General features: G+C 52.0%; 4 protein-coding genes across 4 annotated transcripts; 3 read left to right on the plus strand and 1 right to left on the minus strand.

Annotated features, from left to right (window-relative positions):
* Positions 1–2,068: 2,068 nt before the first annotated feature.
* Positions 2,069–21,874, minus strand: PLCD3 (phospholipase C delta 3). Its single transcript, XM_007955271.1, has 15 exons — positions 21,727–21,874; positions 10,168–10,329; positions 9,851–10,079; positions 9,267–9,396; positions 8,134–8,362; positions 7,618–7,819; positions 7,304–7,448; positions 6,564–6,716; positions 5,153–5,296; positions 4,876–5,026; positions 4,026–4,142; positions 2,967–3,133; positions 2,620–2,755; positions 2,377–2,526; positions 2,069–2,169 (listed from the first exon to the last, which is right to left on the minus strand). Exons 1-15 carry the CDS (start codon positions 21,872–21,874, stop codon positions 2,069–2,071), a joined length of 2,364 nt encoding a protein of 787 aa, XP_007953462.1.
* A 2,297-nt stretch (positions 21,875–24,171) lies between these two features.
* ACBD4 (acyl-CoA binding domain containing 4) lies at positions 24,172–30,626 on the plus strand. The gene is made up of 9 exons (XM_042782875.1): positions 24,172–24,259; positions 24,734–24,854; positions 24,926–25,010; positions 25,260–25,380; positions 25,582–25,668; positions 25,987–26,057; positions 26,155–26,230; positions 26,896–27,035; positions 30,501–30,626. Exons 1-9 carry the CDS (start codon positions 24,172–24,174, stop codon positions 30,624–30,626), a joined length of 915 nt encoding a protein of 304 aa, XP_042638809.1.
* Positions 30,627–36,379: 5,753 nt separating this feature from the next.
* Positions 36,380–37,462, plus strand: HEXIM1 (HEXIM P-TEFb complex subunit 1). The gene has a single exon (XM_007955256.2). It carries the CDS (start codon positions 36,380–36,382, stop codon positions 37,460–37,462), a length of 1,083 nt encoding a protein of 360 aa, XP_007953447.1.
* A 7,339-nt stretch (positions 37,463–44,801) lies between these two features.
* HEXIM2 (HEXIM P-TEFb complex subunit 2) lies at positions 44,802–51,376 on the plus strand. The gene is given in 4 exon segments (XM_042782873.1): positions 44,802–45,035; positions 46,703–46,803; positions 46,805–46,832; positions 50,594–51,376. Coding segments are annotated over 4 exon segments (1,146 nt in total).
* Positions 51,377–60,948: the final 9,572 nt, after the last annotated feature.

Below are 60,948 nucleotides of genomic sequence, written 5' to 3' on the forward strand. Positions count from 1 at the left end.
GAGTAGGATCTCAGGGCAGGCCAAGGAGCTGCATGCACGACTCACCTGCCCCCTGCTCTTGTCATTTCCAGTCCCCTACTGTGGTCCCCTGTGGCTGGTGCCCCTTTGCAGACACCTTGGGCCCTGAACTGCAGGACCCGCCTTAGGCATCATCTCTGAGGCCTTTCACAGAGGACACCTGACCCCTCTGAGCCCTCAGACCTATGCTCACACCTAGACCAGGAGCTAGAAACACCTTTTACCAGGTACCTTTAAAATTCCAACCCTTAGATTGAGGCTGGGAGGACACAGCACCGCGGGTGGTCTCTACCCTCCAGGGTTAAAAGCTGGGATTTCTCCTTTGCCTCCAACTCTCATTCAGTTCCTTTCAACTTTCTTGCCTTAGACTCTTGTCCTATAAGGCACACATCCTAGTAAAAACCCTTCCTCTTGCTTTGTCATCAAAAGTGAGAAGAGCAGGCTGTGGGCTTAGCCTGGGCCAGTGCTCACTTGACACGGTGCTGACAAGAGCTGGTCCTGCAGGCACTGGGCAACCCTAAGTTCTTTGTGCACTAAAGTTGCACTCACTCTTGCCCTGCCCCCACTGGGGATTGCAGTTCAGCGTCCCAGTCCTCTTGACAGCACTGAGTACCCACTCCTCCATGGTCCCTGGATAGAGGGGCTTCTGGGCCCCTTGGGATTCTGATCATTGGGTCTTCGATAGGAACTCCTCAGAAATGAATGCTGCTCCCAGGATGAGCTGAGGGAAGGGTGAGGCTGCCACTCCCTGCATCTGGTCAGATTGCAGGAAGGTAGAGACAGCCCCGCCTCAGGTTTTGGTTCATAGAAGCTTGGGGCCCAGCCCTACTCTAGGGTCACCCTGGAAACTGCAGTCAGTTCTGCCCCTGCCCCTTGCTCAGTGCTGGTTCCTAATGAAACCTAAAATGTCAGGCTCCACTCTCAGCCTATTAAATTTGCCTGCTGGGTCTGGGTGCACAGTTTTCTCATCTGTCTTCTATCACCTGGTATGTCTGCTTACTCTCCCCGCACCTCTGCAGAGGCAGCCAGAGCAGCCCACCCAGGCCTTCACTCATAAGGCTGATTGGCTGCTGGAAGGGGAGCCCCACATCCTTGGGGTTTACCCTCCCGGGCAGATGAGGCCCTGGAACCCAGCTGAGCCTGCAAAGTGGGGGCCTACCTGAGGTTCCCTCTGAGTCCTGTCCCTACCCTCTGTAAGACCCATGATAGCTCTGCCTGGGTAGCACCCACTCTGCCACCTCCCTATTCAGGGCCTCCTGTGTGTGGCCTTGGGGATTGGTGTCCCAGGTAGTCTTGTGATGCTGGCAGCAGCTCTAACCCAACAGGAGGGATTGGCTATTTTGAGCTATGGCATCCCCTCCATCCCTACCCCCACCCCCTGGCTGGCTTAGAAAATTCAAGTCCTGCCGGAGGACAAGATCCCAGTCCTCCCAGGGCCATGGGTACAGTCACGGAGGTGCTGAGGTGGGCAGGCAGAGGGAGCAGGGCTTAAATAAACTTGCTGCTTTATTTTTTTAAAACAATTTCTCATTGCACCGTCCTCTCCAGGACTCTGATACAAGTGAAAACCTACTACTGGGTTTCTTCACCCCCTTCTTACTTTGAGAAGGGATGAAGATCAGGTTCAAGAGGTCAGGAGGGTCTGGTGGGAAAAGGAAGGGTAATCCTTTGGGAGAAAGGAAAGAGGCTGGAGTGGCTCAGCTGGAGGGAAGAGAGGGACTAAAGGCTCATTTGTGCCTTGGTCCCCCATCTCCCAGCAGTAACAGGCCTGGCTCTTCCTAAGCCACAGGGAAGGAGGTGGGTGGGGACCAGGGGAGCTGGGGCCAGCCTAGGCCCCAGGGGTTGGAGCGCACAAGTTCCATCAGCAGCTCCACTGGGTAAGGACCAACTTGGCTGTTCTCAGAGGAGGGGCTGAGGCAGCCCTTGGCTTCCAGTTGAGACCAGAGCCCAGTGAGTGGCTGCAGCACTGCTCCTCTTGTGGACTCTCATTCCAGGGGGGAGAGGGCTCTGCCATGGGACAGGACTGGCACCCGCAGGACGCCACAGTGGGTCAGTCCCAGCCTCTGGAGCTCTGAATCCGGATGTGAACGAAGAGTGTGGCCGGTGAGAGTGAGGCCCCATCCTTGGAAAGCAGGTGGATGTGGCGGTACCCTGTGGTCAGAGGTCAGGGGTCAGGCCCACTGTGCACCACCCACCCAGCCAGGCTGTGCAGGGTGCAAACCATACCCCATCCCAGTGCTTGACCCGCAGCTTGGACCTTGCCTCAGGTTCTCTCAGGAAGTAACTGGCATAAAAGGTGAGCAGGGTCTGTGGCCCAGGCCCCATCCGCTTCCTCCACCTCCCACCACTCCCACCAACCTTGCTTCAGGCTGTTCAGAGGCAGTGTAAACTGGCCCACAAAGTCATTGGGGGAGGTGGTGTCATAGTCCTCAACCACGAACCGGACTAGAACTAGCTCTGGAGCCCGCAACTGGAACTGCAGGGTCTGCCCCCAGCGTGGATTGAAGCCTATAGTGAAGCAGTGGTCAGAGCCCCCAGAGGGACCCTGCTCTTTTCCAGGACTCATCCCACACCTGTGCTCTCCCAGCCAGCCCTGATTACCGTTGTTGAGCACATAGTCGGTCTCCTTGCGTGCACAGTCTGCTGGGACCCCGTGGATCTCAACACGCACCAGGGGGTCCACAATGGAGCTGGGCTTCTCCGCATTCAGCTTGGGCAGCTGCTGTGCAGTCAGCACCTGGACAGGGACAGAAGGGTGCTCCAGTCCAGGCCCTGCTGGTCCCTGCCCTCACACTCACACCCTGACTCCCACTGAGGCTCGGAGACAGACGCCTTCCCACCACACCCACTTTGCCTCAGTGTCTTTCTCCACCTCAGACTGGTTGCCCCAGCCAGGACCTCTCCTGGACAGCTCGGCCCAAGGGTGGGGCTCAGCCCAGGCTGCTGACCTGGATGGTGAGCGTGGTCCTGGGGGGCCCAGGGTATTCAGGGTCAAAGGTCGTGTCTGGTTGCCGCAGGCAGGTGGGTTTCAGGATATAGCCACACTGCCCATTGATGAGGAAGCGTCCGGCATTGAGGTCCATCTCGTAGCCTGGTGTCTGGAAGTTCAAGGCCACTGGGGACACAGCAGGGTCAGGGCAGGGCCTCTGGTGGCCCCCTCTTCACTGCTCAGTTTCAGGGGTTTTGGGAAGGGGGAGACCTAATGGCAGCCAGAGGACCCAGCCCCCAATGTCACCAGTACCTCATTCCTGGTATCCCTCAAGACTACAGGGGGGTGCTGGGGTGGGGCTGTCAATGGAAAGGCTGGGGAGGGGGCTCCCACCCTCAAGGCCATGCCTGGGTCCAGCCTGGGGTCTGAGGAAGGCTGGGGTCTCCATACCAGCCCCCAAAGGGACCCTGCTCTTCTCCTTTGGCCTCTTCTTTGAGGCCCCTTCCTCACCCTGGGACTCTAAGGTCAGAAGAGAGAGAGACCTAGGGTCGGGAAGGAGGAGCTGGGGTCGGGGAGGTAACAGGGCCTGGCACTGGGTGAGGGACACCCCAGGAGCTGTCACAGTTGTTCCCCCCTCCCCTCCCCCAGGGAACAGCTTTGTCAGGCACAATGCTGGCCAGGAACACATTCTGGCCACATACTGGCATTGCATGCCAGCCCCGAATTCTCCTTTGGCCAGTGCCCAGTGCCCCATGAGGACTGCCCTCATCACTGTGACTTAGTGGGACTCTTGGGTGTGTATGTGTGTGTGTTGGGGGACATGTGGCAGTGCAGGTTTTTAACTTAAACCTTCATAAAAATGTGAGATTTTCATGCTGTCAGGGACAAGCTGGGGTGATTTGTGTCCCCACACACATTGCTGACAACTCCTTAATAGCTATTAAATTATTGTCCACAAAACACATTCTGCCTTCTGCAAAGTTATATGGGCTCCCTCACTGCTGGGGCCTCCCACGGCTCCCCAGGGGTCCCCCCACAGAGCAGTGCCCGGCCGTCCCAGCTCTGCTGCCCCACTTACCCAGCTGACAGCCCGAGTTCCACATCTCCTGGGGGCTGTAGTTGGCTGAGTTCATCCGCAGCCCCAGTGGGTAGACGCGGGTCAGCTGACGAGCATTGTGCCTGACAAAGCTGTTCCCTGGGGGAGGGGAGGGGGGAACAACTGTGACAGCTCCTGGGATGTCCCTCACCCAGTGCCAGGCCCTGTTACCTCCCCGACCCCAGCTCCTCCTTCCTGACCCTAGGTCTCTCTCTCTTCTGACCTTAGAGTCCCAGGGTGAGGAAGGGGCCTCAAAGAAGAGGCTGCTAAGTCCTGAGAAGGACAGGAACACATTCTGGCCACATACTGGCATTGCATGCCAGCCCCGAATTCCCCCATTCCTGACTCATGAGTCGTCCACCTGGCCCAAGGCTGGTCTTGCTGTCATCCTCCACCCATTCAGCCCACAGCACCTTCCAGCCACAGGGTGGGTTCCCAGAACCATGCCTCCTGGCCTCCATACAACCTGTTCCTCCTGATTGCCTCCTTGGAAACCCCTCCCCCTTCTCCACCACCTCCTACACTTCCTCCAGGTCAGGTGTCTTCTCAGACATCACCTGCTCCAGGAATCTGGCCCTGGTCACCCAGCTATTTCTGGTCCCACCATGAGGCTGCAGCCAGGCCTCTCTCATCCCTGTGCTCTCTTTCCTCCATCCACACCTGGCATGGTATTAAGGGGGTGGGCACTCATTCTCCAAGCCCCCCTCTGGGGTCCTCCTGACTGCTTGGCTGACACCCTTCCCAAAGCCCTCTCAACCTTTCCCCAGACCAACTTCAGGACATACCTCCTACCCACTCACAGAGGCCCCTGTGCCGGGTGTCCCATTCCTACCTGCCTCACGGATCAGCTTCTTAGCCTTGCGCTCACTGAGGGAGCTGACCTGGCAGGGCGGGGCCTGCGCAGGGTCTGGGCACAGGGTCCGCAGGCGGGTGGCACGGCAGTACACAGCCAGGGCCGACAGCTCTGGGGAGATCTGCTTGGCCTGAGAGAGAAGCCTCAGGCGGAATCTGGCTGGGTCCCCTAGTCCTCCTCTCTTCCTTCCCTCCCCCATGTCGCCCCCGTCACACCCAGGGGAGGGTGGCTGGCCCTGCCAGGCTCACTCACTCACCCGCTGCCTTTGCTCTGTAGCCTCTACCCCCTCTTCTTCCTCCTCCTCTTCCTCCTCCTCCTCCCTGTCTGATAAAATTCGTCCTTCCTCGCTCCGAGCAGCTGGCAGCTTCTTCCCCTTTACCAGGATGCGGCCCTTCAGTTGCTGTAAGGACCAGGATGGAAGGATTAGGCCTTCATGCTCTCCAGTGTTGGTCAGCTGATCAGTCATTCAACCCTAGCTGTGTGAGGGGCTGGCTGGGGTGTGGACCAGGGAGAGAGAAAGATGAAACATGTTTCTTCTAATAGGACAACATGGGAAACAACCCACATGCCCATGGTTTCCTCCATACATCAGAATACTACACAGCCATGAGAAAGACATGGCAGGTCAGGATTAAAGAGAAGAAGCCCTGTCAGAAAAAAAAGCCTACGTAGAAGAAGTGAGTGTTCAACATGTAAGTACATGATCCTTTCTGTGCAACGTTTGAAAGAGAAGAGAGTCACGTACGTAGGTTTATACACATGGGAAAATTCTGGAAGGACACAAAAACTGTTGAAGATGGTTACTTCTTGGGAACCATGACTGGCGGGGCCTGCGTGGAGGAAAACCTTACCTTTCTCCTTTTTTTTGTATATCCTTTTGTACAGCTTGAATTTTGTTTAGTCATATGTATGCTGTGATGCTGAACAGGTTTCAACAGAGCTTCTAGACTAAGACAAACAAAGCCTGGTGATCTACTTCCAAAAAATCAGCCAGTGGGGAAACCCTGTGGATCACAACAGTCCAATCTCATTGTACTTGGGTCACTATGAGTCAGGGGCTGACTCAATAGCAGCTAAAGACAATGTTATCTTCATACTAATAACAAAAACCAAATCACACACACAACAGAGGTGAGTCAACGTTCCCTGTGTATTTGGGGGGGAGTAACATAACCCTGAGGAGGAGGGAAGTTTTCACCAGAAGACAGAAAAGGATAACTATCCTGAGGGGGCAGATAATGTGCTTTGGGGTTCTGGAAGGAAAGCAAGAAGGACGACCTCTGGCCAGAGGGCTGGAGACGTTTTGAAGGCTCTGGAAGAGGTGAAGACAGTGTGAATCAAGGCCTTCCAGGTGGGAAAGGCTGAGCTTGCAGGGACTCTGGGCAGGAAGCCTGAGCAGGTGGGGTGGAGTCAAGTCATGGGAGGCCTTGAAAGCCAGGTGAGAAGGGTGAATGGGTCACAAACGGAGAGCAGAGGCAGGAATGACAGGACCACGGGGCAGCAGATGTCAGACAACTGGAGGAGTAGGGGGAAGAGGGCCAGAAAGTTAAGGCAGAGAGAGTTGAGGGGTCCTGAGCCAGGGAGGTGTCATGAATGGGCAGATTGGTGGGTGATGGACCCCAGCCAGACCCCCTCTCCCCATCCAGACTGGGACCTGGGAGCGTCACCTCCGGAGATGGCAGCGCCTCAGGGCTCTGGGAGTCCAGTGCCTGTGTCACCAGCATGTCCCCCAGGATGGTACGGAGGTGGCGAGCCATGGCAGCCTGCTGCTCCAGCCCACAGTGGTTCTCGAGGGACAGGATGACAGGGTATGGGGACAGCTGTATGGGGGAGAGGCAGCAGCTTAGAGCCACTCACCCCTACCTTGACCCCCTTCACAACAGGCAGGCAAAAGGCAGGACCCTGGGGGAGACTGAGAGCCAGAGAGATCTGGAACACACATTGAGACCAGGGGTGAGGTCTGATCTGGGACCTCAGGGAAGGGACGGATGCCCTGAGAGGCTAGGGTGGCTGCAGGAATGGTTTTCTTTTATAAATGTTCTTTATACATTAATGACATTGACCACGTAGTTTATGTTGCAAACTTGACAGAAGTTGCAATGTTCATGTAGATGCCACTGTTGAGCTTCTCTTGCTGTTTATTCGTTGGGAGTCATAATTAAAATGTTCTTCCCTACCCCCAAGGTTTCCACCTTTTGTGGCTTTCATACATTTACTAAAAATGAGGGTAGAAATGGGAGACTCTCACTGGGCTTTATTTGACCTCACTAGCCAATTGTCCCACCAGCCCTTGGTGGGTGAGTGATTCTCTGGACAGGGGCTCCCTTTGGAGGGACTGAGCGTGGCTGCATAAGGTAGAGGTTGCTGGGAAGGCCTTGAGACTGAGTGCAGGGTCCTGGGGGCTCACCGTGAAGGCATGGTCGCGCACAGCTTGGACCACATCTCGGAAAAGGATCTTAGACGTAAGTGTGTGGCCGTGATAGATGACGGGTTCCCCTCCTGGGCCCTCCCAGCAGTCCAGCTCCACACAGCGGCATCCCTGGGCAAAGGCCCTGCAGACAGACAGATGGATGGGTGAAGTGTCACGTGGGTGCTTCTGGACAGAGCTGGCAGACCAAGCTGAGCAGGCCCCAGTAGAAGCCCATGATGGGAGTCAAGCCCTGTGTTCCCCCAAGGCTGGGCTCACAAGTGTTCACCTCCCTGCCATCCTCCCTATGATACCTAATGTAGGCCTCGGTGCTGCTAGGCCCCCCGATCTGAGAGTCGGTCAGGTAGGTATTGTGGGAAGAGGAGATGAAGTAGTGAGCGAGGGGTTGGTCCATGTCCTGGAACACGCACGTGTGGGCCCGGTCTAGGGCAGCCCCCTCGGGTGACAGCAGGTACATCATGAAGCCATCTAGTGTCATCAGCTCATGCTGCTTGGCTACACGGAGGAATAAGAGAGAGCATCTAGGCACATGGGAAACCATGTCTGGATGTCCCTAACTTAGTAATAATGAGCACCCATTAGTTGATGGACTCTATGTAACTTATACCATTTAATCTTCAACCAAATCCTCTGAGGAAGGGAGATTATTATGTCATTTTACAGATGCAGAAGCTGAGTTCCTAAGAGGTGAGATCACCTGCCCAAGATGGCACCCACAGCCAGGAATAGTGGAGCCTGCTGAGTTGGGCAGGCTGTCAGAGGCCAAGCCCTACTTGTGCTGACCCAACCCCGTCTCATCAGACCCCCACCTGTCTCGTTGAGCTCATAGGTCTGGATGAGCTGCTGAGCTCGGGGCAGTGTGGCAGCATCCTCGCCCTGGTCCTCCAGGAACTCCAGCAGCTCGGGGGCGCTCAGCACGCGGTCCTCGCCCGAGTAGCGGTGGAAGATCTCCTCCAGCTCGGGGCGCTTCAGCAGCCTCCGCAGGAACTCCTCGATCTCAGCCCCCTCCAGCCGCTCATTGTTGGAGTGGTCGCACTCCTGCACGGCAAGGGCAGGAAGCTCAGGGGCGGGGTGCAGGCGCACCCTGGCAACCTGGCCCGCTCATTGTTTACAGCAGCCGGGAAGGCACGTGTGCCCATCTCACAGGTGAAGAAACTGAGAACCACTGAGGCTCAGGGTCTCACACAAGTCCTCATAGCTGTATGTGGCAGCCCTCTAAGGCAAGTCTCAGGTCCAGTGCCTGTCCCTCTACCGTGCCCTACCCCAAAAATCAAGATGGGGAGGAAAAATGGTGGCCGTGGGAAAGGACTGAGCCCCCTGCACCACAGTCTCCCCTCCTGTGTGTTCACATTACTATCCTCACACATACACATCCAGAGTCAATGAGCAACAAACCAGTAAGAAGTGATGGAGGAGTCTACTAACACAGTGCACAGGTGGGCACCATGTGTATCATAGGCAGTCCCACTCAACATCCAGGAGCACAGGTATCAATCATATGCCTCAACTAGGCCATGGCTATAAAGCCCACCCCTGTGTGTCCCCGTGCTCCCACATTTGGGGCACGTTGTGCTTCTGTCTGCAAGCCACAGGTGGTCACTGGTACAGAGAGTGCCCACAGACTTAGAGAAATGAACACAGCTGCTATGCTGCTCACTTTGGAAAAGGTGGGGAGGCACTGAGGTCCTCCCTGCCCTTGGACTCTCCCTGAGGGTGAGGGAAGAAGTTCTGCAGGCACTCCCCATCCATGCCCGGCCCAGTGGCCTCAGGAAGGTCAAGGCTAACTAGGTCCAGATGCTGCCTTTCTTCAGGGAGGGGCCACTCATTTCCTTCACAAAAGCTGAGAGGGGCTGATGAGGCTGATGTTGCAGATGGCTGCCGGAGGGCAGGGGGTAGAGTGGTAACAGAGGTTGGGGACTAGCGTTCAAGGCAGGCAGCCCACCTTGAAGAGGTGGTAGGCATACATGTCATTCATGTCTACGTTGACCATTCTGAGAAGGCTCTTGATCTCCTTGAAGCTCATCTTACTGTCCTGGTTGGAGTCTGCCCGGTGCAGGTAGAAGTGGATCCAAGTGTGGATGCTCAGGAAATACAATCAGCAGACTGGGCCCCTGCCCTCAGCTGACAGGCCAGACAGGTAAGGCACCACCACCTGGGCCAGAGAAGCCCTGGGTACAAGGCTCTCAGGTTCAGGGGTAATATTTCTCTTCAGCCTGTGGATTCCCTAGCAAGGACAGGGGCTCTCAGAAGACAAGAGGCCACACCGCCACTTTCAGGGAGTCCTGCACTTCCTGAAGGAGGGTTCCAGCCCAGCCTCCTGCTGGAAGCTAGTGCAGGCAACGTGCCTCCACCTTCAGTTCTGAAGACAGGGTTGTGTCCCAGACTGTGGAGTCCCTGAGGGCTATGCTCATGCGCCCTGCGCCTGAAGGGTCCTCTCCAGCAGCTTGGGGCCCGATGCCCCTCCCTAGGAATGCCCTGCCACCTCACCCCACCCCCTGCCCGGGCACCGACTGGCGAACAGGATATTGGTCGAGCCGCTCGCGCTGGTTCATGGCGTCGAGGCGCGCGCGCAGCTTGGTCAGACCGCGCACCCAGCGCTGCGCCTCCTCGGCCGTAGGCGCCACCAGGTCCAGGTTCTTGCGGCGGCCCTTGAAGGCGATGGTGAGGCAGTGCGCGGGCGCGAAGGCGCCGCCGAAGCGCCGCAGGCCCTCGGACTGGTGGCCCTCGCGGACGGTCTCGATGTGCTGCACGAAGACTGGGGAAGGACGGGGACACGAGGGCTGGTCAGGACAGAGATCCGGCCGGCGCCGTCCCCGCCCGGCGCCCGCCTGACCCCGGCTCACAGATGTGCTGCGACGGCGCGCGCGGGATGCGCCGCTGGAACCACACGCTCAGGCCATCCTCCTGCAGCCGGTACAGGCGCTCCTTGTGCCAAGTCCGTGAGCGGATCTTGCGAAGCCGCGAGCCCTGAAGCATGGCGCGCACGTCCTCATCTTCCGTCAAGCCTGCAGGACAGGAGGGCAGCGGGTGTCAGGGCCTGGCCCTCAAGTCCCTATCCCTGCCTGCAGCCTCCTCTTCCAGCTGGAAGCTGTGGCTTCCTGCCCTGAGCCTCTCCAAACCTAGGCCCTGGCCCTTCCATCAGTGTCCCTGCCCCTCACAGACCTCTCCTTGTAACAAGCCCCCAGTACTGGATTTGGCTTTACACCCCTGCTTGGTGTGCTCCACCCGGACGCCCTTGGGAGGGGTGCCAGTAACCGGCCCTCCATCCTCTCTGGAGGCCCCCGAGAGTAGAGAAACCCCTCAGGCAGAGCCTGAAACTCAAACCACAATAAAGGTTGCCCTTTCTGCCACATCCCTCCATTCCAGCTTCCAGCCTTCAAGTCCAGAACCTGCCACCTTTCCCTGTGTGAAAACCTGACCACCAGAAAGGGCCTCTCACTATCTGACCTAAATCTCTCTGCGGCCACTCAAGGTCTTCGCCTCTCCTTTCCTGAAGAATAGAGAGGACAGTGGAGCTCACTCCAGCTCCAAGGTCACAGGCCAGACTCTGGAGCACCAGCCAGCCTTGGCCCACCTTTGGCTGATATCCAGGTGTCCCTGATGGCGCCCTGCTAAAAGGATCGTCTCCTGTGACATTTGCCCTGTCCACTTGCTCAGTGTCTGTCTGTCTGTCTCTCTCTCTCTCTCACACACACCAGCCTACAACAGCTCTCCAGTTGGGTCTACCTTAATAAGAGCAAATGGTTGCAAAGCCACAATGCCAGGCCTTGCTCATGTATTAACATACAAGGAAACTGAGGCACAGAGAAGTTTAAGTAACTGGCCAGATTCCCACAGCTGGGAAGTGGTGGAAGCAAGCTTCAAACCCCAGTGATCAGGTTCTGTCTTTGAAGTCAGCCACTGCACTGAATTGCTCTTCTCCTGCCCCAGGGAGGCTGTAAGGAAAAGCAGCCTTTAAATTCAGAGGTCTGGAAAGTCAAGGCCCAATCTGTCATTCCCTAGTTATGTGGCCTTGGTGGCACTAATCTGTGACGGCTCTAGACCTCATGCCCTCCATTGGTAAAATAGAGACCATGGTACCTACCAGCTGCTGTGAAATCAAAAGCCTAGTCACTCGAGGTTTCAGCTGTGTGACTAACACCTTCTCTCCCCTTCCTCTAACTCCTCAAAGAAGCGCTGCCTAGCCCTGGTCATACCACACCCTGCTCTAAATCTTCCCTGAGCTCCAGTTTGCCTTGGCAGAGGTCACAGGACAATAGAAGGGACGGGAACCAGGCAAACTGAAAGATCCACGCTCTTTGGAAGGAGTGGGTAGCATTTCCAGGGAACTGGAGCCTGTTTCTGCATGTGAAATCCCCAGATTTGTCAATGTTGGTCACTAAATCATAAGTCATATTGAGGAAAAATCACACAACACTGTATGGGCCAGTTCCTCTCAGAACTGCCTGATACAAACTCTGACCTAGGGACTCAAGACTCCAGCCTTAAACTGGGGTGTTCTCTTCATGGATCCCACTGCTTCCTTCTTTTCCTCACACTCAAGTCCTTTAAGGACTTGCCCAGATACCACCTCCTCCATGAAGCCTTCCTTCATTTGTCCTCAAATGTAAGGAAGTTCTCCTTTCCTGACCTCCAATATCACATTTAACTAAATATATATATATATATATATATATATATATATATATATATATATATATAATAATTGTCATTTCAATTGACTTTAATAAACCTGAGGGCAGGATAAGCCAACCTCCCAGCAAAAGTTTATTGAAGGGGGAGGTGGATGGATGGACATTCTCTTCTCAGCCCTGCCCTCACCTGTCCTGAGTTCAGGTCAGAGGTCTCAACCCTGGCTTGATACCTGGGAGAAGTTACAAAACCCATGGTGAAGAGTCTCACCCAGCAGGTATTTTTAAGCATCTAGGAGCTCTGGTGGCATAGTGCCTAACTACATTGTGCGTCATGACTGCTAACCAGAAGGCTGGCCTTTCAAACCCACCAGCCACTCCTTAGAAGGAAGATTGGGCAATCTACTTCCATAGAGATACTGCCTCGGAAACCCAAGGAGAGGTTGCTATGAGTCGGATCCGAGTCAAGGGAAGTGAGTTTGGTTTTTTAGCTTATCCTGTGACTTGGAGGGTGATCACAGTTGAGAATCAAGGACTTGGGCGGGAGACCTGCCATCCTTAGGAGGCTGATGCCCTTGGGCAGCATGTGGTTCTCTTGGCTCCAAGGAGTCTCTCGGGGTCTGGCCTGTGGCTTTCTAGAAGTATCAGTGCCCACTCAGTGCTTCAGGAGGGGAAAGTGGAACCCTTTTTTTCCAAAGAGCTGGGTGTGTGGGGCATGCCCAGGCCAAGGGGCTCACTACCTTCCCCTGGTCCCCCAACTGTGCCACTTCTGAATTCTCCCACTCTGAGAAATAATGGGGTCAGGGTAGGGAGTCAGTGCCACCATGACTGGGCCTGCCCCTCTTCTACCTGCTCGGCTATTGGAAGGGGGACCCCTTGTTGCCATGACAACCTGCCTGAGTTCAGCAGCCAGGGCCACCTCCCCTGACCCGGTCATCCCACGGCCCTCTGGTGCCCAGCCCGTGGTGGGGGTGGTAGAGAATGACTAAGGCCGGAAATGGAGGTGAGTCACTGAGGCCCTGCTTTGTCCAGAGCCTTCTACAAACAAGCTGTCGAGAGAGGCTTCCTGAGCTCCAGACAGGGTCCTCCACTGTGGCAGGTTCCCATGTGGAGGGGGCCCCAGCTCCTGGCCCCTACTCCAGCTCCCCAGAGGCCTGCTGGGGGTAGGGGTGGCATTCCAGTCTGCCTGCCCAGCTGGCACTGGCCCCTGGATCACGTTGCCTCCAAACCACACATCCCATGGAGAAGAAACAAAACAGAGTGCAGGACCAGTGTGGGTCAGGGGCTGGGGCCCCGGTGAAGACCTCTATTTCCCCACTGTTCACACTTCTGAACTGTGGGGGAGCTCCAGAGACTGGGTGTCAGAAAGGTCAGGACCCACAGAACTGAGAGGGTGGGAGAGTGATGCCTGAAGGGCCTGGCTCCCTGCCAGCCTCCCGGTGGACATTTACGGACCCTGTCCGCCTAAATCCACACATGCTTCCCTAACCTCATTCCTATCTGCTCTGAGCAGGTGCCCGTGACATCCGCCTCCTACAGCTTCTGTGTGTTTCTGTCTATCCAAGCACCTGTGCCTTGATCTGGAGCTGGGCTGGGCCAGTGCCCACAGCCACCCTCGGCTGACTGGGTGGGAGAGCAATCCTGACATAACAGCAGAAAAAAATGATAGCACGTATTGAGGGGTGAAAAATGTAGCTTTGCTGTAGCCCAAGAGGACGCTCTTGTCCAGCCGTACAGATGAGGAGGAAGAGGCATGGAGCACCTAACTTGTCCAGCACCCAGCTGATAATTGGTGGAACCAGGTGTGTCTGCAGTTGGCAAGTCTAACTCCAAAGGGCTGGTATGTGGCTAGAGTGAGCTACATGCAGTACAGAGCACTCGGCTTAGGGCCTGGCCCACCGTGGATGCCGATAAATGATAATAAAGAAAGTGAGGCAGGGCTCTGGGGAAGTGAGTCAGTACCCAGAAAGGAAGAAGGACCGGGTATCCCGTACACCTGCTCCCTCAGTCCCTCAGAAGTTGGGTCCTCCAGGCAGGACTGTGGTGTCCCTTGCCCCCACCAGTGTTGTCAGCTGGGGACCAGACACCTTCCCTGAGCAGCCTGCTTATCTCCCCACCAGAGAGGTGAGGGGTGGGCAGGCCCCAGAGCTCCCCAACCATCAGGGCAGTTTAGAGGAGGGTGTGGTCTAGGGCCAGAGCAGTTCTGCCTGGGTGGTCCAAGCTGGGGCAGGTCAGAGAGGGGAGGGACCCTATGGCAGGGCAAGTCCAGCTCCAAGCCCCCATCAGTTTCACCTTTTTACCTTTAGATGGGACCAATGAAGGTCAGAGAGGGCAAGCCGTGTGTCACAGGGCAGGGATAGATGCAGGGGTTGGGCAGGGGTAAGCAGAGCCACAGCAGGCCCAGGGGTGCTGTGAGCACAGAGGGGGGACCTGCAGAGAGCAGGATGTGTGAGGAGTGGTAGGTCTGAAGCAAGGGTGAGCATTGTTGTTGTTGTTGTTGTTATGTGCCATTGAGTCGGCCCCGACTCATAGCGACCCCTCCTTGGGTTTCCGAGGCAGTATCACTACGGAAGTAGGATTGCCCAACCTTCCTTCCGAGGAGTGGCCGGTGGGTTTGAACCGCCAGCCTTCTGTTTAGCAATCAAGTGCTTTAGCCACTATGCTACCAGAGCTCCTAGGGTGTGCATAGGGTGGTGATATGTGTGGTAGAGTACGTATGTGTGTGCGTGCATTTGGTGGACCAGGAGGAAAACAGTGTGTGAGAGCCAGTGTGCGCTCAGGAAGGACACACAGGCTCCAGCAGGAATGTGAGACATGCAGGGAACAGCGAAAGTCTCATGCCAAGGCTGCGAAGGAGGGAAGGGAGGGAGAGGGCAGGGTTCTCTGGTCTGTGTCCATAAGGCTCTGGGAGAGGACACACAAATGGTGAGGGGTCCCAAACACCTTCCCACCCTGATCCTTCGGCCAGCAGGCAGCCCTGGCACCTCAGTTACCAAGCGCGCCCCTCCCCCACTCCAGCCGGCTGCCACACCCAGGGTTGGAGCCCTGTGGGGGCTCTGCGCCAGAGTCCATAACATTCCTTGGAGAATCAACAAAGTCAGGAAAAGCAGGCAGTGCTTCCCCTGCCCCTGGGCCGGAAACACAGAGATGAAGGTGGCAGGTCTTTTCCCTGCAGGGCCAGGATAAGACAGGCACACAGCTGGGTTGGTAGCGATGGTGGGTGGGGGTGTCCCCAGAGCCAAAAAAGGAGCAGAGGTGTGTGTGTGGTGGTGGTGGGGCACAGGCATGACAGAACTGTCCCCAGCCTCCTTAGTCCAGCCACACATACCCTTGTTAGCCAGGAAGGCCGCCCAGGCCAAGTGCCTGGCAGGGCTGGTGGCAGCTCGGAAGCCCCCACCTGGCAACCTCACCCACAGCAGCCCCACTCACCCTGCAGGAGACGTCCTGGGCAGGCCATCAGGAGAGGCCTCTTGCCCAGCGGGACCTGGCGGTGTGTCCAGGCAGAAGAGGGAAGGAATTCTGCCCACTCAGGCTTCTGCCCGCGGTGAGGATTAGGGGCGGGGCGGAGCTCTGGCGCTCAGGCGCAGACAGGGGCTCTGGGGAGATGGGCTGCCAGACGAAAGACAGGACACCAAGCTGAATGTGAATTTCAGATAAACAACAAATAACTTGAGACATACTCACACGAAAAGGTAATTTGTTGCTTATCTGAAATTCAGATTTAACTGGGCGTCCAGTGTTTATCTGGCAACCCTGTGAGGGCATCCTTTGAGTCTGCCAAAGCCACTGTGGGAGAGGGGTGCTCATTCATTCATGGTACTACGCAAACAAACTCTGGGCCAGACTATCTGAGTTCAAATCCTCTCAGCTATTTCCCAGCTCTGAGCCGTGGGCACGTTCCTGAACCTCTCTGAGCCTCAGTTTTCCTCACTTGAGTCCACTGAGGATGCTCCATAAATGATAATATAGAAGGACCTGGGGCAGGGCCTTGTATGGTTGCGAGCATCACATGAGATGATACGTGAAAGCACTTGGCACAAGCTATGAACGTGTTGCCGTGCAATGGGTTTCTCTTACACATGGCCTTTCTGGTATTGCGTTTATAATTCTGCCCAAAATAATTGGTTGAGCCACAGCCTGCCCTGTGATTGGTCTATTTCATGCACCTTGCAGGGATTGGTCAAGGCATCTGACTGTATGAATGATAACAAATTACGGATAACACTGTGAAGAATGGGAATTCCAGGATACTTAATTGTGCTGATGTGGAACGTGTACATAGACCTAGAGGCTATTCTTCAAACAGAGCAAGGGGATACTGTGTAGTTGAAAAACAGGAAAGGTGTGCTTCAGAGTTGAATCCTTTCACCATACATATTCAATCTTATGCTGAGCAAATTATCCAAGAAGCTGGACTATATGAAGAATGCAGCATCAGCAATGGAGGAAGACTCACTAATTAACAACCGGTGATATGCAGAGGAGACAACCTGGCTTGCTGAAAGTGAAGAAGCCTTAAAGCACTTACTGATGAACATCAAACACTACAGCCTTCAGTATGGATTATAACTCAACATAAAGAAAACAGAAATCCTCACAACTGGACCAATAAGCAACATCACGATAAATGGAGAAAAGACTGAAGTTGTCAAAGATTTCATTTTCTTTGGATCCACAATCAACACCCATGGAAGCAGCAGTCAAAAAATCAAATGATATATTGCACTGAGCAGATCTGCTGCAAAAAACCTCTTTAAAGTGTTAAAGAGCAAAGGTGTCACTTTGAGGAGTAAGGTGCACCTGACTCAAGCCATGACATTTTCAATTGCTTCATATGCATGTGAAAGACCGGAGAAGAACTGAAGCATTTAGATTATGATGTTAGCAAAGAATATTAAATATACCGATATTCAATTAGTATGCAAATTAAGTGACTGTGGCCTACCAAGGGGATTGGTCAGTTTGTGGTCCTGGTAGGAGGACTATACCTTGAAATTGACAAGCAGTAGACTTACATAAAGGAGCTCTGGTGGTATAATGGTTAAGGCATTTAGCTGCTAACCAAAAGGTTGGTGATTTGAACCCACTGGCTATTCCATGGAAGAAAGATGACAGAGTCTGCTTCCATAAAGGTTTATAGCCTTGGAAACCCAATGGGAGTAGCTATGAGTTGGAACTGACACAATGGCAGTGAGTTTGGTTTTGGATTGAGGCTTACATAAGGGTCAGTCCCACTGAAGCTGGAGGGGACCTGACTACCATTAAGAAGAGTCTGGCATGAAGGGTGTCCTCCTTTGGACCTAAGGCCTCTATGCTGAGAACCTCGGAGACAGAGAGAGAGAGAGCTGTAACACTGGAGATTGCAAGGAATGGAGGCAACCACAGCAGAGCTTAGTGGCAGAGAAATAACAGCTGCAGTACAAGTGGTGGGAACCAGGAAACCTTAGCAAGGAAGCTGCAATGGGCCTGCCTTCTCATGGAGCAAGAGAGAGCCGAGCACCTTTGGGGCAGGAGGCTTGCTGGCCGACTGGAGTGCCTCTGGGCATTTGTCTGTGGAGCTAAAGAGCTACGTAACACTTAGCTGAGCAGGACGAGGCCTAGCGAAAGACCTGCTGGCTGGCATGCCCATAAAAGGCCCTGTGGTAGGCACGGCTAAAAGAAGGGCCACCTGCCTGCAGGCACTGCCAAGAAGGAGCTGAGGGCTGTCCTGGTGGAAGCCATCCTGACTAAAGAACTGAAACCTCTCCTGAGTTGTATCCTGTTACTTCCAAGTTGAGCCTGTTACTTGCCCAATAAACCATAGAACTTTAAGGATGGTCTGTGAGTTCTGTGTGGCCATTGCAATGAATGATCAAACCCAGCAGAGAAACAGAGTGCTCTGGGCAGGGGGTGGGGGGCGCTCTGGTGGTGTAGTTAAGGCATTTAGCTGCTAACCAAAAGGTCGGTGGTTCAAACCCATCAGCTGCTCCCTAGAAGATGAAGCAATCTGCTTCTGTAAAGATTTACAGCCTTGGAAACCCAATGGAGGTCGCTATGAATTGGAATCAACTTGACGGCAATGAGTTTGGTTTGCTTTTGGGGGTGGTAGAGGGGAAGGCTGGTGTCAGAAATGGTGAAGTTGGAAAGCAGAGTGCGTCTGGCCTCACCTCATAGGATCCAGCTCTGTGCTAACCTTGATTCTCATCCCTCCTCCTGAATGTCCCAGAGCTCTGACACCAATAGCCTTCAGCTCTTAATTGCTGTTGTTGTTGTTGTTGTTATGTGCCGTCGAGTCGGCCCCGACTCATAGCGACCCCTCCTTGGGTTTCGAGGCAGTATCACTACGGAAGTAGGATTGCCCAACCTTCCTTCTGAGGAGTGGCTGGTGGGTTTGAACCGCCAGCCGTCTGGTTAGCAGGCAAGTGACTTAGCCACTATTTAATTAGTATTCATTAATTCCAGCAGTAATGAGCTACCATTGAGAAGTGGCTTTGGCAGCAGGGAGATGCTGTCTCTTAACTGTGTGGCCTTTAGCAGGTGACTTTACTCCCTCCACCTGCGTTTTCTGGTCTGTGAGGTGAGGCAGCAGAGGTACCTCCCCTACACGTTCCCCACAGGGGTATCTGAAGAATAAGTAGGATGGGGACTAGTACGTGCCAGCATTAGCTTCTTGTCACTAATTATTCAGAGGCTTCTTGGGGTTGGCCAAGTCAGCTGACTAGCCTAGGGGCAGAGGGCCAGAGAGGCACAGGACCCCAGTCTCTACAAATGACTCCCCTCCCCCGGTCCATCCCCCACCTGGGCTGGCACCGGGGGCTCCTTGGCGTCCAGACCCATCCCCTGGTCTGACCTCCTTGCTGATGCCTCAGCTCCAGAAGGGCCATCCCCATAATCCCCATCCAGTATGGCCTTAAGTTCCTTTTCCCTGGGTCCTTCCAAGCTCCTTGACCTCTGAGCCACTCCCAGTCCTCAGTCCCATGACCTAGTCTGAAAATCTATTCTCTGTTAGCCTAAGGGGTGTTGGCTATAGAGTTGGCAGGGCAAGTCAGTGAGGGTCAGCTCAGAAGAGGTGGCAGCTGCAGCAGTAACAGAAGCTACCTGGATGATAGATCTGGGCCTTGGCCCCTGAGGGCACAGGGCACTGGGCCCCAGGACACTGGGGTTTCATCTCTACCTGTCCCTGGGCTCAATGTGACCTGGGGAAGGGACATTCCCCATGGCCTCCATCTTCCTCTCTAGGCAGTCACTCAGCAGGAAGGGGCAGTGGTGGAGAGGAAGGGTGACCAAAATTACGTTGTGACAGCCACATAGTTCTGAAGAGTGTCACCATGACGGGGTGCCTATGCGGCCTAACTCAGCTGACAGGTGCTGAGTCCCGGGCTCTGCTGTAATTCTTTGTTTACCAGCATCTCCTCCCACTCAACTGTGTGCTCCCTGAGGGCAAGGCCCTGTGTTACTCATCTGGGTAGCCCTAGCACACTGAGGAGGCTTGGCAAACGTGTGGAAGGATGAGGTAGACAGGTGTCACCGGCAGTGTGCTTACAGCATCCATAACTCCTGCAGGGCCAACTCCCAGGGCTGCTTCCCCAGCCCAGATTTGACCTCCAATATCCTAAAGCATTTGACTGCTAACCAGAAGGCTGGCAGTTCAAACCCACCAGCCACTCCTTTGAAGCAACACTGGGCAATCTATTTCCGTACTGATACCTCTGAGAAACCTAAGGAGGGGTCACTGTGAGTCAGACTGACTCGACGGCAGTGAGTTTGGTTTTTTGTTTTTATCAGCCCTGGGTGTCTTGGTGGCCCCTCAAACTCACCATGGCCCTCCTCCTCCTCCCCAAACCATCAACCCAGAAAATGACACTGCCACCCACCCAGGCACTCAGGGTAGAGACACCTTTCAGATCCCCCAATTACAGTCCAGCTAAGTCTAACTCTTATGTTGTTCTGAATCCATCTGGGCTATCACACCCAAGTCCAAATCCTACAGGCAGGCCCTTGCCTAAGAGACTCTTCAGCTTCCCATGGGTCTCCCTGTTTCACCCCTGCCTATGTCCCACCCACGCCCTCCACTCCTCACAGCTCACTCCTGCCTCATGGGGCCTGAGACCTTGCCAGGGCTCCTGCTATCTTCCAGATACAGTCCATAACTGTCCAAGGAGTGGTCGTGAAGATCTGGCCCCCACCAGGGGAGCTGCCCCCTCTACCTCACTCCAGGCTCCCTCCAGGCTCTGGGGTACAGCCTGGGCCCCTGCTGGCTCCTCAGCCATGCTAGGTCCCCAGCATCTCACTCGTTCCCTCCCTTCTCGGTGTCGTTTCATTGTCTGACCTGGTGCCTCCGCTCTAGAAGGGCCAGGACTGTGTCTGTCTTGTTCATCACTGACTCCCTGTGGCTGAACATACCCAGTCCCTTTGAGTGGATTCCAACTCACAATGACCCTATAGCACAGAGCAGAACTGCCCCACAGGGTTTCTTCCAAGGATGTAAATCTTAATGGAGAGGCTGATGGGTTCAAACTGCCAAGTTTTTGGTTAGCAGCCGAATGCTTTAACCACTGTACTACCAGAGCTCCCTGACATACTACAGGCACTCAATAAATGTTTGTTGAATGCATGCATGACTGAGTGGAGGGCAGGGCAGAAATTGTGTCTTAGGTCTCAGTAAATACGATACCAGGCACAGTACTTAGAACACGGTATGTGGTCAGTAACTGTAAGTTGAATAAGTGAGAGAATATGGAAGAATGAAGAGGGAGCAAAGGAAAATAGAAGGAAAAGACTATCAGCCAAGACCCACAAGTTCTGCCTCAAGACTTACCCAGTCTGCTGGGCAGCCCTGCCCTTCTACTCCCTCAGCCCCCCGCCCCTTGTCATTAACTCTTCTAGCACCAGCAGTTCCAATACACCATGTATGTTGCACAGCACATTACAGTTTACAAAATACTCTCACATACACACCCTTATTCAAGTCCCTCAATCATCTAATGAGTCCCACTCTGCCCAGACTAGTCCCTTCAAGAGAGCTGTGTGGGCATTGACAAATTCCTTGACTTCTCTGAGTCAGATTCCTTATCCATGAAATGGGCATTAGCCCACCTACCTCTCGGGAAGGTGAAGAGGATGGTTACACCACACATATAAACCACCCAGCATGGGGCCTGCTCCTGGACCCGGTTTAATAAGCCACAGTTACATTCCTCCCTGATCGGGTGCCTCGCCCCAAATCAGAGATCTGCACTGTAGCTTCCTGATGCCAAGGGCCGCATTCTCGCTAGTTAGACCAGTCCGTTAGGGGAGCTATGTGGCTGCTGCCCTGTGGGGGCCACGGATTGGGGGCCGGCTTGGGGGCCCAGCCTCTCGCACAGAGACCAGCCACAAACTCCTTCATCTAAAACAACACCCATCCCCTTCTCGGGGCTTCCAGGAGCCCGGGATACTCCGGGGCGCCTGCAGACCCACGAAGGCGGATAAGGGGGAACCCCAAGTCTGCCTCTCTCATTCTGCTCTCCTGGCTTCAGGAATTCCGATCCGGGCCTCTCGCCCCAGCTCGCGCCCCAGGACGCCGGGCGGGCGGCTCTTGGTGAGAAACAAAAAAAAGTCCTGGTCCCGAACATCTCGGATGGCCACCTCTCCCTCTCCCTCTCCCGCGTCCCTGGCGCGACCTCCCTGGGGACGAAGTTGACATTTTCCCCTCGCCATACCCCCCAAGGCCCGGCGCAACCAGCGAAGGCCAAGAACGACTCCCAGAACACCCCGGTTCTTCCACCCCGACCACCCGTGCCTGTCACTGACCCATCTTCTTCAACGCCCGCAGCCCGGGCCTCTTGGTGCCGCCGTCCGATGGCGCGGGCTGGGGCAGCAGCGCAACTGGCGCCGCCACCTGGGCCGGCACCGGGGGCTCCTCGGCGTGGCGGCAGCTCCTCCAGCGACCGCACAGCATGGCTCGGAGGGCCGGGGCCGGGCCCGGGGTCTGCGCACGGGAACAGGGCAGCAGGGACAGCGCTCCGGCCCGGCCCCGGCTCAGCCAGCGGTTGTGAGCAAACAAACTTAGCGGCACTGCGAGGCGGCAGAGAGGAGCCAGATCCAGTAACCCGGAGGGAGGGGCAAGGAGGAGGGGGCGGGGCCGAGGACGGCGGAGGGCGGTGCAAGGCGGCGCTCGGGGTGTGTGTGTGTGTGTGTGTGTGTGTGTTTTGGGGGGGCGTTGAACCCAGGCCAGGCCAGCCTTTCCCGCGTCCCCCAGAGTTTCTGCGTTCGCTTGCTGCTCCCCCTTCGCTGAGCGATCACCGGTAGCCACATTCCCAATTCCGTGGGGCGCGCAGGAGGGGCGACGGCTGCACTCTGGCACAGACACCCTGTTCTTCCTGGGACCCTAAGGCAGTGCAGATTCTGGGCCTCTCTCCACCCTCCTCCTCACACTATCCCCGGGAGGCCTCAGAAGGGAACCAGACCACTGGGGTGGGAGGTGTTGGCAGGGTGGCTGGTAGTCCTGGGGCCGAGGAACATAGGCTAGGGGAACCGGAATGGGAGAGGCGAGAAAGGTTCTGTCGGTGACGTCATAAAATTCCCTGCGCCCGGCCAGCTGCCACCCCTCAGTGGTGGAAGTCTCGAAGCTGAGTAGTCTGGACGCGATGGGGTGCCACTAGGTCTAGAGTCCCAGGCAACTGGTTCTGGGATTCGAGCCTTAGACAAGTCTGCACCCTACCCGGCGTTCGATGGTCCCGAGACGGCCGCCGAATGGCGCGTAGGTGTCCATGACATCACCCGTCAGTGCGCGTTCCCATGGGATTCGCATGATAACCGTGTCATGTGTGTATGTAATATATATGTAAGCACTACGGCATGTATTCCAAAGGTGAGCTGATTAAGGATGCATTGAATATATCTTTGTGCCTTGGGTCAGGAGTGAAGAGTCGGCGCACAGCGCCACTCGCAGGCGGGCAAACGTGTGGCACACCGAAGAGAAAGCTTAGTTTATCAGAACTAAGATTTGCCATCAACTTGTCTCCTTGCTCTATCCTATTCTCGGAAATCCCCCACCCAGACATTCCACATAGTGACTCGGGTCCCCATGCCCCTCTGGGGTTCTGAATTTTCTTCCTGAATGTCCGATATTCACCTCTGTACATTTGATACTGCAGTTCCTTTTTCAGGAATGACCTTCATTCTTCTCTTGGCTTACTTTTGTTAGTTGTGTCAGCTCCTATCCCTTCTCCTAAAAGCCTGACTCCAGGACAAGACTCTCTTTCTTATCCCTAGCGCCTGATTAGGAGCTCTGGTGGCATAGTGGCTAAGGCATTTGACTGCTAACCAGAAGGCTGGCGGTTCAAACCCACCAGCCACTCCTTGGAAGGAAGATTGGGCAATCTACTTCCTTAGAGATACCATCGCTATAATTAGATATCTGACTTGGGTCTTTTCGAACCCAGGGGGCAGAGCTAAACCGCCAGACCTGGGTTTACCACCAGGTGGCGCGAGAACTGAGCGTCATTTCAATATGTCCACCAGAGGGCACTGCCGCACCGCTTCTAGCCATCCGTGGGTGGGAATCCAGACCCTCACTTTCGCTCCGTCTAATTGGGAGAGGCACCGTGAAGCTATTTGCATAATCTTGAAAGAGCCGCGCTGAGTGGTTGGGATATAGAAGCCGAATGTGAAACGGGTTCTTCTATTGGCTCAAATTTCTCCCCTCGCTCATAGTCACCATCCAGGCCAGTTGGGGCCCGGAGGTCAGTCGGAGGCCGCCGGCAAGTGCCGAGAGAGGACCCGGGTGTCCCGCAGTGGACGCCGCGGGGTGAGTGCAGAGCGACCGGGTCGGGGTAGGGGGGTCCAGGGTGAAACACTGTTCCTTCCGCCCTGACTCCTCCTCACTTGCCCCTTCGTCGGTCTAGGAGCTGGGGATGCGTACCTAAAGAGGAGCATCTGGGCCCATATCTGATACTGGACACTTTCCACTTACCTCTCTGCCCATCCACTGGGGCTTCCAGAGGTCTCCGACACCCTGGCTCCACCCACGCTGCTTTGGGGTAGGAAACGGAGTCTCCCTCGGCCTCATCTTAACTAGCCCAGACCTCCCGGGAAATACCACTCAGGCCTCTAAGAGCTTGGTTTGCCCTCCTGGAAAATGGATCAGTGACTTATGGAGGTGTGGACCGGGTGGGCCCCGCAGGCCAGCTTTTAGGGGACTTGTTCTTGCTGCATCTCTCAAAAGTAGGGTTCCAGAGCTCGGAGCAGCTGGGTATGGGCACCGAGAATAAAGGCCCAAAGCCAGATTGCCAGAAGCAGTTCCAGGCCGCGGTCAGCGTCATTCAGAGCTTGCCCAAGAATGGTGAGGCAGTGGGAACACCGTTGTTGCTGTGGTTGTTGTTATGTACCATCTAGTCGGACTCGACCCATAGCGACCCCTCCTTGGGTTTTCGAGGCGGTATCACTAGGGAAGTAGATTGCCCAACCTTCCTTTCCAGTGGGTTTGAACCTCCAGCCTTCTGGTTAGCAGTCAAGAAGTGCCTTAGGCACTACGCTCATAGCTGCTTGGGAACACCAGGACCTGCATTTATTTGGGGTGTCAGGCCTGCTGGGATCTGGCCTCTGAGGAGGAAGTGGCTCTGATCCCTGAAGTTCCTACAGAAAAGACCCTGCCTGGGCTGCCCTCTGGGACCCCTCTGCCATCTGGCCCTGCCCAGCTACCCTGGATGGGATCCCTCACCGACTCTATCCGTTCCAAGGGTGGTTCTCCTCCATCTTCATCCTCCTAGAGTGGGAGATAATGCTCTGCCCTCCACTTCCCAAACCCCCTGCCCAGGCTCTTACCACCCCTCCTACGAAGAGATGCTGCGATTCTACAGCTACTACAAACAGGCTACCATGGGGCCCTGCCTGGTTCCCCGACCTGGTTTCTGGGACCCCATTGGACGCTATAAGTGGTGAGCTCCCCATGGGCGGGGCAAGCGAGTCTCAGCTGTCATCCAGCCCTCTCACAGCCCTCTGCCCCCAGGGATGCCTGGAACAGCCTGGGCAAGATGAGCAGGGAGGAGGCCATGTCTGCCTACATCGCTGAGATGAAGGTGGTGGCGCAGAAGGTACAGGGTTGGGCTGCCCGCCAAGCCCCCATCCCATTGGCCTGCCCCCTTCCCCTCTAGTGCTGACCCTGTTTATGTTTTCCTGCACACTGACTAATCCACCATGGGGATCACCACCTATATGCTTCCTCCCAACGCTCTGAAGCCCATCTCTTATCCCTGCCTGGGAAAAGGTGGAGGGCCCAGCTGGGGGGACACAGGTGGGAGCAGCACATGGTTAGCTCCCCCAACAGCCCCCCTCACCCACAGGTGATCGACACAGTGCCACTGGGTGAGGTGGCAGAGGACATGTTTGGTTACTTCGAGCCCCTGTACCAGGTGATCCCTGACATGCCAAGGCCTCCGGAAACCTTCCTGAGAAGAGTCACAGGTTAGGCCCCCAGGCTGGGAGCTCAGCCAGTGCTGAGTTGGCTGGAGGTGGAGGTGGGCATGCTGGAGGCAGAGGGCTCCAGGTGAGGACCCTGCAAGAACGCCACCAGTGGAATGGGTCTCGGGCAGTGTGTGGAGCTGCTGGGGGACAAGGCTACTAGCCTCCCTACAAAACGCACCTCTGGGTGCTGGATCTCAGCAGGTCAGAAAGAGCGAGTACTGAATGGAGATGTTGGGGCTGACCGGGAGCCTCCCTGCGCCCCCAAGGAAGCAGCCCATCCAAGTCCAGGTCAGTGCCGGGGCAGCAGGGGCAGAGAGCCAAATCCTGATGGTAGTCCTCCAGGTGGGGTGGCAGGGGGAAGGCTGGATGCCACACTTCGCCCTTCACACTTGATGCCCACTGACACTGGGATGGCCTGTGCTTCCAAAAGCCAGGGTGCAGGTTCAGGGACTCCTGTGTCTGGGCCTCATTTATGTGTGTGACCCATTTGTGTCCCTTGTGGCAATATTTCCACTGCTCCCAAACAGGTCCTATGTTCAGCTGCGTGTTCCTCCAGTCCCTCTGTAGCCTCCCTCTTGTCAATAAATCTACCTACCCCTTCCCCAGAGTCCCAGCCACCCAGGGATCTGGACTCCGAGGTTTTCTGTGATTCCCTGGAGCAGCTGGAGCCAGAGCTGGTGAGACCACCCCCATTCTTCCCCCTTCCCTGCCTCCATGGTGCCCTGGCTGCTTCCACCCACCCTCGGGCCTTGGCCTTGTGACTCCTCTCAACAGGTCTGCACAGAGCAGAGCGGAGCACCTGCAGAAGTGCCTGATGCCAGAACCAGCCCTGGCTCCCCTAGAGAAAAAGGTGAACCCCTGCCTGATCCTTCACCCTCCTCTGCCCTTCCCAGTAGTGCCCAGGCCTCCCCAGCCGCCCTCTAGGGCAGAGGGGAAAGTCCAGCACTGGGCACTGAGGGAACCACCTCTGTCACAGGCAGACAGCCATCTGGGTGGGCAAAGTCCCTGCCCTGCCTCCTGTCCATGAGAGGAGCCCGCAGCCTTTACCAGTGCTGAGAAGGGATGGGAGTCCTATCCCAATTCTGTCACTTACAGCTTCATGGTTGAGGGAAGTTGTCTCTCTCTCTGGGCCACCCTTTTGGGAATCTCCAAAGAGATTGAGTCCTGCCCTACCCTCCTTGTAGAACTTCCTGTGTGTGAAAGCCCATAGGGGCGTTTTGCCTTATTGCCTTTATTTCTCAGAGCAAGCAACTCTGTGAGGGAAAAGGCATCTTACTCTAATTTTCAAATGACAAAATGTGACTCAAAGAAGTTAATGATTTGCCCAAAGTCACACAGCTAGTAAGTGGTAGTGCCAGGATTGAAGCCTCTGGCAGCCCATTACTCAGCCACGCAAATGGCCTGTGTAAGAGCTGCCCTCAGATTGCATTTCATGACTGCACTTCCATGGCTGAGCCCCAGCCTGCTCCTAGCTAAGCTGCCTCCTGAGTGCCCCTCTGTGTCTGTGCTCTGCAGAGGGCTTGGGGGGCAGTCTGCTGGGACCCCAGGCATTGGACATGTGGCTGGTGGGGACAGTTCGGGCGCTGCAGGAGAGTATGCGAGATGTCCAGGGGAGACTGCAGAGCCTGGAAAGTATGCCCCACCTCCACAAGCAGGTGAGGCCCCCCAACCCCATTAAGACTGGGGCAGACTTCTGGGTGTCCCGGTTACAGCCTCCTTACCCAGCTGCCTTTGTCTTTGTCCCTGTGCCTCTGCCCACCCACAGCCTGCCTCTTCCAGAGAATGGTGTGGCTCACGTGGCAAGCAGGGAAGCCAGGAGGGAGTCTGAAGTGCCTCCAGCCCATAAGAGAGAGTGGGGAGGGCCTTCCCTTTCATGGTGTTCTTACCTTCTCTGCTGGAGAGAAAGGAGCAGGAGAACCAGTTCTGAGCTGGGAAGGCTGGGAGGTGTCTGCTCCTTGCACTGGGGCCCTTGTTGCTCCTCAAGTCAGGCTGCATTTGTTCCCAGACTTAGGGTTTCCCCTCAAATGGATCAGTCCTTGCATCCCTCACCCCTTCTTGGTGCCTAGATCTGCTTGCCCCTTATATCTTGTTTTCTGGGTTCCTGCAAAATAAGTCACAGCTGCTATTTCTGGAGCCTCAGCTGTGGGCCAGACTTGCTCCTTGCATTATCTCATTTAATCACATGTCAACCCTATGAAATAGGTTTTCTTTTCATCTCCTTTTTACAGATGAGTAAACTAAGGCTCTGAGAGGTTGAGTAATTTTCCTGAGGGTGCACAGCCTGGAAGATCCTCAGAGAGCTGCTGTGAGGATTAGGCTAGATAATGCATGCAGGTGCTTCCATGACTGCAGCCCGTGGCGGTTATTACTAACATTAGATAATGCAGCTGCCAGTGGCCCCAGGTCTGTCTCCCCCTAAAGCTGGCACCCATCATTAACTCTGAGTGGGTCTGTTCTTGAGAAGTTTGGGATAGTAGGGACTGGAGAGGGCTGAGTTACTGGGTGACTAATAACCCACTTGGTACAATGGTTGTTAACCAGGGTTGTAGGAATGTCCTTGGACCCACAGGAGCCCACCTTTCATCACCCCCCACACCCACACAGCCTTTTTTTTTTTTCACCTTTTACTAATATTATATGCTGAGTTTTAAGTGGATTATAGACATCATGGGGAGCTCTGGTGGTATAGTGCCTAAGGCATACTGCTAACCAGAAGGCTGGCAGTTCAAATCCACCAGCCACTCTATGGAAGGAAGACTGGGCAATCTCCTGTAGAGATAGCACCTCAGAAATCTAAGGTCGCCATGAGTCAGATTTGACTCAACGGCAGTTGAGTTTTGGTTTTATAGACATCATGGGATCCCATGGGTGGTGCAAACGGTGAACATGCTTGCATGCTAACTGAAAGATTGGCAGTTCAAGTCCACCCAGAGGTGCCTTGGAAGAAAGGCCTGGCAATCTCCTTTAGAAAAATTAACCATTGAAAACCCTCTGGGGTACAGTTCTACTCTGGCATACGTGGGGTCGCCAGGAGTCGGAATGGGTTCAACACCATCTGGTAATTGGTAGAGCCATTGTAATGTTCCCCTTTTAAATGCTTGGGCTTACTTCTCTAAAAATAGAATATTTTACAGCCTAACCAAAACAACGTTTATCATGCAACTACTTAATATCATTTAACACCTAATCCAAATCCAAATTTCCCCAGTTGTTCCAAGATTGCCCTTTCCAGCTGCTTTGCTAGTCCAGGCCCACACACCCCATTTTATGTTTCTTAATGCTTTCTCATCTAGAATAGTCCCTGTTTCTCGACTCTGATGTGCTAATGAGAATGGGCCAATGGGCCTGTAGAATGTTCCATCTGCTGGGTTTGTTTATTGAGCTGGTTCCTCTGTATATTTTATTTCCTGTGAACTACAAGTCAGTTAGATCTAAGGGCTAGATTAAAGTCAAGTTAAGAGAGTTTTAACCAGATTACATTAGAGGTGATGTCCTTCACATCAGGGGACACATGATACCCAGATGTCTCACCAGTGGTGTTTCAAGCATGGGCAACTTTCATGGAATAAGAGGGTAATGGACTGATCCCACCATTATAAAGTCACTTTTCCTTCTTGCAGCCAAGGAATAGTCTCTGTTGTATTATCTTGGCCCTTCACAAATGCCCAGTTCCCTGCTAACCCCATTTGCCAAATGGTTTTTAACAGCAAATGGTAAGCCTTGCATGAATCAATAATTTACTTAGTGGTTTCAAAGAATGTTGATTTTTATTATTCCTTTAACATTTATTAGCTGTCATTTTTCTATAAAGCAGAACTTTCTCTGTTCATCTAGAGTTTCCTTATGGAAAAACAGGATAAATGCTTAATTTTTTCTATTTTAAAGTAAATAATTGAGTTAACAGTTGGAGCTAAAGCATTCGGCTGCTAACCAAAAGGTCAGTGGTTTGAACCCACCAGCCGCTCGCAGGAGAAAGATGAGGCAGTCTATTTCCATAAAGATTCACAGCCTTGGAAATCCTATCAGGCAGTTCTACTCTGTCTTGAAGGGTTGATCAATGGCAGTAAGTTTGGGTGTTTTTTTTTTTTTTTTCAGTGGTGACAAATTTACACCAGTTTTCTCTTCTTTGAGTATCATTATGGACTCATGGATTTTTAACACTGTTTCAATCAATAAAAAACTCACTGCTGTTGAGTTGGATCCAACTCATAGCAACCCCTCCTTGGGTTTCCAAGACGGTATCACTATGGAAGTAGATTGCCCAATCTTCCTTCTGAGGAGTGGCTGGTGGGTTTGAACCACCAGCCTTCTGGTTAGCAATCAAACGCCTTAGGCACTGTGCCACCAGAGCTCCCATTTCATTTGATGGCAATCATCACTCTTTTTGATGGTCAGACTGTCACAGCTTTGTCCAGTAGAGATCTTTCAAGCTGGGTCCTATGTACTTATAACCAAACCCACTGCTATGGAGTCAACTGCAACTCATAGTGACCCTTTAGGGCAGAACTGCCCCCTAGGGTTTCTAAGGCTATAAATCTTTACAGAAGCAGACTGCTTCATCTTTCTCCCACAGAGGTTGATAGGTTGAAACCACCAACCTTTTGGTTAGCAGCTGAATGCTTTAACTACTGCACCACCAGAGCTCCTTACCCCATTAGCCTTTAAAAACTTCCTTACTTTCTGGTATACAAGCTGTCCCACATTCACCTCTACCTTCCCTGCCCCAAACCTGGAATTAGCCACTTCTCCAAGAAGCCTTGGATGCTTTTAGTGGGAAATGGTACTGAGAAACAGAAACTGAGTGTCCAGGTCCTCCTTTGAAGTATGTTGCAATATGGGGTCTTCAGATCCTATCAACAAGGTCATTGCTTTGTGGCCCAGAGGAGACAGACTGGAGGCCATCCTTCCATATGCAGCCCCTCCCCAACCTTGGGTTGTCCTGGGCAGATGTGGGAGTTAGAGCTCAATATGTCAGGGACACACTGTGGGCCCCTTCCTTGCCAGACTCCTGGGGGAGGAGCTCCTCTGCCCCAGTCCTCACAGCTTTGGGGAGGCAGAGCTCTCACTAAGTCAGGAAACTTTGAGGCCTGGGCTGCTCCCTGACTCCCTCCTCTTGGCAGCAGAGGCCCCCACGCAGTGCACGGCCTTGGCCCCTCAGGCTCTCAGGTCCCACGCTGCTCTTCTTCCTCCTGTGGCCGTTCTTTGTCCAGTGGCTCTTCAGACAGTTTCGGACCCAGAAGAGGTGACTTTCCATGGAGGGGTCTCTGCAGCCAACTGCAGAGGCGAGCTACCAGATCCCTGCTTTGCTGTGCCTTCAGCTTTCTTAGAGTTGTGAGAAGGCAGCATTCAAAAATCACTCCCCATCAATGTTTGCCTTGACACCCTCTCCCTTAATGCCCTTAATGGGGTCTGGGTACGACCCTACCCTTCCCTGCATCATCCCAGGAACGCTTCCCCCACCACTGCCCATCCTCCAGTAGGAGGCTGCATTGTGGTGCACGTTCCCGCTTCGGAGTCAGCTGGTGACATTGGGCGGGGCTGCCAGGTCTCAACCCCTGCCCTCCCCACTCTAGGTCACCTGACTCTTTCCGCCCCAGCCTCTCCCCTGGAGGCTGGGCTCTTGGGCAAGTTGGGACTAGGGCCCAGGTCTGGGCAAGTGATTGGCTGGAAGGCTGGGACAAGTTGGGGAAAGGGAGGTGCAGGCCTCGGGGGAGGGGAGTAAGCACCGATTTTGCTTGACCCTTCCCCCACACACACTCAGTACCTCTTCGCTGAAGATTCACTTTACAAATGAATGTTTCACTAAATAAAATCTTAATCTTCTGCCGTCTGTGCTCCCACAGTGAGGCGAGAAGCTCGGGCCAGGGCGCGCGAGGCACCCCTTCCCTGCACCCACACTCCTACCCCAAACCCTTCGTTGAAGGCCCGAAGGAAGCTGGGGTTGATGTTTTTCAATCAGGAATATTTTCCCTGAGAGACAGAGAGAGAGAGAGAGAGAGAGAGAGAGAGAGAGAGAGAGAGAGAGAGAGAGAGAGAGCAAGAGTCTCTAGTCTGGAAGGGAGGCGGGGCGGGAGCCAGGCCCCCTGGCGCCCGGGGCGGGGCGAGGCGGGGTGGGGGGAACGCCAGGGGTGAGGAAGGAGCTGGGGGCCAACACAGCATCTAGGGTGGGTGGGGCTGAGGGCGCAGCCGCGGCTCCGCCCCCCTGCCCGTCGGGGGCTTGGTCCGGGGGAGCCCGGGGGTAACGGGGGAAAAGAAACACGGGCAGGGGCGGGGCGTTGGGTTGGCCTTGGCCAGAGTGAGGGATGGCTGCACCCAGCTCTGCGGCCTGGACGTGGGGCGGAGGCTCCGAGACCCCGGTCCCGGAAGCTGCCGCCTCCCGTTGCCTAGCCGTCCATTCCCGCTGCCGTATCCCCTTGACCTCCGTACTCGTGCTTTCCCAGGGAACTTTCTGGAAGAGCACCACCCGGCGGGAACCATGTCCCCGCCCTTCCGTGAGGAGTGGGAAGAGGCGCCCTGCGCGGCCCGGAGCCCCCGCACGGACCTCTGAGTGCTTAATTAATTTTTCTCACCGGCCTAGTGGCCTTGGCTTCCCTCTGATCATTGCTAACCTTGTCGTTCCCTCTGGGCAGCCCTGGCTCCAGCCACGGGCCTGCATTCGGTGGCAGAACTCGCCACTCTGAGCGCCTCCTGGTGTCCGGCCACTGGCCAGCATTCCATCTTGCAGGAGACCAAAGCAACTCTCACATCCGCGTGACCCCAGAAGAGAGAGTTACCCCTGGGTGAGGAAGAGGCAGTTTTGAAGACTCCTCCTTGGAGACACTTAAGCTCTTGAGTTCCCTGTCAACCCCTGGCCTTGACTGTGACTTGGGGCTTGACCATGATTTGCACCACCAGAAGCTATGGTCACTCTGTGCATCAGCCCTCCCAAGGTGAAGAGGGTCTGCCTCAAGTCACACACACTCCCTGCTGCTCCAAAGGACTCAGCCAGGGTAACAGAGAGGCTGCAGAAAAGTCCTTGTGATAAGCAGGGAACTAGAGACAAAATCCTTGCCAGGGATGTAGGAATGGGCCCAAAGCAAGCTCCACTTGCAGACAATAGCTCTGTGGCCTTGGGCAAGATTCTTAACTTCTTTGAGATTGGGTGGTTTTGTATTTAAAGTAAGAGATGCTGCTCTCTTCACCACAAGGCAGTCCTGCTGTTTAACTGATCAGGGCATGTAAAATGCCCTGCCAAGAGTTAGAACTCAGCAAATACAAGGGATTGGCCCCCTTCTTTGATACAATTCTACAAAGCTCCACAAAACCTATCAGTCTGAACACATTCCCCATCACCACCACCTCCATCTTGATTTGACAAATGAGTACATACACTTGAGCCCTGCCAGTGAGCTGAGGCTTCACTCAGCTTTATCTGGGGGTACCCAGAAGTCCTCTGGAGTCTGAAAATGTGGTAACAATTTGGAGGTCCCCTACTCCCTGCTGATCTACAAAAACCCTTTATCTCAGGCTGTTCCTAGGCTAAGGAGCTCTGATGGCATAGTGCCTAAGGCATTTTGACTGCTAACCAGAAGGCTGGTGGTTCAAACCCACCAGCCACTCCTTGGAAGGAAGACTGGGCAACTTCTGTAGATACACCACCTCGGAAACCCAAGGAAGGGTTGCTACAGCAGTGAGTTTGGATTTTTTTTTTTGGTTCCTTGTATAAGGGGTCAATTCTTGCCCTCAGGGAGTCACCTGCTTGATGGGTGGAAAGGCACTTTGGCAGGCTTTTCAGAAAGACCTGAGTTCTTGGAAGTCCAGGGAAAATGTGGATGAATCAGGGATGGTCAATCCGAGAACATTTGTTTTGCCCCAGAGGCACTCTGCTTGCCTCTCACTTTGGAGACACAGGGCATGTCCATCACTCCTGCCCCACCATACACCTTACATTGCCCCATAGACCCACTCCTGAGTTCCCAGACAAGGCCTTTCTTTGGACATGACGCTTGATCTTCATAGAATGCCCTCTTCATGACACTCTGCCTGGAAAAACTCTTCATCCTTTGAAACCTAGCCAAGAGCCATCTTCTCTAGGAAAACTGTCCACAACTCCCAGCTCCCATCCATCTTGGCTCAAAGTCCTACCATGATTTTCTTCACTTGCCATGGTGGCTCTTTTCTTACTGCATTGTGATTTGGTGGCCACTGTACACCGTCCATGAACAACCTGAGGGGGCAGGGATGATATCTCATCTCTCTGCCCTCCTAACAAATGTTTGCCAAGTGAAGAAGGAATACAAACAAACAAACAAACAACAACAACCAAAAAAACCTCACTGCTGTGGAGTTGGATCCGACTCATAGCGACCCCTCCTTGGGTTTCTGAGGCAGTATCACTACTGAAGCAGACTGCCCAACCTTCCTTTCAAGGAGTGGCTAGTGGATTTGAACCACCAGCCTTCTGTTTTAGCAGTCAGATACCTTAGGCACTACACCACAAGAGCTCCTGAAGAAAGAATAAGGGCCTGAATTATGTTGAAGCTGGTGAGAGTTGAAAAGGAGCTAAATCCAGAGTTCTTGAGAAAGGAGACTTTAAGAGACCGTGTGTTTGTGACAGAAAGCAAAATAGCACAGTGACCATAAGGACCCGTGCACTAGCTGGAGTTGCCACTTATTCCTCATGTAACCTTGGACAATCACTTAATTTCTGAGTCTCAGACATTTCTTATCTCTAAAGTAGAGACAATAATTCTTACCCTAACTCCCTGCCTGTGGTGAGCTGAGGTCAAATGGTTCCATGTGTAAAAAGAATGTTATATGGTGCAAAGTGTTCAGAATATAAAAGGGATTACTATTAATAAAGAATGAGAATTAGTTACTGACTGGGCATAGGGTGAGGGAGAAACTGAGATTAAGAAACATTTTAGGCCTAAATGATTACTGAGGGTTTGGGTCTTCTCGGACCCTGCCCTTTGGGCAAAAGCTTGGAGTCTGGAGAATTTCTTTCAAGGGTAAATAATGCTCCCTATGACTCCTGGGCTAGAATTCCCTCTGCCAGGCCCATCTGGGGCAAGGCCACCTCTTCCTCAGAGAAGCCTCTGCCTCCGGTTCCCACCAGGTCTTGCCCACTGATAAGGAAGGGCCTGTGCAGATGCTACCCCCCCCTTTCACTAGCTGGGACTGATGATTTAAACTCATTATTGTAGAACGCCACCCCAACAAAGAGGTCCTGTAGCTGGCCTGGAATCCCCGATTCGGGCTCAGGAAATGCTCCCAGTCGGAAGTGAAAAGACCAAGGCGGCCCCAGGAGGCCATTTTCTTCAACAGAAGCAGAGGCCTGGGGGCGAGGCCCTTTAGCTCCGGCTCTCCCGGCTCTCCCGGCGCACGCCCCGCGCTTTCCGATTCCAACCCTAAGAGAGGCGCGGCCGCGAATCACCATTTTGCATTAGCCTCTGGGACGGAGGCGGTCCCAAAAGACCAGGCTAGTGGCGAGCTGGGACTGGACTTCCTCGGTTCAAGGGGCAAGGCCGGACGGAGGGTCATCGTCAGCCGGGACTCGAACCCGCCCTCTCATTTTCCGCGGCCTAGTCCCAGGTTGCTATGCTAAACGCAGTCACGCTGCCCCTTTAAGGCGGACTTTTTATTCATTTGTTTACTTCTTGATGCGCTTTTCGTTTTATTACAAAATATGTTCACAATATCCTTCCGCAAATGCGAACTCCAGGCGCTAACCACACACCTTGAAGTCATTACTATAATCTTAAGATTTGAGAGTTAATAGCCGTGGGCCAACTTCTCTCTTTATAGAATTTAATCCTCTTTTACACTTTGGGGACTATTTTTTAGGAATAAACCATTTTTGCTTTAATTAACAAATGCTTATGAGTTTCACAACCCTTACACTGAGGACAAGATACGATAATATTTTTTGAAACGAACCTTTCAGTAAAAATATTCTGTGTGGGCCCTCATAGGTCACCGAATCTTCTCGTATTCCTGAAGCATAATGGTATGGTCCAGAACCCGCCCCATCTTCTCTGCGATTGGCCCTCCTTCCAAAGCGAGACGTGTGTCTCTTGACCAATGGTTTCTCACGTTTCCCCAGCGAAGGATAAGCGATGGAAGGAGTCAGCCTGGTAGACGCCCCCTACGCGTCCTGGGATTGGCTACGTCGCACGGCGCGCGAGGACGGCGGGCATAAAAGATAGGAACTACGACTCCCGACTTCCCTCTATGGGGACTCCATTACGCATGCGAATGGGCGGAGCGGATCGGCTTCTATATAAAAGAGGCGCAGAGGGCTGGGAGACGGCAGTTGGAAGTTGGCAGGTGGAGAGGCAGGTTGGGAGGGGAAGTAGGAGGAGGAGGAGGCGGAAGAAAAGCTGTCGAAAGGGGGAGGAGGGAGGGAGGAAAAGAGGAGGCGGAGGAGAACTGAGCTGAGCAGAGCATCGAGCCAAAGGGGAGATGAGTTTGTCTGTCCTCGGCTGAGGCTCCGGCCGGGCCTAGAGAACTGGTAGCTCGGGTTGGAGCGACACCCGTGGAAGTGGGAGGAGGTGGCTCAGAGACTTTAACCCCTTGTGGGCTCTGCGGCAAGGGATTTAACCCTTTGTGGATCCGGCCCCTCCGAGGCAGCGTCATCGGCTAGTTTTAACCCTTTCGGGGTTAGGTTTAACCCTTTGGACTTAACTTCATCTCTTTGCCCACGAACTCTTCGATCGTTTGGGTGCTCTGCGGGGAGGCTTGAGGCCCACCCCCTCCGTACAATAGTTCTGTTCCTGCCGCTGCACCCCTTTGGACCCACTAACTGGCTGCGCTGAGGGCGCTTAACCCTTTACTGATTTGAGCTCCCCCAAGTTGCAATTGGAGTTTGCTGGCAGAAGGACTGGTTCACGGCGTCACTGCAGGAATTACTAGCCGAAGAGGACTCGGTGGACATTTTCCAAAAGAAAAGAAAAACCTTTTTACCTTAAGGACTTCTAGCCAAAATTTTTCAAACTTCGAGAAGAGGACTCTATTAGCCATGGCCGAGCCATTCATGTCAGACTGTCAGCACCGGCCGCAAACTAGCAACTGTACAGGTGCTGCTGCTGCTGTCCATGAAGAACAGAACCCCGAGCGCCCCCCGGGCGCGGAGGAGCGGGTGCCCGAGGAGGACAGTAGGTGGCAATCGAGAGCGTCCCCCCAGTCGGGCTGCCGTCCGGGGCAGGAGGGGGAAGGGAGCCTGGAGCCCCAGCCACCTCCCCTGCTGACCCAGGCCTGCCCAGACCCTAGCTGCTACGAAGCGGGAGAGAAGGGCCAGAACGGGGACGACCTGTCCGCTGGCGGACCCTCCCCGCCAGCAGGGGGAGAGGACCTGAGGCCCGAGGTCGGGCCTCCAGCCCACCCATGCCATGACTCCGAGGCCAACAAGTTGGGGGCACCTGCCTCAGGGGGCGATGAGGCGTGGGGACAGCAGCAGAGACAGCTGGGCAAGAAAAAACATAGGAGACGCCCCTCTAAGAAGAAGCGGCATTGGAAACCGTACTATAAGCTGACCTGGGAGGAGAAGAAAAAGTTCGACGAGAAACAGAGCCAGCGAGCTTCGAGGATGCGAGCCGAGATGTTCGCCAAGGGCCAGCCCGTCGCACCCTACAACACCACGCAGTTCCTCATGGATGACCACGACCAGGAGGAGCCGGATCTCAAAACCGGCCTCTACCCTAAGCGGGCTGCCGCAAAATCCGACGACACCAGCGATGAGGACTTTATGGAAGAAGCGGGTGAGGAGGATGGGGGCAGCGACGGGATGGGAGGTGATGGGAGTGAGTTTCTGCAGCGGGACTTTTCGGAGACTTACGAGCGGTACCACGCGGAGAGCCTGCAGAACATGAGCAAGCAGGAGCTCATCAAGGAATACCTTGAGCTAGAGAAGTGCCTCTCGCGCATGGAGGACGAGAACAACCGATTGCGGTTGGAAAGCAAGCGGCTGGGCAGCGACGACGCGCGGGTGCGAGAGCTGGAGCTAGAGCTGGACCGGCTGCGCGCCGAGAACCTGCAGCTGCTGACCGAGAACGAACTGCATCGGCAGCAGGAGCGAGCGCCGCTTTCCAAGTTTGGAGACTAGACTGAAACTTTTGGGGGGAGGGAGGAAAGGGGGCTTTTTACAGTGATGGAATGTAACATTATATACATGTGTATATAAGACAGTGAACCTTTTTATGACAAATAATCAGAAGAGAAAATCCCCCCCCAGCTTTGGTTGGTTTGGTAAATTTAGCTATGAGGTAGCTTGCGTGCTTTCTCCTGTTCTTTAATTATGTGAATCTAAAGGGTTGCTTTTTTTGTTTTCCTTTTTAGAAGTTTTTTTTTTAATGTGTAAGTAATTTGACCGAGTTATTATAATGCATTTTTCTGTTAAAAAGAAAAAATCCCCTCCTCCTTAAACGGAGTTATAAGGTGGCCAAATCTGAGAACCATTAAATTCATTCTAGTTATAATAAATTTAATATTTGTAAATGTAATATAGTTTCAGTGTGATGTCTAGTTAATTTAAAATAGTACTGAATTGTGTGGTTGCATTTTGGGGGTGAAAAAGTCATTAAATCTGTCAGTTTCCAAAAAAAAATTTTAATGGGAGAATTTTCAGTTAGCCAAATTCTCTTGGGTGGGTTTTAGCATGCTACAATATACAGTTCAGGCAAAATATAAAACTGTAATTATCTTCCATACATAAGTGTGCCTGCTTCCTAGTACCTTGCTTTCTTTCCTGATGCTGGAGAAATAAACCAGTGTTGGGGGTGTTTTGGAGAGTGGAAAGTAGACAATCAAAAGCTTAAAATTTAATTCTGCTTACCAATAGCCATTCAGAAAATCTGTTTAAAAAAAATGTAAACTTAACTTGGCAGTTTGTTAGGTTAGACAACTGGCAGCCTGGCATTTTCATTCCTATGAGTTGGTTTTCAGTAATGACACTCCCCTGCCCCCCCGGGGTGAATGAGCCTGGAAGGAGTTCCTGGATGCCTGGAAGAGGTTCTTGGTCAACTTTTTGCAAGCAGGTGTTAGATCAGATAAACAACTTGTGTGGAAATTTTTTTGTGTTATCATATTTAGGGGTAGGGAATACTGGATTTATAGAGTAAATAGCTGTTTGAGGGATCCCAAGGATTTATCCTAATTGTCTTAATACCCACCCCTCTCCACCCCCTACAAAAAGGAATTGGAGCTGTCTCTCCCTTTCCATGAGAGTCAAATTAGAAAATGACCCTACTCCAAATCAAATGTAAAGCTTCTGGTTAAGCAGCTAAACTAGGTCCTTAAGGACCGAGGGGGGAAGCCTGCATCTTTCTGTACAGCCGCTACGCTCAAACTACTGAATTGCCCTGGTGGCTGCTTAAAGTTCTTGAGGAGTTCAGCTCTTGAAAGGGCTGGGAGGCTCTGGGAATTAATTTCTCCCCCAAAATCAATATAGTAAGAAATTATAGGACTGTTCCCTCCTGTCACCATAGTTGACATCACCCGGCCCATCATCACCTGCCCTGTGTCATTGTTTCCCCAGAGCAACGGCTTTGCTTCTATCACTAGCACAGAGGTTCCTGACTTGGAGCCTAGGAGGGCATGAACTCCGTGACATGTAAACTCATATATTTTTTCTGGAAAGAGAGTTCAAAGGAATCATGAGATTGTCAAACTCCCTGAAGGTTAAGAATCCCTGCAGTGAAAGGAAGCAAGCTTCCCATTGGGAAGCCTGGTTTTGCATCTAAACGGAAATAGTGGGGGTGGGTATTTGAAATGCACCTTAGGCTGTATAATAAGCCTACACAAATCAACGCATCAAGGGAAATTATGCTGTTTGGGACTGACTCTAGGCCTTCAAAGCCGAACACAGCTGGCCCTACTCTGGCAGATGCTCCACTGGACAGCGTATGATTGGTTCTTATTTTGGCCTAAAGACTGCATTAAAGGTCTATCTTGAAATAGTTTTCAATTTCCCTTCTGCTATGACCTCATAACAGCAGCCCCCAAAAAAACGACTGCTTGGTGGAAAGGCCGCAATACTGCCCTCTAGCTTTGCACTGCAGAGTGGAAGCCTCACTGTGGCTGCACTACACCATGCAGCAGTGAGAACCTCTGATTTTTAGATTCTTTTCTTAGTAAAGTAGATCAACTATCAGTGTAAAAATGAAAATTCCAAAAAGAATCTTGGAAATAATCTTTAAATGCATCTGCCAGGGGGAAGCTTTTACTTCTAGGAGACAAATTCAGCCTACTTTTTAAATATAATTATTTAGAGCTTCAAAGAACTGTCATAAATACTTTGATTTACCATGGGTTATGCAACTTTCTGGTGTAAATTCTGCTCAGAGGCACTGGGCATTTTCCTGTATTTACGACATTATGTTTTCAGAACATGAGCTGTGTGTGAAATTTCAGCTTTCTATGAACACTTTTTACATTCAAATACTTGACCAGGATACTGTTCTTCAGACATTTAACTGTATTAACACGGTTTTGATGACAAATGATCCATTTGTCATTCCACCCATTCCAACCTTTCACCTAAGTTCCCTCTGCCAAAGATTTTACCTAAGCTGTTCAATAAACCTGGCTTACGAATTTAGAATTTCGGGTTTTTCCCCTGCTCATGTTGGGGCACTTGACTGCTAACCAGAAGGCTGGCGGTTCAAACCCACCAGCCACTCCTTGGAAGGAAGATGGGGCAATCTACTTCCGTAGTGATACTGCCTCGGAAACCCAAGGAGGGGTCGCTATGAGTCGGGTCTGACTCGACGGCACATAACAACAACAACAACATGTTGGGGTCTGGGTATACAGCCAGGGCATACTGGTTCCCAAACTTTCAAGACAATTAGTTGAACACCTTAAACCTCCTCTGAGTGAGGATAGCTTTTCTTGGGCTAATCTATAACACAAAGGCTTTAGGAGACAAGGCCCTGAGTTTTTTGGTTTTTTTTAAGCATTTCTTGTGAAGAGAAAGCCAGTGGGTTCCAGATTGTTTTAATTCTGAAAAACAGGTATCTCTGAAGAGAGGAAACAATACAATAAAAAGTAGACCAGAATTGGAGTTCCTTGCCATATTTTCGACATGGACTACCGGTGCAACACTGGATACATCTCTACACCTCTCAGAGCCTCCATCTGTTTCATCATCAGCAAAATGGGGCCGATACCTGCTGTGTTCCTTCACAAAACTGCTGTTGAGAATGAAATGTGATAGCCTGAAATAATATGAAAAATGAAAATGTACTTTGCAAAAGTAAGGTCACTATTGCTATAGTCATTGTTACTGGTTCTGACGACCAGAGCAGCTGATCTGTATTTTAATTTTCACTTTATCCAGAGTAAAATAAAATCCTCTGTTGTTGGGGGCAATGAAAATAAATTTACCTTCATGATTCCAAAAGTTAGAGAGCCCACAAAAGGAATCCACAGAGTTAAAAAAGCAAAATTCACAATCCAATAGTCTACCTTCCGAAATCAAGGGCTGGCTATATTTAGTCAAACATTAGGGAATGTGCCACAGGTGTTCTCTGGAGGGCAGGCCCACTGGCCACTTACACCCTTACCATCCTGCCACAGATACAACAGTGTGCTGGAGAAGTTGGCTCTAGGCAAGGAAGTCCTTTTACCTCAGTGCATCTGAGCTTGTTTTATTTGGAAAGAAGCTATTTTTCACGATTTACATGTAAGATCACTGTAATAAGAATTCCATTTACTGTCTTTCCTTATTTACAGTGTAAATTATTAATGCTAAAAATGAGTACTTTTAAAAGAAAAGAAACTGTCAAACTGATGACCAAAGGGTAGTAGTCATACTATTCAACTGGACAGAATTCCAGTAGGCAAAGATTCACTCTCTGGTTGATTTTTCCCACCTACTTTAACTACTGGAAAGCGTACAACCTCACTATTTCTTGTTGAAAAACAAAATCCTGACGGGATTTTAGACAGATCAATAATGTAGCTCTCACAAATCCTCCTGATTAAACTTTTTCTTGGGCTTTACTCAGAAAGAGAAGGTTCAATTGTGACAAATGACATAAAATCAATGGGCAACAGTAGGAATAATCCTAATAATTTACTAATAATCTTTGCACACCAATGAAATTCAAATGGTTGAGCTACTACAGGAAATGGTCGATAAGTCTTTTCAAATAGCTAGCTAGTATGGTCTTCCCCTCAATGTAACACCAAAAGCAGTTAAATTTGACTTAAAAGTTTTTTTGTCTTCCTCAAGAACAGAAATTCAGAAGTGAATCGTAAACTCTCATCCAAAGCTGCAGTCTGACAAAGCCACTGACTTTCTGTGGAATTTTAAAAGCCCTGGGTCTACGGTGACCTACAAGGATCTTCCTGAAGGAAAATGTACGAGCTTTAGAGGGCTCACACACACAAATTTGAGATGATAGCAACGTCTTTCTTGTAAGCTACTCAATGGAGCTTGTCCCAGCTGTTAGAGGGTCAGGGGAGCAAATTAACTTGGAGTTTTGAAGTCTGCTTTACACATACAACTGTCCATGTCTGGACAACCCCAGTACAATTTTCAGAAGACCAAACTGAGGAACTGAAGACCAAATTGGGGGATAGAAAGGAGTACCTAAGAAGTCATCTTACCTTCCTCTCAGTGTATTTATTTGAACAATTTAAAAAGAGAAAAAGTAGAGGATGGTGGGAGCTAAAGAAGGGAAAATAAAACTCTGGAAACGAAACTGTTCAGAAACAAGTATCTTTGTCATGAAGGGGAGGACAGCGGGAGGCATTCCTGCCTTGTCAATGAATTCTGCTCATGCATAGCCATGGGCCCCCAGGAGCTGGTCATCAGGCCAATGCACACCGTCCAAGACTTCATGCTAATGACTGCTTGGCATCCTGAGAGTCTGCCCCTTGTTCAACCTACTTGGATGGTCACTCTTTTGTGCTACTGTGGGCAATTCAGTACAACAGGCCTTCCAACTGTCCCAGATGACCTTCGAAGCAGAATTTCCAAAGTTCCCAAATAATGAAGTTATAGCAAGTAGATGTTTACATAGTTATTAGAGGAGCTACTCCTCAAGGTATTTATGAGGGAGGCAGCACTGATACCATTTTCAAAATAGGAAACAGGTTCATAGCGTTTGGAGAATTTGTCATAAACCACAAAGCAACTCAGCTGAAAGGGGAGAGCTGAGAAGGAAGCCGAAGGTCTGGTTGAACATTAGATGAACAATAGACTCAGCAACAAAATGACCAGTTTGGCCTCATCCTCAGGATCTGGACTGTAGCCAAGCCAACCAAGTCAGTAGTAGCACAAACAGAAATAGAACTTGGAGTTCCTAATTCCTTGGCATGTTTTGCTCAGTTGATAACCAGGGGACCATTAATGAACTGGTTTTATTCCCAACTTTTCTTATCAAGGAACAGAAAAGCTTACAGGTCAACCTTAAAGACAGTAAGCTTTCATCTTTGTAAATGAGTAACAAATTTCCGCACCTGGTAGTGTTCTAAACTTGGTAGCATGCAAAGGTTTAACTAGATTACTTCACAACAGAGGATGAACCACAAGAGTCTGGGATTCTCCTTCACTACATTCTTGGCAGAAGAACCAGATAATTTCTAATGCCCCTTCCAGATCCTGTGACTACTTAATTGAACTCTCACCAAGTTAAGTGTCAGCTTTTTCTTACATCTTCTCTTTAAGAATAGTATAAAATGAACATGACATAAGCCAAGAGTCAACCCACAGTATAAATCAACTGTACTAAAGGTTCACTCGGGAGCTCTGGTAGCATAGTGCCTAAGGCACTTGACTGCTAACCAGAAGGCTGGAGGTTCACACCCACCAGCCACTCCTCGGAAGGAAGGTTGGGCAATCCTACTTCCATAGTGATACTAACTCGGAAACCCAAGGAGGGGTCACTATGAGTCGGGGCCCACTCGACGGCAAACAACAACAAAGGTTCACTCAGTTAGGACTATGTGGTTCAAGCCTGAGATTAAGAACCTGAGTCAATGGTGGTAGTTTTGCAGAACATCCTGAAGGGCAGGGGGAATAGTTAAGGCTATGGAGTTGTCACTTTACAACTTAGACAAAATCACTTAATTAATAATAGAAGCAAAGACCCCTGGTGGTGCCATGGTTAAGTGCTTGGCTGCTAACCAAAAGGTTGGTGGTGCAGATCTACCAGCTACTCTGCAGGAGAAAGATGTGGCAGTCTGCTTCCTCCAAGGTTTGTTGTTGTTGTTGTTATGTGCCATCAAGTCAGCCCTGAGTCATAGCGACCCCTGGGTTTCCAAGGCAGTATCACTACGGAAGTAGGATTGCCCAACCTTCCTTCCGAGGAGTGGCTGGTGGGTTTGAACCGCCAGCCATCTGGTTAGCAGGCAAGTGTCTTAGCCACTATGCTACCAGAGCTCCCTCCTCCAAGGTTACAGCCCTGGAAACCTTACTGGGCAGTTCTACTCTGTCCTAGAGTCACTGAGTCACAATCGATTCAATGGCAACAGATTTTTTTTTTTAATAATAGAAGCAAAAATTCAGTTCTGAAGAAACTTCTTAAGATTCTTACGCAGGTCAAATAATTTCAAATGAGATTCATCTCAAGACCTTACAAATATGAAGTTCACTACTCAGCCACCCAGAAAACTCTCTCCTACTTCAGAACCTACCTAGGCATCATTTAAACTGAATTTTGATTTTTAGAACCAAAATTATTATGTGAAGATGTAATAAATCTCTCTGAATTAGGTTTCAAGCAATAGTTAACGAGCTGGTTTATTCTGCTATTCAAGAACAGGGAACTTCATCTCATACCTGTCTTTAAGAAGCTGCTACAGTTTTAAGTTTTATTTTTTCAACATAGGTCCCCCTCCAAAACTCACATATATGAAACAGCTAAAGTTGTTATTTCTATTTTGGTAGCCTCTCAGATCTACAGAAGTGATTTCAATTTCTTGGAATTCCAAAATAAAAGCTCCTTACTAACAATGCACCAATGGCTGCAAAAAATTCCCCCACTTTTAGTTTAGGGGAGAAAATTCTTTAAATCGCAAAGAATTTGTAGTCTTGCAAAGACTACATTGGAAGTAATTCGTTTTTTCCTCTAGAAGGGCAGCCATTTCCCCAAAAGCTTTGGTAAAAGTTATGGCTCAGATTTCAAAATGCAAACAGATATCCCTGATGCATCCGAAATGGGCCATTCCATTTCTATTCCCGGGATGTGGTGACTATGAGTTATTTTCTGTCTCAACTCTGCAAAGGGCAAAGACCCATCCCTTTGGTGTGAACTTTCAAGAGAAGTGGAACAGCACACTTAGGAGTCTTCCCCAAGTGATTGGAGACGTACGAAATCTGGATGGGAGAAATCTTGAGGGCAAGAGCGCTCAGAAATCTCCAAGCACTGGGCTTGCACAGGTTTCCACGTGCCCCTACCGAGCAGGTCCCAGTGGAAATCTGTGGTTGCTACAGTATGAAGAAGACTCTTCCTTTTCGCAGCCCAGGACACGGGATAGACTTGGTGTATGGCATTGGGGGAGATGATGTTGCATCAGGCTCTCCGCTCCCGGAGCCTTCAGCTGACTGCCAAGCCAAGGGGTGGATCCGGGATAACAGGGGGGCGCACGCGCGGCCAGAGCAGCAACCTCCACCCGGCCCCGCAGCGCAGTCCTTGGAATCTAGCGTGGCCCCCACCTCACACGTCCAGGTGGGGGTCGCGCTACGCCACGCTGCGCCTCGCAGCCTGACCCAGGCGGGATAGGGGTGGGAGAGAACTTGGCAAAACTCGGCCTCAGTTTCCGCGCCCTCGTGGAAGGACAGCAAAGGGGAGTCGTTTCACCTGGTCTCTCCCCAACTGGGGTCTCGGGAAACACGCGGTAATTTCCCAAGAACCCTGACCACTGTAAGAGGCGAGGCTGCGGGACTGCTGGGACGGTTTGAGGACCGGACCCAGCCGGGGAGACTCCACCTTCATTCCCTTCGACCCCCGGCACCACACCCCACCGTTTCCCGGCGCCGCCACGTCAGGCAGCCCACTCAGCTGGGCCTCTCCCCGCGCCCGGACCACCCCCCAGGGGGTGCTCTCACTGCGCAGCGAGTCCCTCCGCTGCCTCCTCCCAGCCCAAAATGGCGGCGGCGGCCACCGACCTTCTCGTCGCCTTCCTCTAGGGCTGAGGATCCCTCCGCGCCCAGGCCTGGCCCCCCCCCCCCCCTTGACCGGATCTATTTTCTGTACTGGTTATATTAACGCCATCAATGAACTCTTTTAATTGAGTTCGGAGAAGGCGGACCCGGTTGTGCTTCCGCACAGCTAATCGTTGACGAAAGTAGGAATAGTGTATGTATTTTGACCAATCAAAGGACGGAAGTGGTGAGCGCGGGACGCTACTTTCTCAGGGGTAGATGGGTTTTGGAGTTCCTGAGTGTGGTTGTTGCCATGACAGGCTCTTAGTCAGCCTTCCTAGGCTAGAAGAACTACAAACCCCAGCAGGCTCCGCGCTGTCAAGGCTGTCTCCTCCCCCCTAGCCTTAGTGCTCCAGCACCTTGACCAAGAGCTATTGCAACTACACAAGAGGTAGGGCTGGGACGTTGGGAATGCCACAGACAGGCTGCTGCACAGAGAGACACACAGATATAGTCGTGTGCGCAGTCCTTGACAACACCTAGGTCAGTTCTGCCTTTGCAAAATCTCCTTTCCAGGTCATTTCCCCTCTTCCAAGAAAAGAAGCCTTATCCCAGTTGGCGTTTACTTCCAGCTGCACGCAGTGTGACTTCTTCCCCTTGCCTACGCTTCCCATTCCTGAGAGGAAAGGAGGAGGCGACCTAGCCGCCAGCCGTGCTTCAAGAGACACTGCCTTCTGGAGCCCCGGTTGAGGAGGAGGTGGAGGGGCTGCAGGCAAGATTGAGGCCTCTGGGTGCAGTAGGGAAAGGACCTGTCTTAAACCTGTTACATATTGTCAGAGCCACAGACCCACTCCACTGGCAGCCTCCCCAGGGTCATTGCTGTAGATTATATATTGTGGCAGTCTCCTTTTCCCCTTTGGTTGTTGAGGGAATAGGGAGTTAGCTAATAGTTTCCTAGCTGCCAGCCTGGACCTCAGTGACTTACAGGAGGATAGTATGGGAAATAAACTCGGGCTTGGGGCCTGAGGGTCAGCACTGGGAAGATAGACTCTTAATCCTCATTACACACACGCATACCACCTCCCTCACCCCCCACCCCACCCCCACGGGAGGTGTGGAAACCAGGGTCTGGAATCAGCCTCAGGGGGGCTTTCTTTGAAAACGCCGGGTGCTACAAAATGGCTGCTATTGTCTTAGCAAAGACTTCCTGGGTAGCCAGAGCCCTCCTGAAAATTCCTCCTCAGGACTTAGTTTCTTTTGTTCTTTAAAGCAGGGGTCAGTAGTTAGAGGCATCTGCTCAGAGATTTGGAACGGAAGATAGTGGCCACTTCAAACCAGACCAACTGTAATAGTGTCACCAGCAGCCCTGGAGGAGGCCAAGGTAAGCGCCAACCCTCCCATCCACCTGAGTATTCTGAACTTGGATCCTGTCAGCTGGGGTTCTGGCTTGTCTCAGGTGTGTTGGCAGATTTGGAAAACACATTTTTAAATGAGTCCCGACTGTGTGCTGGTCAGTATGCCAGATGCTAGTTTTAGTTAGGTCATGAAATCCTAGTAGCTTTTCAAGGTAGGAATTATTTCCGTTTTACAGAAGCTAAGGTTCTGAGAGCTGCTATACGTCGTGTAGAGTCACGCAGGCTGCAAGCAGTAGACCTAAGGTATAACCCAGAGCCTTCTGACAACAGAGCCATACCTTGATCTCAAGGCCACAGAACTTGATTGAATATTTGCATTATGTCCATGCTGAGAACCAAGTCTGAAGCAGTAAGAAGAGCTTGACCAGTTAGTATATAATTTAGCATGGCAGTGGGGAGTGGGCTATCGCCCATGAGAGAGGGGAAGGCCAGTTTATCAGGCCCGTGAGGACATCACCTTCTCATCTGGCTACTGTTGTTAGCTGCTGTCACGGCAGCCCCTGACTCATGGCAATCCCGTGCACAATGCTTCAGAACATTGCCTGGTCCTGCACCATCCCCATGATCAGTTGCAGATCAGACTGTTGTGATCCATAGGGTTTTTATTGGCTGATTTTCATAAGTAGATCACCAAGCCTTTCTTCCTAGTCTCCCTTAGTCTAGAAGCACCACTGAAACCTGTTCAGCATCAGAGTAGCAGGCAGGCCTCGACCGACAGGTGGCTAGTAGCTGTGCGTGAGATGCATTGGCCAAGAATCGAACCCAAGTCTCCTGCGTGGGAGGCAAAAATTCTACCACTGCACCACCAGAACCCTCCGAGCCCATGCAATCTCATTGCCCCTACTTTGCCCACAACTCCCTGTAGGTGAGAAAGGAAGTTAGAGTAGGGGGTTAGAGGAGCTTCTGACCCATACTACCTGTATATTTCGAGTATTTCTTGGATTTATTTATAGTCTATGGCATACTATGGCTAGAAGGTTCAGAGAAGGCAAATGACTCAACCAGGTCACACAGCTTATCTGTTAATATACTGACTCCTCACTTACCATCTCGTTATTTGACACTTTGCATTTACAACAATAGTAAAAAAAAAAAAAATCTATCTGACCTGTACATTAACCACATATATCTGGCAGTAACGAATGCTGAGGTCTGAGGTGGGAGTAATGTGGCTGTGTTGGTTCTGTATCAGCTTGGCCAGGCCATAATTCTCAGTGGTTTGGCAGTGATATAATCATGTAGTCCATTTTCCCTTTTGTGATCTGATGTGGTCATCCTCCATTTTCACATAATGCCAATATTCACATAACAACCTGGTCTTTGGAACCCAACCATGTTGATAAGTGAGGAGTGGGTGTGGTGATTATAGAGAGACAAGCCTTTAGGAGGGAGGCAGCAGGTGGGTCTGAGGGGCAGGGCTAGCTTGGGTGGGGGAAAGATCATTAAAAGATATTTACTGAGGGCTGGAGCAGGTGAGTGAGTACGCGTGCATGCACGCGAGCGTGCACGTGCACACACACACACAGACACACACACACACATGCCATCCAGCCACAGTGTTGCTGATGGCCTTGCCTCTCCCAGGGAGGGTAGCAGCTCTATCTCAGTTGACCCCAGCCACTAATGGAGACAAGGCCTGTTCCTCTTGATTGATGATCCTCCTGCTGGTGAAGTAATAGTACAACGCATCGAACACTACACACTCTCACACCCTCCCACATACCTCCTTTTCCCTGAAGCGGTTCTCTTCAGGGTCTCCAAAATGCACATAGGATATCCCCAACTCTTACTGGGCTGTGTACAGTATGTCCCCCAACACCCACCCTACGCCTGTATGGCCTAGTGCTCACGTGTCTCTGAGCCAGGTTGTATATCATAAGACAACACACTAGTGGCAGTGGTTATTATTAGAAATCCTCCAAACCACAAACTTAGAGCAATTCATTCCCTGTCCCCTGCATTCAGTGTTCCCACCCTTACCACACAGAGATAAACAGATGCCTTGAACACACACACAGACACACACACACATACTTGGCAGAATCCTTTCCACCTCTTAGATAAGTTCTGGAACTCCTCTTTCAGTTGCAGACTGGAGTTTGGCTCTTCCTCTTCCCAATGGGAACCTCTTTCCTGCCCCTCATGTGGAAAAGTGATACACCAACTTCTACTCGGGTTAAATACATTCTTTTCTCTACCCTAGAACCAGGGAAAGGAGAGTCTCCCTGTGCAGTATCTTTTGGTTCCCCTATCTTACAGGCTATAAGGAGCTGTGGTGGCTCAGTGCCTAAAGGCATTTGACTGCTAACCAGAAGGTTGGGAGTTCAAACCCACCAGCCATTCCACGGAAGGAAGACTGGGTGATCTGCTTCCGTAAGGATTTACTGCCTCGGAAACCCAAAGGCAGTTGCTATGAGTCGAAATCGACTCGATGGCAGTGAGTTTGGCTTTTTCTGTTTTTTATTTTATAAGCTTTAGATCATTTAATAAACATTGAGCACTCCCCTTGTGTCAAGCATGGACATAGAGTGGTGAACTGAACGGACAAGATACAGTCTAGTGGGAAGAAGACAGATGTCTTGATAATGTGATCAGTGTTATGTGGGACATTAACAGGGTGACTGATAGGGTGTCACTGGGGAGGGGAGATGAGAGCTACTTTTTTTTTTTAATTGTGATTTGGGTGAAAGTTTACAGAGCAAATTCACTTTCCATACAGCAGTTCACATACACTTTGTCTCATGACATTGACTACATTTTACCACAATGCAACAGCTCCCCTCTCACTTCTTCCTGATAGTTACCTCTTCCCTGGGTCCATCCCTCCATGCACTCCTGCCCCCTGAGCTGTCTCCCTGTACATAAACAGCCCTTCTTTCTCCCATGATTGTTCTCTCCAAGAGGTATATCTACCTCAGGTAAATGTTCAATTCATATACCTGTCTTTTGTTTGGCTGGAAGCCACAGGTGTGGGTTCAATTCCAGCCCTGAAGCGCAGCTAGGGGCCATAGTCTCAGGGGTTCCACCAGGCTCTGTCAGACCAGCAAACCTGGTCGATGAGGGCTACTTTTGATAGGTGGTCATGGAGAGCCTCTCTGAAGAGATGACATTGGAGCTGAACCCTGAAGATGAGGAGTCAGCTATGCAAATATTTGGAAGCAGGATCTGCTGCATAGTTTAGGGGGCCCAGTGCAAAAAGGCTCTTTGTTTAAAAATTACTGAGAATTTCAAGATGATGACAGCAGAGCATTAAGCCAAGTGTGGGACTTAGTTCTGAGTGTGGGGCCTGTGAAGCCAGCCCTGTCTGAAAGACAAGCTTTCCAGGTAGAGAGAAAAGCAAGGACGATTTGGGCTTCTGATTGAGCTGACACATTGAAGGCACCATCCAGCCCAGTTTTCTTCTTGTCCTACTTCATTCGTTCAGATATTTTTTTTATTGAATAACCTACCCGGTGCTAGGTATGAGGTACTGTTGTAGGCATTGAAATTACAGAATGAACAACATGGGCAGAATTTCTGATCTCACTGTGAGTTTACCTCGGGGGTGGAGCAGGATGGAAAGACATTGGGCAGGTGATGCTCAATAAACAAAGTGTTGAAGAAGGGTGAGGGGCTAGAGAGTGGCCAGGTGAGCTAGCTATGGGAAGGTTGGCTAAAGGCTGAGTGGACAGGGAGAGTTTCTGAAAAGGCTGGCTGTGATCCCCTTCCCCTCATTCTCTCTCTTCAGAACTTTGGGACTCCTGGGAGCCCTGAAACACCCTCTGAGCTTCATGACCCTGGCAATTCCCTGCCCCCAATGCCTCAGATGGAGAGCCTTTCAGAGGATGAGGATCTTGCTGGGGCTGGTGGTGGCCTGGGCTGGAACACCAGGGTTCCCCGGACCCGGAGCCCAGGGGCCTGCTCAACAGAGGCGGTATTGGGCCGGAAGAAGCACCGCCGGCGGCCATCAAAGCGCAAGCGGCACTGGCGGCCGTATCTGGAGCTGAGCTGGGCTGAGAAGCAGCAGCAGGATGAGAGGCAGAGCCAGAGGGCATCCCAGGTACGTGAGGAGATGTTTGCCAAGGGCCAGCCTGTGGCACCTTACAACACCACCCAGTTCCTGATGAATGACCGAGACCTTGAGGAACCCGACCTGGATGTGCCCCATGGCCTTTTCCATCCAGGTTCTAGTGGGGAAAGCGAGGCAGGGGATGGCAACGGGCAGGACCGGGCTCACGGCGAATTCCTGCAGAGGGATTTCTCTGAGGCCTATGAGTGCTACCACACTGAGCGTCTGCAAGGCCGCAGCAAGCAGGAGCTGGTGCAAGACTACCTGGATCTGGAGAGGCGGCTGTCGCAGGCCGAGGAGGAGATGCGGAGGCTGCAGCGGCACTCCAGCCAGCACCCCTCTCGCCAAGTGGAAGAGCTGGCTGCTGAGGTAGAGAGGCTCCGGGCTGAGAACCAGCAGCTTCGGCAAGAGAATGAGAGGTGGAACGGAATGTGTGGCAGCAGTGAGGAGCTGGGCACCTAGGGGCGTCCCCTAGCCAGGCTGAGCCAAGGAGCAGGACCCAATTCATACCCACTCAGGCCAGCTGGGCCTCAAGGAGGCAGGTGGCAGATGTAAACCACTCTCAGCATCCTGTGCCCTCTGAGAGCAGCCAGAATCAGTTCAGACTTTAACCTTGTCATTTTCACAATTTGTTCTTTGATGTCCTCTTATTTTTCATAAATTAAAAGGTCTTGGTAAGACCAAACAGGAGTGGCTATTGTTGACTTCATGGGCTTTGGAAGGGCATTCTAGCCCGTAGGGCTGCTCCAGGCATACAAGCCCTGTGTGTCTGGGACTTGGGGTTGCAGTACACCCCTTGCCCCAAGTTGGGAGGGTAGTAGACCTGTGGATTGGGGACCTCTTGGGGTCCCCATGATGCCTGGATTCTGCTCTGTGCATTCTGGAGCAGTCAGACTGCACTGACAGTTTTCTAGAGTGGTATGCAGAGCTGGGAGGAAGCTCAGTCAAGAGCCCCCAGGTTCACCTGGAACCTAGCTGGAGATGCCAGCAGGCTGTGAGGAGCTAGGAGCTTCCCCTAGGGAGACAGAGTTGGGATTTTAGGAGACAGCCCAACCCAGGTTGTCGCTGCCCTATCCCAAGGGGTTCCTTCAAAGTTTGCTCCCAAACTGAAAAAACAGTTGCCATCAGGTTAACTCCAACCCAGGCAACCCCACGTGTTGGAGAGGAGAACTGCATTCCATCAGGTTTTCTTTTTTTTTTTTTTTTCAGAGGTGTATTTTGCAAACATTTTTTCATTGATAATAAGAAATAATTTTACATTATGATCCATTTATAATGTAGAAGTTCTTGCTAATAAACCATGTGATGTGTTCTGATTGGTCCTATTCTATTCCATTCTATTTATTTTGTTGAAAAACACTAGGTATAACCCACTACATCATTTGCTTCATTACCCACCAATGGGTAGTGACACATAGTCTATGAACTACTTTTCTAGAATTTTGAGGAAAATAAGCATAAAGAAAAGAAAAAAATGCAGACTTAATGGAAATTACATAAGAGACACATAGGGTTTTAGCTCCAAACACACAGTAGGTGTTTTATTCTTATTGTTTTAAGTGTTGAATTTAATTGCTGATTTTTTTTTTTCTTTAAGATTTTGTCCATTAGGTTTTCAAGGGTATGACCTTTCTTCTGAGGTGCCTCTGGGTCAGGGATTACCCAGCAAGCAAGTTGGGCACAGGTTTAATTGTGCTTACTTATGAAACCCAGGTGAAACCCTTCACTGTAGATTAGTAAGTAAGCACATGCATAACATGCTTACTAGTTAGTCTGTGCCTGCTCTGAGTGGGTTCAGTCCACCAACTTTTCTGTTAGTAGTCAAGCATTTAACCATTGACACCGCCCAGGAGCTCCTGGTTTGCTCACAGGCTTCCTGTATTTAAAGGCCTGGGCTCCATGAAGTCTGAGTGTCTTGGGTCTCTTTTTCCTTGATAGAACCCCCCCCCATCCTTTCCACACCACCCAGTCTCCCAGCATGGACTTGGGAAGGAGGTTAATCATGCCATGTTTGTCCCCTTTCTTCCTGGAGGGGCACTTGCAAGTAAGCACTGAAGGGATGCATTCTCCTGATGGAAAATAAGGCCCAAGAGGCAAAAGGAGACAGCAGATAGGTCCTTAGCAGTGCTGGGCTGCCTGGCCTTCCTGATGTCTGCCCTGTCTCCATGCACATCTGAGCCCTCTGAAGTGTGTGTGCCCTTCACCTGTGTGAGAGAGGCTCAGCCTGGGTAAGACAGCCACCACCAGTATGCCAGCTGCTGTCAGGCTCTGAAATGAGCTCACAGACCCTTAGACTCAGACCCACCCTTCTGCAGACACTGTCTCTTCCCACACCCTCCCAGAGACCTTGCTGGCAGCATGATAACTGCAGTGGTGCAAGGGAAGTTAGCTCACAAGTGTTGTGTTGATTCTGCCACTATGCAGAAGGAGGGGCAGAGGCCAGGCCAGCCCAGCCTGGCTCCCATTCCAGGCGCTCATCTTGATGGGCCACGTTGGGCAAGAGAAGGGCTCAGGCCTGGGAGCCGCTGGGATGGAAATAGTGACAAAACACGTGTGTTGCCAGGACAAATTTCATTTTTTGCCCTGCCACACCCAGGCCTAGCCAGCGCCTTCTATAGTGAAGCAAGCGGGGACAGACTCTAGTAAGGGATGTGTTTCAAGGGAGACAAAGTCCCATCTTTGGGGCATCTGCCCCAGGACACTGGCTGAGGGCTTTAATTTATTAAGTCCCTTCCCTTTTGATACCCAAACAACTCTGAAGAAGGGTAGGTAGGAATGATAGTCCCAACTTTGCAGATGGGAAACCCAAGGCACAAAGAGGAAGTGACTTTCCCGATTCCAGGGAAGCTGGCCAAAGCCTGCTTTCCTCTGTAAGGTGCGAGTCTGGGACCTGAAGGCCCCTTGGAAAGGCACAGCACTGGCATTCCTCAGTGTGGAGGCTGGAGGGGGAGGGCCAGGACGAAGGTTGTTTACATGGATTGCATATGTGTATGTGTGTGTGTGTGTGTGTGTATACAAGTGTAACTAGGAGGGGGAGAAGGTTCCAGAGGGCTGGGGGATGGTTGGGGGAGGGTGCCAAGGGCACTAGCCTTGGTGTGGAGGGAGAGGGTATGTCTGGGAGGCAGTTCCTCCCAGGGTGGGTGAGCACTGCTCCCTGCATGCAGAGGAGGGGTGGAGAGGAGGCAGGTGAGGGGCTTGGCCCTTCTTGTCCCAGAAGCCAAAGAGCATGGAGACCAGAAAGCTGCCAGCTGGCCTCTCCTCCCACTCCTCCCTTCCTGCCACCTCCCCCCTACACTTAAAATGACTGAAGAGCTCTTGGCCAGGGCACACCTCCACAGAAGGTGGATGATTTTTTTCCCCAAGGCTGGTGGGGGCAGGGTGGGGCAAACAGACGCAGGAGAGGGGTGTGAGCTGGGAAAACTGTCAGGAAGGTCAGTGGGGAAGGATCCCGTCACCCCCTTCCCACATCTGGTTTCCTGACCTCTGTGCTCCCAGTGCCCAGGGTGAGCCGTGTGGAGAGAGGAGACTTTGTCGCTGGGAGCCAAGTGTCTGAGATTCCGTCCTGGGGAGAGCAGGCTCAGCTGCAGGTGGCAGCCAGGCCTGGATTCAGCTCATCACTTTCCAGGAACCTTTCCAGTTGTTTGTCTCTGCCTGTTGGTCCTGAGGACTAGGCTTCTACCCTACCGCACCACAGTGATGGATGCTCCAGTTTACCAGTGTGCTGGGCTGGGGCACACCCAGCTCTCCTCCCTAGGGCTTGCCGGTACCTTTCTTCCTTCCAGCCCATTTGCTTTCTAGGACCTTCTTGGTCTCCTGGGCCAGAAGAACAAGATACTTCACAGGAGTGTTTGCCGACACTTCCCACCATTCCTGCCCATTCTGGTCTGGGGTCCCCCTGTTTTCCCCACCCCAGTAAAAAACACGTGTGTCCAGTGGAGCAGCAGTGGGGCAGGGAATGAGAGGTAGTGGCGTGAGCAGAGTTGCTGAGGGGTCAGGAGGAAGCTGCCAGGAAGCAGGGAGGAAGTTGGGGTGAAGTCATTCAGTATGAGGAAAGAGGATGACCAGGGCCCATCGCCCCTTTGGGGACTAGGCAAGGGTGGCACTGGCCCTTTAAGTGGGGGTGCCAGTCAATGCCCTCCCCCAGTCAACCCAACTTGTGGGCACACTGAGCATGTGCAGGAGCTGTGTAAGCGAGGAGGGGAGGGAAGTGGGGGATAGATTCCGAGGGAGCTCCTCACCCTGCTACTTCCTGTAGCTTCCCCCACTCCCCTTCCTGGGTCTGACAAAGGAGCCCACACTGCTCACCCAACCCCTGTCCCCATTCCAGACCCCAGTGCTGCCCTCTGGGGACAGCCTGGAAGGGGTGATTGGCAGGGCACTGAGGCCTCCGTTTTGAAAGTCCCCTCTCCGCCCTGGAAACCTTGGGCAGCCCCCATCTCTTCCCCACTGCCGGGAGATGGCACACACACTCAGCCTAGTGCCATCCTCACTTCCCCGTGTGGGTGTTGGGCGCTGCTTTTAACATGTTTGATTTCATTCCACTAGTGCCAGGTTTTTTTAAAGAATCATCAACCTGTAATGACACTGAAAATTAAAGAGAACTGAAAAGATGAGGTCCTTGCCTCCACCCACCGGGAGCTTCCAGTCTAGTCAGGGGGGAAGCAAACTCCACTGGCTGAAAGAGCTTCCCCACACTCGCACTCGTTTGGGTTCACCCCTCCTTCCTCTGCAGCGTGGTTATCAAACTCAGCTTCCTCAGCCAGAGACATCCTCAGGCCACTCTGCCCTGCATCTGAGGAAACTCTCTCCCTTAAACCTTTCCCCACCTCAAACTTCCCTGTTTCTGTATCGTCCTCCTCCCTTCCTGTACCTCAGCCCCTCCTTCACCTTCCCTACCCCATACCACCCTTCTCTTTCCTCTAATCTCTTCCCAACAGGTACCATTATTATTAATTCAGGTGACATTCACATAAAATTAACCACTTTAAAGTGAATAGTTCCGTGGCATTTAGTATGTTCACAATGTGTAACCACCACCTCTGTCTAGTTTGAAAACATTTCCATCAGCCCCAAAGGAAACCAGGGCCCAGTAAGCTGTTACTCCCCATGTTCCCTGCCCCCTTACCCTTGCAACCACCAATCTGCTTTCTGTTGCTGCAGATTTACCTATTTCTAGATATTTCATATAAGTGCAATCATACAATGGTGGCCTTTTACATCTGGCTTGGTCACAGTGTTTTTAAGGTTTATCCACACTGTAGCATGTATCAGTATCTCATTCCTTTTTTATGGATGAGTAATATTCCACTGTATACCAGATGCCATCTATTTGATTCTGACTCATGGTGACCCCATCTGTGTCAGAGTTGAACTTTGCTCCATAGGATTTTCTATGGCTGGTATTTCAGAAGCAGATCACCAGGTCTTTCTTCCCAGATCCATCTGGGTGGGCTCAAATCTCCAACCTTTCTGTTAGCAGTCAAGTGCATTACCCATTTGCACCACCCTGGAACCCCTAACTCAGATTCTACTTCTAACTCAGGGCTCTCCTTTCCTTTTTTTGTTCAAAGGGAGTTGGGGGCTTCTGGCCAGAGCAGGGTCCTGGGCTGGCCAGGGCAGGGTCCTGGGCTGGTCAGGGCCTATCTTGGACCTGAGGGCTTCTTCTAGAACTGTTGTTGCCTGGTCTAAAAAACATGCCCTCAACCCGTTTGGCTCCTGTAGGCCAGACAGTGACGAAGGCCCCGGGGGTGGGGTGGGGTGGGGTGGGGAGAGTGTTTCCTGTGATTAGTACTGTATATTTGGGGTCGGACATACAAAATGAGAAAACTTTGGCTCAGAGAGGTTGAGAAACTTGCTCAAGGCCAGAGAGCAGGTGGCTGAGCTGGAATTAAAGCCAGTTATGTCTGATTGTAGTTTGAGCTCTTGACCGTGTGCTCTCTTGTCTTCAAAAAGGTAGTGTAAGTTCAAGGCTAGCAAAGTGCCAGCTGTAGTAGGTGCTCTCCAACGGAAGCAGCAGGAAGTTTTATTGCTTTTTGGACACTACATACCCATGAGCTCCATTCCGAGGTGGTTTTCTTGACAGTTCTTCTCATTCCCCCCTTACCTTATCTTGGGAAGAGAGTTTCCTCTTTGCTCTCTCCACTTGCCTCTCTAGGTTGGCTGCTTTTGCGGGTGTTTGAGAGAGATTCTCTGTTCCCTGAGCCCTTTGGGAAGTTAGGGATGAGAAGCATGCTCCCTGCCCCATTTCCACAGTCCCTGATTCCAGCCCCTCAGGAAGGAGGAGATGGTATTGTTTCCTTCCTGTGGGGCTAGGTTCACCCTGCCTTCATGGCTCAACAACTACCCTTGACCCAAACAGAAAGGCCTCTGTGGCCCAGAGAAGGGCAGAGTCTGACAGACCTTGCCTGGCAGGGGACAGGCTGAGCAGCTGGCTCCCAGTTGGCCACTGCATCCCAGCTGCCTGTGAACACAGATTTCCCAGAGACCACCTGCCACAGAGACCCTCCAAAATGAGACACTCAGGACCAGTCTCCAAGGTGCCTGCCATCTACTGCTTCAGGGCCCCCCTTCTGGCTCCATCTTGCTGTGTCCCTTACCTTAATGGTTCTAACAGGATGTTCCCAAGGAGACTAAGCTGTAAGGAAGACATTGTGACCCCTGTAGGCCTCCAGAGTCTGCCTCTGCCACATCCTTATCCTTAACACACAGTAGGAAGGTGTCCTTGGGCCCAAAATCTTGCCTGGCTCTTACTTCTTCTGGCACTGTGTCTTCCTCAGGACCACAATCAGTAACTCATTACCAAGGAGTGAGGAACCAACATGAGGAAGCTGCAGGTTTCCTCACAGCCCAGGGTGGCCAGCTTCCACTCCTGCTCTGACCCTGGGTCCTAGGGCTCCCCGGTCCTTTCTAGCCTGACCCTCTAGTCCCAGCCTCAGCTGTTTCCTTCTTGGGGCTCTGAGAAAGGCAGATAGATCTCTTTATCCTGGGCTCCTGGTCCAATGGTCTTCACTTGCAATTCACCTCAGCTGTTTTGTAGCCACAGCCATCGCCCCTCCCTGAACTCATGCTATGCCCCCTCCCCCAACTCCTGTTTTCCCCAGAAGCCTGAGACAGGACTTCTTACCCCTTTTCTCTGCCCTCCTCCTTTGGGCTCCAGATTCAAGGTTTCACTGCTTCCCTGCCACCTTCCTCTCCTCGCAGAGCTCTTGTATCCACTAAATCATTGCTTCTCAACATGGCTGCCCATTGCAATCACCTGTGAAAGCTTAAAAAGTACTGCCTGGGTACTATTGTTATGGTTACTTCATGTTGCTCTAACACAAAATACTACAAATGGGTGACTTAAACAAACAGGAGTTTATTCTCTTACAGTTTTGGAGGCTAGACGTCCAAGTTCAAAGTGCCGAGCTCTAGGGGCTGAGTTAAAAACCCTTGACCTTAGGCTTCAGTTCTGCCTCTTGCTCCCGGCCCACTGAAGCTGGAGGCTTTCTTCATTAAGGCAGGTGCTGGCTGCTGAGGCTGACAAACCCAAGGTGGGCAAGTAAAAAGACATAGTCCCAATATTACCAAACCACATGGCAGGTCATTGATTCAAGTCCATTAAGAATCCCAAGTTCTGCAGACATTATGGCAGGTGCTGGATAATGATTCTGCTATATGCAGGATTCAAGCGTGCCTAAAGCTGGAGACTGGCCTCAAAGCTGCTTCTTATATACTGGGAGCGGACCACCTCCCTAAGGCAGCTCCTCAGCTGTTCACAGTAGATTCCACCATGGAGTTGATTACCAGTCTCGTCATGGGGGATACTACATCCAGCTGCCCAGCCACTCAAAACCAGGCCCAGCCAAGTTGACACATAACCTTAACACACCCCCAGAAATTCTGATTTAATTGAGTGTGGCTTGGGCAATGGGGCTTTTAAGGCTCCCCAGGCAGGGCTCCTGTGCAGCCAGGGCTGAGAACCAGGATTCTAAGAGCTCCAAATACTCTCTCTGTCCAGCTGCCTGTGGCCAGTGTCCCCTGTGTGGGTGCTGCTCTTGCCCACCCAGCTCCCAAGGAGGACTCCAGGATGGTGTGACCTCCAGTGTGCTCATGTTAGACCAGGGAGCCCTGGAAGGGAGACCTGGGCTCCTAGGGCAGAGAAGTCCAGAGAAGGAGGTGTTTTTACCAATTGGCTGTAGGCCAGGCTGTCTCCGGACACAGGCTGGGCCAGGGCTCATGGGAAGGGTTGGAGGTGGGACTAGGAAGCATGCCAAGGGACCCCCCCCCAGCTCTTGGATTGGAAATCCTGCCTTGCAAAGAGCTGTTGCTTCATCTCCACAGCAGCCCAAGGATCCCCCGGGGCTGTGATGATGACTCTGTGCCCCCTGGACAGGGGAGACTCTGGCCTGGGGTTCACCTCAGGCTCCTGCCATTGGTATCCTCCTGTGTGCAAAAGCTGGGAGTCTGCTGGGAGTTTCAAATTTAAATGATGTCCCTGCTTCCCTTTTTAGTGCCTTCCTGATTATCCCCACCCCGTTCCTTCTCATTCACTCAGGGAGGGAGGGAGGAGGTGATCCACCTGGGACCCTGGCAAAGTGATTAGTTAACAGCATGGACTCTGCATGGCATTGGGTTCAAATCTTGCCTATCCTGCCCATTGCTCCTCCCCACCCAGCTCAACAAAGGACAAGCACCTGCCCACTGCCCTGCTTGGACACACCGCATCCTCCCCGCCCAGTGAAACGGATGTCCACATCTCATTAGGAACACAAACAGCACCCTTTGTTTAGTCAACAGATATTCACTGGGAGCCCACTATGTGCCAGGTACTGGGACACCACAGTGAGCTCGATGGACAGCCTCTACCCTCAAAGCACTTACCTTCTCTTGCGGTCTTTATACCTGTTGGTCTCCTATTTAATACTAACTCATGAATTACTCTGGAGTGTTTAAAGCACTTTCGTTCACATTAGTTTGAGTGTTACAATATGATCCCCATTTCATGGGTGGGGAGACTGAGTTTTGGAGAACAGAAGTGACTTGTTAAGGGTCATATGATTAACAAGTTTTGTTGTTGTTGTTATGTGCCGTCAAGTCGGACCCAACTCATAGTGACCTCTCCTTGGGTTTACGAAGTAGATTGCCCAGGCTTCCTACCGAGGAGTGGCTGGTGGGTTTGAACCACCAGCCTTCTGATTAGCAGTCAAGTGCCTTAGGCACTACGCTACCAGAGCTCCTGATTAACAAGTAGTAACACAAATAATAACAATATCCAGGACTTGCTAGATGCCAATCAGTGCAAACACCCCACACTTCATCTCACTTGAACCCAACCAGCATTTGGCAGTATAAGGAAGTTGCCCAATGGGATCGTACCAGGACTTGAAGCCAGGCAGTCCAAGTCCAGCATCCATGCTATTCGCCACCACCATAGGCCTTGCTACAGTGAGACACAGCTTGCTTCATTGTCCTGTGCTCTCCACAGGCAAGTCAAGTCTGATCACTCATTGTATCTGCTCTGCCTGCAAGAGCCACCTCTTTGCTCTTCCTTATCCATCTTCTCTAAAGGTCCCTCTGCCTTCCTGCCCCTCACTCTGGACAGTTGCTTTCCAAGGGTTTCATTCATTATATAACATTTTAGACACAAAACAAACACTCATGTACCTATTTCTCAGCTAAAGAAATAGAAACACTGCCGTGGTTGTTGAAGCTCCCGGTGCCTACCCCTCCTCTGTTGCGTTATCCACCCTAGAGGTAACCAGGCTCCTAAATCGGTGACAGTCATTTCCGTGCAGCTTCAGAAACATGAAGTTGCTGTGACAGTAAGGGATCTTTTAGCTTGATTCTTGACAAGGGAACATAACAGGAGGTGGAGATCAAGGTGGAGCTGCAGCTCACACGGAATCTCTTTTGAAAATAGATGATGATGAAATATTTCAGCACAAAAAGACACATGGAATAAAAGATGAACCTCCTGCTTAGGAAAGAAGGCATTCAAAGCAGCCCCCTGGGTCCTTTCCTCTGATCGCATCTCCCCCCACCCCCCAGATGAA

Source organism: Orycteropus afer, unplaced genomic scaffold (genome assembly GCF_000298275.1).
Source record: "Orycteropus afer afer isolate SDZICR_OR568_19922 unplaced genomic scaffold, OryAfe1.0 scaffold00495, whole genome shotgun sequence".
Lineage (NCBI taxonomy): Eukaryota > Metazoa > Chordata > Mammalia > Tubulidentata > Orycteropodidae > Orycteropus > Orycteropus afer.

Bases quoted from the DNA above. Each gene is read 5' to 3' on its own strand.
- PLCD3 (XM_007955271.1), bottom strand. From the start codon at position 21,874: ATGCTGTGCGGTCGCTGGAGGAGCTGCCGCCACGCCGAGGAGCCCCCG. The intron at 10,330-21,726 runs GTCAGTGACAGG...CCTGTCCTGCAG, and splicing joins GCGGGCGTTGAAGAAGATGG to GCTTGACGGAAGATGAGGAC. The intron at 10,080-10,167 runs GTGAGCCGGGGT...GTCCTTCCCCAG, and splicing joins CGCGCCGTCGCAGCACATCT to TCTTCGTGCAGCACATCGAG.
- ACBD4 (XM_042782875.1), top strand. From the start codon at position 24,172: ATGGGCACCGAGAATAAAGGCCCAAAGCCAGATTGCCAGAAGCAGTTC. The intron at 26,058-26,154 runs GTGAGACCACCC...TCCTCTCAACAG, and splicing joins AGCAGCTGGAGCCAGAGCTG to GTCTGCACAGAGCAGAGCGG. The intron at 26,231-26,895 runs GTGAACCCCTGC...TGTGCTCTGCAG, and splicing joins TGGCTCCCCTAGAGAAAAAG to AGGGCTTGGGGGGCAGTCTG.
- HEXIM1 (XM_007955256.2), top strand. From the start codon at position 36,380: ATGGCCGAGCCATTCATGTCAGACTGTCAGCACCGGCCGCAAACTAGC.